The 72089-nt window shown below is 41.0% G+C and overlaps 1 protein-coding gene across 2 annotated transcripts; it reads right to left on the bottom strand.

Moving 5' to 3' along the window:
- Positions 1 to 17450: 17450 nt before the first annotated feature.
- arhgap1 (Rho GTPase activating protein 1) lies at positions 17451 to 62915 on the bottom strand. 2 transcript variants are annotated; one of them, XM_041197967.1, is made up of 13 exons: positions 62795 to 62915; positions 52988 to 53141; positions 47653 to 47754; positions 45496 to 45583; positions 40570 to 40701; positions 37764 to 37850; positions 35715 to 35813; positions 33821 to 33913; positions 33158 to 33234; positions 31486 to 31563; positions 26638 to 26766; positions 23969 to 24072; positions 17451 to 20675 (listed from the first exon to the last, which is right to left on the bottom strand). In XM_041197967.1, exons 2-13 carry the CDS (start codon positions 53124 to 53126, stop codon positions 20502 to 20504), a joined length of 1302 nt encoding a protein of 433 aa, XP_041053901.1. In that variant the 5' UTR covers positions 53127 to 53141; positions 62795 to 62915; the 3' UTR covers positions 17451 to 20501. The 2 variants fall into 2 exon arrangements, with proteins under 2 accessions (XP_041053901.1, XP_041053902.1); XM_041197968.1 differs by lacking the exon at positions 62795 to 62915 and adding an exon at positions 62503 to 62602.
- Positions 62916 to 72089: the final 9174 nt, after the last annotated feature.

Below are 72089 nucleotides of genomic sequence, written 5' to 3'. Positions count from 1 at the left end.
TGCGATGCCTCCCAGATCTTAACACAGTAAGGATTTTTAAGGGGAGAAAGAACAATAAAATCTAGTGCTTAGATTCAGCTTCATGCATCAATGTGAACAACCTTTTGTAAAATAGCATAACTTGTAGTATTAGCATTTACAGTAGTGACCAGTAGAGTCATAGTCATTATAGCACAGAAGGTGGCAATTTGGCCCATCAAGTCCATACTAGCTTTCTGCAAGAGCAATCCAATCAGCCCCATTCTTCTGTTCTATCCCTATAGCCCTGCAAATTTATTTCCCTCAAGTGCCCATCTGATTTCCATTTGAAATCATTTATTGTCTCTGCTTCCACCATCCTAAAAGGCAGGAAGCTCTAGGTCATTACCACTCTAAAAACAGGGAGGAAAAAATGTGACTAGTTAAAACTGCGCTATTCTTGAATGGTAAAATTAGTGTCTAGTTTATATTTAGTGACAATTCATACATTAAAGACTTCCATAACTGCCAAATAATTTTCGGCTGCATTATTGTTGTGTTCATGGAGTTATTGAAGGGACCAAATTGCATTGGTTATTCCAGGGGTTCATAGGCTACGAGCATCAAATTGTGAAAATATAATACTGGGTGATGGAGAAGAAACTGACTACAGGAAATATTTGTACTGTAACTTCCAAAGGATTTTTTCAACAGTCAATTGGGGACGAGCAGAAGTAAATTTGTAAGATTGACTGGATTTATCACATCAATTATAGCATTGCCATATTAAAGATTAACGCTGATGCAATGAATGTAAACCAAGTCAACAAATCAAGGAAATCTAATCCAGAAACAGATTAATTTGGGAGTGCCCTCAGAGACTATTTGGCGTTGGTCTGTCAAGTGGATATCACTTTTGATGGGTAACTAATTGCAGAGGATCAGTCTGGGAATGCGGTTAAGTAGAAGTAATAGGAACGTAAGTGTAGGAGCCCCAAGTAGGCCATAAGGCCCCTTGAGTAATGAGATGAAGCTGTGGAAAATGAATGTGCTCTTTGTTTTCAAGTTTTGGTGTCAAACGTATCTTTCCAATTTCTTTTGCTGTAGTGCCTGATCTATCTGCCTGCCTTTCAATAAATCCTGCAGTTTAATAGAACAATCATTACATCAAATATGCAATCATGCTGTTGCCTGAACTTTGGCCAGTTTCCTAGATCTGAGTCATTGAACCCGACTGCAAGGAAAAATATGTCCATTCTTCGCGTGTGCTCATAGCATGTTTTTTTTTGAAGGTTGCTTGTTTATTGCTTTTGAATATTTTAAAGTAACAAGAGATTGATTTCTTTGGTATTCTCTTCAAGTTTAACTAAATGAACATAAAAATCATGTCTATTTTTATGGCTATGATTGAACTAAATGTAACAATGTCATACATTTGTGAATATTTTATAAACCTACAAAAGTGACGACCTCTTTCCCAAACTCGGAGTTTATTTTAAAGCTTGCTAATTGAGTTTTGCTGTAGGAAGTGTACGTGTAACATTCTTTTTAATCAGTAAAACCTAATTGTATTGATTTTAATTGCACTGGGAATCAGTGGGTGCCATCTATAAAGGATTGCTACACCCATTAAAGGAGGTTTGCTTAGTTGCGCCACTGGTGCTCATTTAGGAGACAAGAGCTTCGGTTCCAGACTCAACTAAATTTAAATCTAGAGGAATCCCAAAAGCAGAGACTTAGTTTTTGGTTGAATCATCTGTGAGAAGGTCAAACCAAATTGGAGGAAGCTGTCTTTTGGCCAACTATAGATTGTAAAAAGTAATGGTATTTTCATCATTCCTCATAGACTATAGCTGACAGATTGAACTGTCTCATCCTCCAGACTGAGAATCAACACTTGGAGGGAAGGGAGAGAAAATATCTATATTGTTTTGTGTCAATTGCGATTTAATTTTTATGTATATGTCAACCAATATTGATTGGGGCCAGAAAACCAATAGAAATGTTCAGCTTTGGAAAAGACCAACTTTTAGCTTCCCTTGTAAAGGGGAATATTCGTGTATCAGGCCAAGTTATCATTTTCTCCTCTTTCCTCTCTCCCTCCCCTCCACCCCTACAAAAAAGGTGGTGTCTGATGTATTTTCTAATCTTGTAGCTGAGTGATGCAAGCTACTTCTAATGAAGTGTTCAAGTTCACTGGAGTTGGCACTAAACAGAACTAATGCTACACTAATCAAACAATAACATGTATGCTGCATATCTTCCACACTTTTTCTCCTCTCAGCATTTAGCAAAGCAAAATTTGATCCCACTCATACTGGGAAATGAGCTGAAATATGCAAATCGATTTCTTCAATCATGTCCTGACTACCACAATGCCAGTCCATTACTTTTTAAAATAGATTATATTTAAAAGACCCAAGAAGTCTGGATGCATTTGCATCCAGCTCATAACTTTATTTTTTATTTAAATAATTTGAGGAATATAATTGACATTGGTTAATGCTTACAAATTAACTATTCCTAATGGTGGCATCCTTTTTTTTTAAAGGTTTAAAAAAGCGTAAGGATAGAATAATACTTGAGAGTTTGCAGCCTTTCAGAATTACCTGAAAAGAAGAGCTAGCCATTATAATTATTTTATAAATTGCATATCTGCTTTAAGTTATATTAATTTAAGTAGATAAATTGTACTTGAGAATGAAGTTTGCTACATCAGTCTCAATATATTTGGTGCAACCCATTTGTACCTGAATACGTTAAACAACCTTGCTTTCCTTTTTAAAATAAGGTTGGAACCACCAATTATCCCCTGATGAAAATGTTATAAAGTTGTAGTCTATGAATATGGGTCAGTCATGTTTTGAGGAGGTAAAATGAAGGATAATTATGGTTATTAAAGAAACACAGCTATTTCCACAACCACCTGATCTCCCTTCCAAAATTCGGCTCTTGTTGATGCTGTGACACAAATTACCTAGCCAAAGAGAGCGTGCTTATCTCTCGTTCCCCAAACCCTAAAGAAACCCAAGTGATTTAATGCAAGATCATCTAACTGAGGGTGAAATACTTGTGAAATATTTGTTACTGGAGTATGCCTGATTAATATATCAGAATTTTAAAAGAATTTTGTATTTTTCATAAGCTAAATCTTTCTGTATCTTGTCACAGTCAGAATGGCTTGAAACATCATCATAACTATTGCTGAGCTCTTCTTCCCAAGCACCTTTTGAGCCCTCTTGTTCTGTGCACCATTTCTTATCTTAGAGAGTAGAGAGGCAGCACTTGTATTTTTAGACTCTCTTTGTAGTTCTTTGGCTGGCTAGAGACTAGCCTAAGGTTCCCCTGATAATAAAGAGTGAAACATTTTTCCTTCTCTTTCTCCTTCCTTGACACTTGTGGGTTATTAGTTTTGCAATTCCACTTCCTGCTGCTCTGTGGTGTAGCACATTGGTGCCATGGATTAGCATTGCAATGAGCTGCTCAGATTTTTTTACATGTCCAGACAGAGTAGCTCCAAAGTGTGAATTGCAGTTACCCGACTTTTGGGCTGGTTTGTCACTGGGTGGGAGTTTTGGTCGATATCTTAGAGGTAACTTGATGGCATGTAATCTGAAGCTAATCATGCAACAATAAACCGGGGAGTAGAGTCTGTAACATTTTTCCCATGCATCAATCACCAGAACTGGAGGCTGTGAACAATTTTATAGCAAGAATTGCAGGCTGAAAGAATTACTGAATTTCTGCCAGATCCTGCCCATGATGTATGAAAACTTGGAATTTGTTTTATTGTCCTGGCTCCAAATTACCTTATGATAGAGTTTGATCCTACGTTAGGCATATGCTTGGATCAAGAATCCTCTCTAGCTCAGGACTTTTCTTACCATTGACTGTAGGTATAGCCTTCAAAAAAAATGAACAAAACTCATATGCACATATTGATTTCTCTCTCTCTTGTGTGCGTGCTTATCTGTTGTAAATTATATCCTTTCATTTAAAAAAAAAAGAAAATGCAAGTTACTACAAGTTGCACTGTATATGAATCCAATAGTTAGAGAATTATAAAAACAAGAATGGAGTTATAATTTATATTATAAATTTTATAACAATTATAGTTCTGACAACATTAGCTGTACTTCAACATTTTATTTATAAATCTGCTCTTGTTGTGATATTTAACCATTGCTTCAATCAGTTGCATTATTTTTGGCATTTAACTATTCCTAAAATTCATAGGTGGTCCTCCTGTATTAAGAAAAGAATAATTCCGCAATAATGGTTTGACACCTCCTAGATTTAGAAGCACCGGCAAACACGTTTGTGGTCCTAGTCCCAATCTCTCTCTAATCTGTAACAGTTTTCTCCCTCTCCTTTGGGTAGTACTCGAGTCACCACATAAATCACAAACCATGTTATGGTAGCATCTTGGTCGAGAGGAGAAGTCAGTGGGTCCTTGTGTCTGCCTTTTTGTCTGATATAGAGCAAGGTTGGTTAGACAACTGTGAATCACATTTACTGTGTCGAGATTATCTTAATTTGTTAATTCAACTAGAAATGAAATGATAACTTGTTTGATGAAACCCCTTGACACTGATTTTAAATAAGCTGTCCTTTCTTCAAAAAAATGTTCTCTGCCCAAAAAAAGAACTCCTACTATGATCCAATTAACTGGTGTCAACTGTGTTACTAATATTTCTGTAGCCAAAAGTGATAATTCATAGGATTTTCAAATGATCATAAAAACATTATAGGCTGTGCAGTGATATTTTCCGGTAGAGAAGGTTTTAAAATCATATGCAAAAGCAAAATACAGCAGATGCTGTAAATCTGAATTAAAAGCAGAAACTGTTGGAAATTGCATCCACAGAGAGAGAAATCATGTTTCAGATCAGTGACCCTTTTCAGTAGAACTCTGTCCTGCTGAAAGGTCACAGGCCTGAAACATGAACTGTTTCCCTTTCCACAGATTCTGCCAGACTTGCTGAGTATTTCCAGCATTTTCTGTTTCCATTTCAAAATCCAGTGTTGTACGGGATACATTCCTAGAGCTCCTTGCCCTGCAGTAGCTAATGGTTAGCAATCTAAAAAGTGACCTTGAGTAAAAATATCCTTTTGGTTTTAACGTGTTTGAGCTTGACCAGACAGGAAATAGTAACGCATTGAATCAAATTATCTGTGACGATATCGACAGTATGCTAAAGGATGTGACTGCTCATTTTGTCACAATGCCCCAGGTATCTTGTCACATTTCCTGTTCTGCATTTGCTGTTGGCCTTATCTTTTTAAACAAGGAAGTATGTAAGTGGCAGCAGTCTGTGAGATTCTGTAAACTGGAATTGAGATGAAACCAGCATCAGTATTATATCTGTTTACTGTAAGGAGAGTGAGAGAGAGAGAGAGAAAAGCAGAAGCTTTCTCAAAAGGTGTGTAAATATGGTACATTATAATTTGCACATACTAGTTTTTTTCCAATTTAAATTATTTTGCCATCACTTGTATTTTTCCCCTGTTCTTTTGACTTTGTGACTAGTAAGAGGAAACTGTTAAATGGGCTTGCCTGTTAATATTATGTTGTCGATTCCTGCTGCTTGAAAAGGCCCTGCAAAAGACTGAGCCTATACTCCAAAGCAGACCAAATAAAAAGCATTCCAATTTGTTTGAGAGGAAATACTTGCTTTCAAAATTACCCTTAATGTTTGCAGAATCTGTCTTAAATGGTATAAGGTCTAAAGCATCGTTAGCCACTAAATTAAATCTGGAAATAATTTTGTTAATACGCACTTTATCAGGTCACTTGAGGTCACAGTTTTCACCATCTGTTTTCCATTTTGTGTATTTGGATAGAATAAACTAGATGGGAGTAAAATTCTCAGGATTTTATGGGAAAGGCTCAAATCTCAAGCCTGAAGTACAAGTGGGTCAGTACTACATGATATGAGTTAAATTCTCTTGCTCTATCTCACCTGAGTCAGCAAAATGTTTTTAAACTTTTCAATTGTGTTTACTGCTGGAAGTGCTGAATGAGATGGGGTTTAAGAGTTCCATGGATGCCTTGCATACCTCACCCAAGTGAGCAGTCCTTGGGCCTGGACAACAATTATTGCCAGGTGATTCATTCAGCGTGATCCATCTTCTAATGTCCCTGCTTGCACATACATGAGTGCACAAGAAAACATATACACCACAATGCACAGACATGAGAAAATGCATACACCTGACAAAGACGTACAGAGAAAATATACACACCATACATGCACACAAAAGAGCAAGCACACCCTGACAAACCTGAGTACACTAGAAAATGCATGCATACACGAAAGCGCACACTGACAAGCATATACGATAGAGCATGTATGTACAGCTGTATGAGAAAGCATGCATGTCCCTACATACACACCCCCCCAGACACATGCAACGAGAATGCACTTAGACAGACACTCATATATACAACCCCCACCCCGCACAGCAAAACACATTTGACATTCCAGAATGTCATCACTGCACAGCCACTGGAAACCAGAATCATGACTTTTTTTTCTCTCGCTCTTTCTATCCAAGGATGATCAGTTACTACCCTGCCTAAGATTGGCACAGGTCACAGACACACAACTTGGGACCTTCCTGCTTTAAAGAACAAGAACCACACTGAACAGTTCACTTGATTCCTAAGCGCTAGTGACGGTGTAGGGAGAAATGGGAATGCTCTCTGTCCCAAATAGTTGTTTGGAACAAAAGTGCTGATGATGGTGGTTGACTGCACGTGACCTGAGGTAATGTAGAATTACATCCTGTTTTTGAAAGAAACACTCTCTTCAGAGTTTTTGTTGAGAATATACCCTAACCAACAGTGAATGACCAAAATAAAACACTCGTGGGATGAAATGAATTGCGCTTTTTAAAAAAAAAATTAAATTTAACAGACCAATCTACATCTTGTTTGTCAGTGTCTGTAATATCTCCTCCCTTGGCAAAAACACATCAGCTGAGTTAGAATTTAGTTATGAAGGGTCACAAATGGCAGCAGGAATCATTGTCAGCCTTTATCACAGCCAGATATCCTTCAAGCAGTAGGTTGGAAAGTGTTGGTGGTGTTCGCTTAAGGAGAGTAGTCCCTAACAAAGTAACCAACTGTTTACGTTTGTTATTTTTTAAAAAAAAAGACACTTTTACCTCATATGCACAGAACCTTTACTCTTCTATTATTGTCCATATAAAAGGTGTGTGTGGCGGGGGGCAGGCGGAGGGAAGCAAACAAAATGAAACAGGAAAACAAAACGAGCAAAAATGCTTTTGAGATTATTTGGCTCATGCTTCCAGATTTAATGCAGATGATTGAGGAAGTGGCACCATACTATATTATCAATCCATTTAGGAGGGCAAAACAAACACTACAACTGTTTGAATGTGCTGCAAATTATGTAAAATGTATCAACACTGGTTTACTATCAGTGTTTATTTTATTGTAAGATAGTGGTGTTCAGTTTTTTGAAAATTGTATAGATTTTTTCAAGTTGGTTTGATAGGAAACAGCAAACCCAACAGACTTTTTTAATGTAATTGTTTTCTAATATTGTTTAAGACCCCGTGCTAAATAATTTTCATTTCTACACTTTCACCTGATTACTAGCAGTTTATGCCTCTTATTTACTCACTCTTCCCTTCTGTTTCAAAGCCATTGTGATTTTTAATTCGTGGTGTATCTAGATAATAGCTGTACTAAAAACAAAAAAGACAAAAATTAAGATGCATCTGAAGCCTTTTGGATCAATTTGTATTTATTTTATTCTTTGCTAAGTAAAGATTGTACACATGATGCTTTTTGGACTGTTTTGACCATGTCTTTTTGTATGATGTAAGCCTGAACCAGCAGAAATATTTTTAGGATGACGTATTGTTTTTTATTTTTCTTTTGTTTTTTTTTCTGAGGAAATGGTGGCCAAAATAAATTTTACTGGAAATTACAACCCAGCACCATTTATGCTCCTCTGTATAACATTTTTAATTGTGTTTGGGAAGATCTGTGGTGTACGTATCGACAATTATTTCCTCCCCTGCTCATTTATGTCCATTGGGGTATATCCCAATTTTCTACTGCACATCCGAAATGCCTAAAAGAGCAGTTAGTGTAGTACCCTCATTGTTGACTTACGGATGTTATTGTTGGTAGGCAACTTATGTAATGGTGCTAATTAGATCCGGTTTCCATCAAATCAAATGAAGATTTTTTTTTCTGATGACCTCCTGTGATAAAACGGTCTACTGTGACATTGCTGATGGTGAATTAGAGAATATGTTCTCTATCTCACCTGTCTCTACTCTTTTCCCATTACTGGCTCTCTCCTCTTCTGACAAAGGGAAATTGGATAAAGACTTGAAAAGGAAAAATAATTGCAAGGCTATGGGGAAAGAGCATTGAGTGCGATTTTTGTTTTATTCGTTCATGAGATTTGGGCATCGCTGGCTAGGCCTGCATTCATTGCCCATCCCTAATTGCCTTTCAGAGGGCATTTTAAGAGTCAACCACATTGCTGTGGGTCTTGAGTCTCATGTAGGCCAGACCAGGTAAGGGCAGCAGAGCAGATTTCCTTCCCTAAAGGGAATTAGTGAACCAGATGGCCTTTTACAACAATTGGTCATCATCAGACTTTTAATTGAATTCAAATTTCACCATCAGCCGTACTCTGGAATACCAGTCCAGTGACAATACCACTATGCCACCACCCTCCCATATATTAATTGAATAACTCTTTCAAAGAGCTGGCATTGCATGATGGGCTGAATGCCTCCTTCAATGTTGTTATTCTCTCTCCCTAGCTCTGTGCTTTTCCTGCTCTCCTTTGCTTACCTCTCACTATTTCTCATTTTCCTTTTAGCTGGGACATGGTGCAGTGAAAAAAGAAGCCAACCTTGGCTGAAGACTGCATTTGAAGTGGGGTCTGTGTAGAAAAGTCACTTCTAGTTGACTCCCTTCCCATCCACGCTACAAATGCTCATCTTTCGTCTTCACCCATGATGAAAGTCTCTCGGACAGGTTGTAGCACCATTTCAGACATTGACTCTGTGAATCCAGTATTATACTCCTGAAAAATTGGACACTTGGGGTCTGGGTAGCTTTAGAATATTAAATCCATCAGGCCTTCCTTTTGGTCATTGCTATAATGAGGGTACATTTGGTTGCGATTTAATCATGCAGGTCATAGAAAAGAAAATGGATAACTTCCTCTTTTCGGGAGATGTAATTAAATAGTTCTTTAAACCACTTCCCTTTCAGGCACTTGTCTATTTTTCAATCAGAATTATGAAGCAATTTATTTAATATGTGGCAAAATAACTTTCTGGGAGATTTTTTATTATGCATTTCTTTCCATTTTGCTTTAGAAAACAGGTAGCTAATTTGTCTGCTAGAGGTTGCTAAAGAACTACTGCCTGAGATGAGGAGGTGGTAGCTTGCATACATGCCATCATAATTGCGTTGTGAGTAAGACTTTGTCCTATTTCATTGCGCCACTTCTGGCAGGAAAAGATATACAAGAACAAGTTGATGCATTAGAGGTGAGTATAGGTATGATAATTTAATTTGTTTCTTTTAAAAGATACACAGATCAATAAATACGTAATGAAGTATTTTTACACACATCTGTGGAGATATGATAGTAGGGCTCAGCATTTATAGAGTAGAAAGAAAAAAACTCAGCCTGATGGACTTCCCTCTGCCGTCAATTACCAGCATTCTGCCAAGGCTCACATGTGAATGATTGCTACTTCACCAAGGTACCAGAGGGTCAACTGCAATCATTGAACTGTATCCAGAATGAGTAGGCTTTTTCAGGAAAGGAGCAAAAATGTGTATTTTAAGCAAAGCTTTTGTATGTAGCTCTCACTCAGGCTTTAGTTCTGAAGTAGTTCCTGAATTGGCAAGCAGTCAACACTTGCTTTGCAATAAATTACCAGAGTGCAGTAATTTGAATAGGATGCAAGTGTGTTCACTATTTATTCAAAGAGGAGTGAATTACTGCAACTCAGGAAAGCTACTCTACATTGTTATATAACTTTTAAACAAAGCTTGTTCCCCATTTCTTTCCTATTTTAAAATGTCATTTTGCTCACTCTTCCTCACACACACAATCCTGCAGTAAGCAGTACTTTGAAGTGTCATTTCACCATTAAAATCTTATTTTTTAAAAAAATCACCATTGCACCAATTAACAAACTATACAGGTGGATCAATAAAGCTGTTGTTAGAGAATGAAGATTAACATGGCCATATCTTTGAGACTATAACTTATGGCAACAGAGAGTGTCTCAGTGACAGCACAACTTCACCATATAGAAACACAAAGTATGAACCAAGATATGTCAATCAATCAACTTTTCAATGACCCTCTACAATCTTATAGACACTAAACCATTGTAAGCAATGCTCTATTTGGCCATCTCCATCTCTCTCTCTCTCCCCATTTTTAGCCTACACCAATAATTGATTAGCTTTTTTAAAGAAAATGATTTAATTGAAGTATGTTTGCTGAGATCCTTTTTGGAGTGGAGGTGGAGAAGAAAAAAAATCTTAGAATCAATTACCGAACATGCCTATTTAACTCAGAGCTGTACCTTGCAGCCATAACCGCTTCCCCTCACCACCTCAATCTCTTCCTTAATGAAATGTGATTCTGCAAGACTTTCCTCATAATTCAGAACTACACTTTTTTGCTGAACGTTCTCTAAATATATCTTCAATTGGAAGGGTCAGCTGTACCTCACTCCTAAAGTGATTTCAGTTTGATCTATTCATTTTTTTTTTACGGGATGTGGGCATCACTGGCAAGGCCAGAATTATTGCCCATACCTAACACCCTTGAGAAGGTGGTGGTGAGCCACCTTCTTGAACCACTGCAGTCCATGTGGTGTTAATACATCCAGAGTACTGTTAGGAAGGGAGTTCCAAGATTTTGCCCAGTGACAGTGAAGGAACAGTGATATATTTCCAAATCAGGATGGTGTGTGGCTTGGAGGGGAGCTTCCAGGTGGTGGTGTTCCCATGCAGATGCTGCTGTTATTCATCTAGGTGTAGAGGTTACACCCTCTAGCATATCTTCACATACACATTTGTCCCTTTGGGGAATTGTGGGGAGATAGTGGAGGGATTCCCAGGCTTATTATCAGCCCATTGACCCATGTAATGGCCGCTCTTTTCGTAGCCAACAAGCCCTGGCATGGGATGCGAACCCAGAGCTTCTGGTCCAGAGGAAGGGAAGCTACCACTGCACTGAAAGACCTCCTAGTTACTGCAGTGAATCCTGTTGATGGTACATGCTACATCCACTGTGCTTGGTGGCAGAGGAAATGAATGCTTAAGATGGTGGACAGGGTGCCACTCAAGTGGATTGCTTTATACTGGATAGTGTCAAACTTATAGATGTTGGAGCTGAACTCATTCAAGCAAATAGAAAGTATTGCAAAACATTCCTAAACTGTGCCTTCTAAATGGTTGACAGGCTTTGGGGAGTCAGGAGGTGAGTTACTTGTTGCAGAATTCCTAGCCTCTGACATCTTGCAGGCACAGTATTTATAAGGCTGGTCTGGTTAAGTTTCTGGTCAATGGTAATTCCCTGGATGTTAATGCTGGGGGAATTCAGCAATGGTAATGCCATTGAATGTCAAGAGAAGGTTAGATTCTCTCTTGTTGGAGATGGTCATTGCGTGACACTGAACATTATCCAGGTCTTGCTGCATTCATGGATTGTTTTATTTTCTGAGGAGTTACAAATGGAGCTGAACACTGCAAATCATCAACTAACAATCCCTGTACTGGAACAGCTGGGTCAGGGCATAGTTGATTTGGAGCACAAATCTTAATCACAACAACTGGGATGTTTGGGGGGGTGGGGGGGCATAGCCTTTGCTGTACCCAGTATGCTCTGCTATTTCTTTATCATGTGGAGTGAATTAAATTGGCTAAAGATTGGCCTCTGTAAATTCAGTGTACCTCAGGAGGAGGCCAAGATGGTTCACCCACCTGTCACTTCTGGTTGAAGATGGCTGCAATAGCTTCAATCTTTTTTTTTACTCACATGTCATCATTGATGGAATTGTTTGTGGAACCTCCTCTTTCTCCTGTTAGTTGTTAAATTGTCCACCACCATTCATGACTGGATATGGCAGGACTGCAGAGTTTTTTTTACCTGATCTGTTGGTTGTGAAATTGCTGAACTGGCTCTACTGTTTAGCATTTTTGGTGGTGGTGTTTCACCAGGTTGGCACCTCAATTTTAGATATGCTGCTGCTCCTGGCATGTTCTCCCACACCTCACTGAACCGGGTTTGGTCCCTTGGCCTGATGGTAATGGTAGAGTGAGGGATGTGATGGGCCATAAGGTTACAGATTTTGGCATTATTCAGTTCTGCTGATGACCCATAGTGCCTCATGGATGCCCAGTTTTGACCTGCTAGATCTGTTCTGAATCTATCCCATTTAGCACAGTGGTAGTGCCACACAATATGAAGGAGGGACACCTCAGTATGAAGATAAGACTATGGGAGAGCAATAGTGATGGGGGATTCTATTGTCAGGGGATCAGACAGGCGTGTCTGTGGCAGTAAGCGTGACCCCAGGATGGTGTATTGCCTACCTGGTGCCAAGGTCAAGGATATCACAGAGTGGCTGCATCCTTCTGTGGGAGAATGGACAGCCAGCGGTTGCAGTCAATATTGGTACCATTGACATAGGTTGGAAGAGGGGTGAGGTCTAGAAAGCAGATTTTAGCGAGTTGGGAAGAAAATTTAAAAAACAGCACTATGAACAGTGACCTCACAATTACTCCTAGTGCCACATGCTCGTCAGCGATTGAACACGTGGCTGGAGAATTGGTGTAGAAGGGAGGACATCAGATTTCTGAGGCATTGGGACCGGTCCAGGGCAGGTGGGAACTGTACAAGCTGGACAGGTTACACCTTAACAGGACCAGGACTAATATCCTAGCAGAAAGATTTGCTGTTGGGGAGGGTTAAAATTAGCTTTCAGGGGGGTGGGAACCTGAGGGGTAGCTCAAATTGGAAGGAAGTAAAGTTGGTAACGGGAAGTAGAAAAGTGACAAGTGAAATTAGATGGCAGGCAAAACAAAGGTGAGCAGCAACTAAACCTAGAATGCAAAATAATGTCAAAAAGACTAAGTTAAGAGCATGCTACCTAAATGAACGCAGCATTCACAACAAGGTGAAGGATATTGTTGCTATAGAGTGAGTGCAGTGAATGTTCACTCTACTTGTTCCTGGGATGGCAGGACAGTCCTATGAAGAGGAATTAGGGAAATTGAGCCTGTATTCTCTATAGTTTTGAAGAATGAGATATGATCTCATTGAAACCTACAAAATACTTATAAAGGAATAGACAGGGTAGATGTAGGTAAGATGCTTCCCCTGGTTGGGGAGTCTAGAACCAGGGGACACAATTTCAAAATAAGGGGGAAGCCACTTAGGACTGAGATGAGAATTTTTTTTTTTTACTCAGGGTTGTGAATCTTTGGAATTCTCTATCCAGAGGACTGTGGAAGCTTAGTCATTGAGTATGTTTAAAGTAGAAATTGACAGATTTCTAAATGCCAATGATGTAAAGGGGCATGGAGATAATATGGGAAAAAAGGGCATTGAATGGGATGATCTTATTGAATGGCAGAGAAGGCTCGATGGACTGAATGGCCTACTTCTGCTCATATGGTTATTTGCAGTTCTGTGTTTGTGTAAGTCGATCCCAATAGGAAACACATTAACTTTAACAATTACATCAGACTCTACCTGAGCTTGCTTTACCCAGGTCTGCAGAGTTTTGAGGGCGGTCAGGGTATCCTGGTCCACTAAACATTTTGCCATATATATCTGTCCATTTTTAACCATTTCAAATGTTATTTATTAGATGTATTAGCTGGTTCTAAGGTTAAACAGAATAAAGACCCCTATGTTCACAATTCACATGTATTTTATTTAAAGTCACTTTGGCCATCACTACACTCTAAAACTAAAATCAAATGATGTGAAATGTGATTGAGGTCTCCAGAAATTGAAATGGAGCCTCCTCTTCTGGCACACCACAGAACAAGATGTACAAATATCATCTGATTTACACAAATATCAGAATAAAGCAGTGAACAAGTGATGGCAATAAACTTCAATATTAAGTAAACATAAAAGATTTATTATACATTGGTGAAGAAAGTGTAACACATATTTCAAGAGACAATTTTACTAATAGGATGATTGTTTTGCTATAAGTATTATAAGTTTATTTACTTTCTGCACCCCTGCCCTAACACTGATTTTGCATTTTATTTTCCAGGCGAGAATTGTAAAGGCACGATTAAATATTAAATGTACCATATAAAGGGGAATGTTTGAATATTGGGTTAAGGAGTCCAAAGCACTCCTCTCTCTTCCCTACTTGCAGCTGCCTGTGTAATCAGCCATTAACTTGCAATGAATCTAGTCTTGTTTGTAACATTTTCCAACTCTAATGATCAAGAACAAAGCAATAACCCCACTCGGGTACCAATCTACAGTATCAGGTGATGTATAGTGATTTAGGGAAGCACTTTTAGGCAGCCATTCCCTTCCAAAGGATTATTACCACAGGCCCAAACCAAAAAATTATAGGAAAACAGAGCCTGTTTTCAGCTCAGTGACTGGCAATGCCTCTCTCATTCCTGTCACCTTCCCGCAGGCCCCCAACAGGGAAATCTCTCACCCCCTCCTTTCCCTCCCCATCCCCAGAATGGCTTTTCTGCCCAGTCTCTGGTTAGGAAATTGAAAATTTATATAAATAAACTTTACGTAGCTAGCCACAAAACCCACAGAAGTAAGGAACCAGAATATGAGATTTTGATGTGTAAGGAAAAAATATGTAGAACTTGCAAGGACCCAGGAAAACAGCTGAATTCCTATACCCCAGTATGAAGGTATACAAGAAAATGGAAAGGCACTGGAATCAATCTGTATTGTTGTGCTCACTTCAAGTAGTTTCAAAAGAAGATATACACATCTAGAAATTCTCATTTTTATAAAAACGAGAAAAGTTGGCATGGTATCCCTATATATGGAAAAAGTGTCTCTTTTATACAAGAGATAGAGTTAAGTTAGAAAATCTCAAAACCAGAATAGAAAACAGCCATGTTGTTAAAAATATTCTAACATTATGCTGCCTTCTTCAGGCAGAAAGAGACAACTGATGTTGATTAGCAACATTGGAGGCAAGTCACAGATTTCTTAGTACAAAATTTCTGAAATATGTATGCTTAAAATCTTCAAAAAAAATTCTGTGGTACCACCAGACAATTCCACAGGTCATAGCGGGGATGAAGGATGTAATGGTGGCTATACTTGGATATTAGGAAAAGATTTTTTCAGGGTGGGCCACAGGTTTATCCAGAAAGGAAAAAAAAATCTTGCATTTATGTATCACTTCGTATCTGAAGCTTTTGGGACATGACAATGAAGTATATACCATTGTATCAGCGCCATGGCTGGGATAAGTAGTTCACATTTCTGATCTTTAATATCAGATGTTAATATGGATATGTCCACTGTGAGCAAAGGAGAAACTTAAGACAGTGGTACAACAAGGAATGTCTCTTGCCAATCACCAACCAATGATCCACTGCTGTGTATGTTAAAATGTTAGGGCTCAGAATTGAAACTAAATTAGCTTGATCCTAAAGGTGAAGTTACAGCGCTCACATTTTATCACCAAATACTTGCACTTATAGAATCCTATTCTATAAGGACTGGTCTTTGTTTCAACAGAAAAGAGTTTGCTCATAGAGCAGGAAAAAAACTCCAAGTAGAAGATGGTGATGTTGAATAAAACTCACTAGGCAGCACAGAGAAATAGTCTGGTGCAATGGTTGGCACATTTAAAATTGGAACCCCTAACAAAATGCTCTTGTCAGATATAATAATTCTATCCTAGTGTTACAATCTTATTTAAAAAAATGCTTCTATCAGTGAAAAGCTTCACAACAAAAACTTAGAATAAGAATTAAAAATGAGACCATCTCACCTTGTTGATTTATAATGAACTCTGAGCCACTGCTTAGTGCCTCAAATATGGGGTGGATTTTTACATTGTTCTAAAAAGCAGAGAAGGGGCTGTCATAAGATGTGCACAATTTGCTTACTCCTTTCACATAAAGCTTAAATCAAGGGCAACATTTTGGCAACAAAAATATACCATACAAAAATGGATGGTAAGAGCAAAATCCAGTATCTGGTAATTCAGCCAACTGTTATACACTTTTTTTTTAAAAAAGCCCTAAATGTCATGTACAGGTTTCACAAATCAGCTGGTTGGTTGGGAACACAGTATCTTTATGGATCATGTGAATTTGGGTTACAGCTTTGTCCAACACTCTCTCCCAGTCATAGTATCCCTACAGGTAAGAGTTGGGTACATCAGTTATATGATCTCCAGGCACCAGACAGCATAGGCCCACTTAAAATTATTGATTTACTTGTCCATGGAGGAGTTATTATGGAGACGTGGAATAAGATCAACTCCCAAAGCAGCTCGGGCACTTTCCCTTTAATATCGTGGTGGACTCCACAGCAGTTATAACTCTTTCAAGTACAAACACATTTCCACCTGTTCCTATTCAGATGAAGTTGCATTGTTTCATAGTTTTGCCATTGTGAGATTTGAACTCTTGATCTTGGGGTTACAAACCCACTACCATAACCACTTGGCTATTTAGGCCAAGCCTCCACAGCAGTTGTAACTCTTTCTTTTGAGTACAAACCCGTTTCCATCTGTTCCGATTCAGATGAAGTTACATTGTTTCATAGTTTTGCCATTGTGAGATTTGAACTCTTGATAATCTTTTAAATCTTTTAAATTTGAACTCTTGATCTTGGGGTTACAAACCCTGTACCATAACCACTTGCCTATTTAGGCCAAGCCTTCACAGCAGTTGTAGCTGCACAGGAAAGCCTTCACATGCAATCTTGTGGATACTCAGCTGTGAAGTCTTATTGGAGGGCAGGTTTTCTGGATAATTAACTTTACCCAGTAGCTGATGGGGTCCATGTAAAACTCTCAACCCACTAAGTCATAAAGGGCACTAATCTCTCCCTCCCTCCTGGAGTGAAGTTCATTGAACGAATGTATGAGTATAAACCACCTTTTGAAGTGGATCTCAAACTGCAGATGCAGCAATGGAACTTTGTTCACTTTACTGTGTGAGGAACATCTGACCCCTTTTTAGAATTGTACAGACTTGTTTAGATTCCCTTTGAAGTAGACAAGCAAAATAATACAAACAGGTACAAAAAATCTGAATGGTCCAAGCTATACATGCTTGTGGAAATATCAGTGATTGCTTTGCTATGGAACAACAATCAATGAAATCAGTAGATTAATGTCAGACGAGAAATAGGCTTCAATGACCCTGGACATGTTCACCAGTTTTTGAAAGATGCCAGCAACAAAAATATGAAAGTATTTTTAAAAATGAGTTAAAATATTTCAGGCTTTATTCTGTATCTTCCTGTCAATTTGGGAATATTGAGAGCTGATTAGTTGGAACTTAATCCAAATAAAATTATTGCATGCACAGAAGTTCAAAGGTGGAGTTTTCAAACAGATGATCTGATTATCACCTTTATCTAATTTCAGGTGACAGTGGTTAAGAATAGACTTTTTGGGGAATTTTTAAACAACAAGTGGCAGCCTGGATTGAGGAAGAGGAAATTTTTCCTACTAACCACAAGTTCCTAAAAGAATGTTTATTTCTGCAACAGTTCACTTTTACTATCTACCCCCATCAGTCCTGCAGACAGTGAGATCTTCACTTCTACCGTGGAAAACTCCTGCTGTACAGCACAATTGGGCATTTTGTAAAGGTGAGGGGGTGGGGGCAAGTAAACTTAATGTTCTCTTTAATCATGGAGAAAAACTGGGTAGGTGAAATTATGGTATTCAAATACTTTGACAATGCTCTGAAAAAAATCAATCAAGTCCTCGACCCTTGTCTTGCAGGAACATCTCAACAAAACAGGAGAACGTTGTCTAAATATGGACAGTTTACACAATACAGGAAATGCAGGAAAATGGCAAATCCTGGTTCCTTTATCATTGAATGAGTAAATGCAGCTACAGGAGGAGTACTGAGACATACAGATTAGGACCATCCCACATTCAATCCCTAAACAATGCAGAGTTAGATGATCTCAAATGGACAGCTATGGTAGGGATGTTATAGTTAGCTTTAGTGCTCCTGGGTTTGTTAGGGAGGCAACAGTGAAGAGAAATAAAAAACAGGCAGGATTCTCACTCCTAACCATGATCCAACAAATGCTGCTCGAAAACATGTATGGATATCTGGTGAGGATTGTGTGGTCTCAGCTGTGATGCCCACCTAAGTCTAATAGCCTGCCACAATTCATTGTCTAAGCTGCCATGAAAAACCTGGGATCCATGGCCATATGCACCTTGCCCAAGAGCTACTCCCTCCAGGAAAGAAAAGGAAATGGAGGCAAATCATCAAAATTCCCTGTTAATGGCATCAGTTAATCCAAACACACTGACAAAACAAAACTTGACACCCCCTGCCCCACCCAACCCCATCTCAGACAAAAGGATTAAATTCGTTGCTATTGGGGAATTTCAAATGGACATATTAGGTCTTGTGGTTTCCTTTAAAAGGCAATGGGAACAAAGTTATTCAGGGAAATTAAAATTTGCCCATTTCAATTCTCTCCTTATGCTGCCCCATTAAAATGCTTCTGAAGTCTAGACCTCTCAAGTTGTGAACTATGGTAAATAGTACTTCTCTCTTCCCGAAAACATCCTAAAAATTGTGATGAATTATTGCAAAGTAATTAATATGCTGTACAGCAAACAGAAGAGGCTAAGTGCTATCTGCCACACCCTTGTTTTAACTTAATGCTATAATTAAATGATTTTAGTAGCAGCAAATTGAGAATAGATTTGAGACGGACTTTCTTATCAAAATGTTGGGTTGCATACTTTGTACCACGTGCTACATTAAACAGCCAGAAATGAGGCACTGTAAAAACCCACTCCATGTAAAAATGCAAGCTCACTTAATGACTCATTTAATATCTTTGTTTTTCTATTTTTAAACAGTGAATGCTGAGGCCATTACCATAAGAATTTAGATACTACTGGCAGTTTGACATGCCATCAATAACACACAGCAATATTGCTGTTACAAGCTCCAGTATAACTAATCCAAATTATGGAGATTCACAGTCAGTTACCACCAAATCTCCAGGTAAAAGCAGAACCAGGTTCCCTCCCTTTGACAAAATGAATTATGTGGAACTCCCTATTTGATTGTGGAATGCCAGCTAGAAGAAAAAGTTAATAATGGAGTACCAGTTTGAGCATACTGTACTTCCCTACAGTACAAAACTCTCAATTCAGCAACATCTATTGTCAGAATTGTGTTAGTTAAAAGAGGATGACATCCTGAAATATCCCAAGGTAATGACAGCATCTCCATAGATGTCAGCTCAACTTCAAGCTTCTAGCCTCAGCTACTCTTTCTCTGATGAAGTCAGTTCCCATAATGATGTCATTGACACTTGAGGGGAAAAGTTCCCTCTTTAAACAAAGCACTGATTTTAAAAAAAAATTTAAGTGATGCAATTTAGATTGCAACTTAATATTCTTAAACATCAAAGCTTTCAAAGCTGATCAAGAAAACACCATTTTTGACATCCTATAAGGAGCACATTGCACATCAGAACGAATTTACGATATCTCCAGACCAGTTACATGAATGAAATGTACCCTCAGCTCGCGTGGACCTGCACGGGATGTGTAAAAAAGGTACAGCAATTTTAATTATGAAAACTGTATGCAGCACAGTTAACAAAACTGGCACATAGCATCATGAAACTGAATAACTTTGCAAAAAATCAATTTTCACACAAGGCAATCAAAAATGTATAACACTGGCACAATAACAATGTGTGTTTTTTTTATATATAAACACACACATAAAAGCAGGGTTTGGGTGTGGAGTAAAAACTTTATCCACAAAATTCAGTTTCAGGTGTAACCAACATAGAAATAGCCCAGCAATAGAAATTCTCGGTAAATGTTGCACTATTTACCAAAATTATCATTTTTAAAATTGATTTATTGATCTATCTCAGTGTGCTGAGAGTGCCAGGATAGAATAGGAAAAGAAATATTCAGAATTTAAACTACAAGAGTTCAATACAAAAAAAAAGCTATCCATCTGCATTCCCAACACAATGATTATCAAGTCTACAAATTAACAAAAAGAGCCACGGAATCCAGCCCCCCGACTCAATGATTTAAACCCCATCCCTAATGTCTGTGTCTCATATGGAGCCATAAACTCCACACCCACCAAGCAGTGCAAACCCCATCCCTAACTAAAAGGTGCACCCTATAATTTGATAACATCTCTCCTGTGTGCTGCCACACGAGATACATTGCCATGAACATTTAGAAAGAGTAGAGCAACCTGATTTGACTCCAGCAGTGGTTTAAGACATTAATGCTTTATCCTATTTGGCTGAAAAGATTTCAGTATAATTTTCAAAGAGTAATTGGGTGAAATGATTAATAGGGTTGATGGCACTAAGTGAAATTGCAGCATCCTTTGCCCATAAGAGAGCAGGTCCAAACACCAGAGCCAAATTGGACGTTGTCATTTTATTCAGGTCACTGTTGTCAGCAATCTGGGAACAGATAGGAAACACAATATCATCACATTAATGAATCAAACATCTAGGCAGGACTTTACACATTTATTCTTCAAGAAGGATTTAACTGAAACCTTTCCTTCAGATTCCCTCCTACTCACACTATCAGGACTGAAAGGAGCTCTACCTTTGCTAATGCTAGCTTGCAGCTAACTAATAAGAGACAGATCCCTGGTATCTATGCCCTGTGAAAAAACATTTCTCAATTTCTGTACCGACCCCCCCAAAAAACAACCCAGCTGACACAACTGGCAATGAATCCCAGGCGTAAAAGCTTCTGCATCTGAATATTAATGTTCCACCAGGCTGTGCCATCATGGTCAGCAATCTAGATGGTAAGGTTAGCTCAAGACTTTTAAACCTGATAAAAGCACACAGCTCACTCCAAGTTGCTTTTATCCACATAGTGTTGATCAAAGTGCCCAAATATTTGCCACAGCACAAATGGAATATGCTCAAACTGCCTTGGTAGCCACTGACCATTGACAGAATAACGTAAAGTGAAACAGTCTACTGTTTAATCTTTGTTTAACATGGCAATGAACTTATCTAACGTTTTGCACTATCTGATGCACTGTACCTCATCAATACAGTGACAATTCCTTTCAATGGAAACAGGAGGGTCTATCTACTGATAATTGAAACCCACAATGGCTGTCCTACTGGCATCGATTGAGATAAATCAAACCAAGCACTGAGGCTAGAGTTGTGAACTGATGGTCTTAAAGAGGAAATCAATGCTTTTCTCAATGTGTTTTCCACGTAGAACAAGACATTAAAGGAATTTTTAAAATGTAAAAAGCATGTATGCACACCCAAACAAATTATTTGAAAATATTGTTGCCACAGCCCTAAACTCATGGTGGTGAAATGCAGGCACAAAATAAATCTTATTCGCTCTTGCATGACAACAAATGCCAAGGTTCAAATTGATGTATTCAGCAGACAGGCACATGTGGCATGACTGAAATCCCAGGCAGGAATTAAGACATGATTTTAACTTGCTAGGCTCATATGCTGCAGATCAGTTGAGCTTCAAAAGGCAAATGGACAGACTCCCATAGTGGACACACAGGTTAGTAGGATAGTGATCAGGCACCCAGGCTCATTCTCCCAACTCTCTGTAGACACTGTAGCATTCTTAATGCTACCTGATTGAGACCACCTAACACAGCGCAGCCAGGGTCTGATGCTGGGGCCTTCCTGGCAAATATCCTAATGGAAAACTCAGACTACCATTTTACAACATCAAGTATCTCTTGTTTGATCTATCCTTCCTGGAACAAATGCATCTCAGTGTCTTTTTACCAGAAGATTGAAGACATGAAATGACTTGCATTAGACGGGCATGAAACTGTTAGCACCAACCACAGGATGTAGGTGTAACAATGAGCCTTGTATGTGACCTGCAATTCTTCACAAGGTCAAACAGTAACCGATGGTGCCCAGAACTATCTGAAATATGGATCAGTTTCCACAAGCTGTAACTAGCACTATCCCTTAATGGCAGGTATACGAAATGGAAATATCACACTGCTCATTTCAGATTAGGGTTAAAGGAAGACTATTTAGCACCTTTCAAGATTTAAGGATGCCCCAAAATGTTTTACAGCCAACTAAGTACTTTTTGAAGTGGTCACTGTTGTAATGTAGACTAATGCAGCAACCAATTTGTGCATAGCAAGGTCCAAAAAACAGTAATATAATGACTTGATAATCTGTTTATGATGATGTTGTTTGAGGGATAAATATCAGCCAGGATATTTGTGGATAACTCCCCTGTGCTTTTTTGAAATAGGTGGACAAAAATGATACCACAGCACTGCCTCCTGAAAAAGCAGATGGGGCCTCAGGTTAATGCCTCATTCAAAATATGGCACTTCTGCTGGTGCAGTACTCCCTTAGGATTGCACTGAAGTGTCAGCTTACATTTACGTGTGCTCAAGTCTCTGATGTGGGCTTTGAGGTGCACTGGTGGGACAGAATAGGAGTTGTACCCTGTAGCTAACCTTTACTATACCCGTTGAGAAAACTTCACACTCAGATGGGGCATCCAAATTTGAACACTTTCATATCAGAGAAATAACACCTTTACCACCAATGGATAAAAAATATTCACCAAATATTTAAAAGAAGAACGACAAGTAGACAGAGGGCTTCAATGAATGTTCTGCAATGTGGCCCACGTGAGCAATACATTTAGGGAAATGCACAATCCATTAAACAACAGTAGCAACATTCAAAGTCAGGAGTTCAACAGGGTTCTGCACAGTGCTCTATTTCTCCTAAAGTAGTTCTCGACTGTGCTAAATTTGTCAACACTCTGAAGAGCTGGAGATCACAAGTGATGGTTCTGGTGGAATGGTGAATGTGTTTGAACAGAATGTCTGTTTTCCCTACAAAGTACATCTTGGAACCAAAGTCAAGGAATAGATAAATAGTACATCTAATGTACCAAATACAGCTGAGGTGGAAATAATGGTTTTAAAACTTATAGAGGCATCTTGGAGTACAATCTCTTCAAAATGGAGGCAAACCTTTTGCATTGGCTCTCTAAAAGTTTACCAGGCTTTCAATAAGGTTTCAATTTTCCAAAATTACCAAGGCTATAAGATTCAATTTGTAATATTTTGGGAACTCAAAATGATTAGTGTGTGGGGGAGGGGCAGCAGAAGAGAGGAGAATAACCTCCAAAACTACTTACAACAATTATTTGTTATGAGTGTACAAGTGTGACAGTATGCAAGTGTAGTACAATTACAGCACTGAGCCCAACTGTAACACAAGAGGGCTGCACAAAGATCTTTCAGCCCACCTCTGATATTCTATCATATAGGTCCGTGTAGAAAACTCTTTGCACTGCATCTCCATCAGGCAGTGCCACCAGGCCACTTGCCTTGACTTGACTTCCTACTCAATTGGAAATTTTGCCAGTCAAGGAGAAGGATGCCAGCTCTGTTGGGGGGTAAGGTGTAGCGGCAAGGAAGGTGTTCAATTCCCACCTCCCTAACTGCAGAGAAAAGTCCCTTGCAGAATATCCATAAAGGAGTGAGCCATAACACCAAACTCACAACAATCTAAGACTGTGGAGGAATTTAGGTGTATGAGAGCCTTTGGGTTGAAACAAATCCACTGCACACTCAGTCCCCTGAGTTAGTGCTTCCCATCACCCAATCAAAAATATTTTTTAAAAAAACAATTTGTCTGGGCAGCCAAGATGACAAGGGGCAAGCCATTTCAACATTCAATGACAAAACAACCAAACTTACTGTTCCCAGTAACTCCACCAAATAATGCAGCACGGTAAAGTTATCCTGAGGCAGTGACCGAATCATCTCAGCAATGGTTTCTATCTGTTTGCTTTCTGCCACTTCTAGTCAGTGGGGAAAAAAAAGCAGGAGTTACAAAGTGAAAAAAGGATATCATACGACTACAACAGGCACATACGTGAATACAGATCGAATGGATTAAATCAAAATTGTGCAACGTTGTAAAGGAAGATGCTAATTCACCAAGATGTATGTAACAAGAAAGCTGGAATTTGTCCACCACTTTCCATAGCATTGAAGACTTGTGTACATTCAGCAAAGGTCTGAAAGCAAAGCAATCTTTCCAGATCTTCGCTTAGTTTACTAACGGTGAAGAACTTGGTATCTGCCAGGACAGGAGTGAATTCTGTAACTTTGTGCTCCTTCTTGCAAAATGGAGAGTCATGTAACAGGTTACAGGCTTTACAGAGATGTTTTTTGGTGACTATTCCAATTCACAAAGGAGAAGGTATTTTAGAATAATGTGTTTTGCAAATTTATACCTCTTTAGATTACCACCTTTAACTTTTGGCATCATGGACAATCAACTCCCCCTCAGCAAATTTGTTCTTCAAGCTAATAATATAATAAACTGGGGCTGTATGCCCTCAGATTAATACTTCCCTGTTTCCATTTGGGTAAGTGAGGGGAGGAGGAGGGGGATGAGAGAGAGAGAGAGAGAGAGAAAAAGAAAGTGCGGATTCCAGCCTCCACTCAATGCCTCTTTCCTTTGAGTGTAGAGCTGAGATTGAGAAGTGTATCAGGAAGAGATAAGGCATATCCCATCACTCCATGACCAGGAATTATAAGCCTATAATATGTGTGCAGACATCTAGTTTTGGCATTCTGTCTCCTTCCCACTCCAGTATGCCAGCGGCCACCATTGGACACCTCCACTATGACTAGGTTTACAGCCACTGCAGTTTGGAGGAGGGTAAGATTCTTTCTGCAACTGGTTTATTAATAGAAGCCACGTTTTTGTATGGTGTAAGATACTCAGCCTTGAGATCATTTCCAAAATGTTATATCTTCAGCTTGGATGGAGAGGGAAGAAATAATTTGAATCTTGTTGTAAATTCTTTTAAAAAATAAATACCTTTTTGGTTAATTTTGTGCTCTTTAAGATGAGAGATGTTAGTATTGGCAAATAGAACACCTTCCATTTTGTACCAGCAAGCACTCCTGGGCCAAGTGTAGTATAGAAAGAAGTAAAGCTCCCTCTACTCAGTACCTCAGTTTCAGAAGAACACCAGCCCACTGAACCAGTATGACCCTTTTCTAATCCTCACATCAGCCATTATAAGTGAGAGTTTTGATTTATCAATTAGTGTCAAACTAAGGCTAGTTCTGTGCCTACACCCATTAGAAAATGGATGGTCAATTAAGAAGCTCATTATGTCTTTCAGAGGAGACCTTAAACAGAGGCACTACCTGCCCTCTCAGCTTGATGTAGATGATCTCATGGCTCAATTTGAAGAGTTGGGACTGTCCAGACCAATATTTATCCCTCAATCTTATCAGGAAGGATTGAAAAGCTGGAGCTTTTTGGTCTAGAAAAGAGAAGGTTGTGGAGTGACCTGAAGAGGTCTTTATAATAATGAAAGGGTTTGATAGACATACAGAAAATGTTTCCACCTGTGGGGTTGTCCAACTAGAATTCATAAATATATCATCACTAATAATCGCAATAGGGAGAAACTGCTTTACCCAGAGAGCAGTAAGAATATGGAACTTACTATCACAGAGAGTACTTGTGGCAAATAGCATAGATGCAATTAAAGGGGAGCTAGATAAGTGCATGAGAGAGAAAGGAATAGGTTATGCTGATAGGGTTAGATGAAGAGGGGTGGGAGGAGGTTCATGTGGAGCATAATGTCAGCAGAGAAATTGGGTCGTGTGTGTGTGTAGACTTTATATAAGAATGCGGGCAACACCACTGAAGCAGATTACCTGGTCGCCATCACATTGCCTTCTATGGGGTCTTGCTGCATGTAAACAGCCTGTTGCATTTCCCTACATTACAGCAGCACCTACACTTGAAAAGCACATCATTGATCGTGATTACTGTGGGATATGCAAGAAAGAAATTGCATTATGTAACCTCTTTCACAATGTCAAAAGCTTTACCACCGGTGATGCATTTTTGAATTGTAGCCACTGTTGTAATGTAAGGACATGCAGCAGTCAAACTGCACCCATCCTGACTGCCACACTAAAGGTAACCTAGTAAGTACACTCAGAACAAAAAGTGAAAACATCCCTTTTTTTAAACAATACTAGTCAGTTCTCTATGTGCATTATGTAAAATAGTGGCCTTTGATAACTCAATAAAATTATTGCTTCCTGGAGACATTGTGCAGTAGTGCCACTCAGCAGCTCAATAACATCTGACCCTATCTACAAAGTGCAATGTTTAATTATCAAATGGATTAACTTTAGCAGTTTTAAGTGAGGAGCAATTTTTGGAGACAAATCTAACTATCCAGTGTAATTCTTTCCAAATGGCAATTTTTCAAAGGGAAGTTTACTAGACCACGACAATACAATAAATATTCTGGAAAATTCAAAGTAGGAACAAGATATAATCAATACCACAGTGCAAAAGGTTGGCTCTCAAGTGTAAAACTTACTTCCAAACAAGACCACTTGATTATACAGGCTGTAAGTCAACAGAGGCTCAGGCAATTCACGGAGAAAAGTCTTTAGCATTACAGCTGCCAGGTGAACATCATTGTAGGTTTCAAAATCCACAGGAACGCCTGCACAACATTAGAAATGTATTTCAGACAAACACATCTCTGGCTAATTGCCAAGTGATAAATGGACAGATACTCAGAACTAAAGCCCGCAGTATGCTACAAACGCATAGAGTGCATGTGTAGACTGTGACACTACAGCTCATGTTTCATACATTAAACTTATAATTCACACTCTGCATTCTGTACAAATGTGGATCTCAACAAGTACTTAACCAGGACATTTTGGTTTACATGTTAGATTGATTCAAATAAAGTGACGAGGACTGTGGCATTTAAAATTCATTTGCCACAGGAACACTAGGTAATTTATCTATTTTGACTAATTCCATGAATTGTGCAATGAGATGACCATGGACATCATCACCACCCCTTCATTGCTGTTTGCAGCTCACTTTATGTTGCTGCCCACATGAAAATTTGAGTTAGAGGTCAGAATCATAGAAAAGTTACAGCACAGAAAGGGGCTATTTAGCCCATCATGTCTGTGCTGGCTGAAAAAGAAAAATATTAAAAACTAGCCGTCCATTCTAATCCCACCTTCCAGCACCCAGTACCCAGCCCATAGCCTGGTTACAGCACTTTAGGTGCTGATCCAGGCGCCTTTTAAATGATTTGAGAGTTTCTACCTCCACCACCAAACCAGGCAGCGAATTCCTGACACCAACCACCCTCTGGGTGAAAAAGTTTTTCCTCATGTCCTCTCTAATCCTTCTACCAATAACCTTAAATCTATGTCCCCTGGTAATTGACCCCACCGCTAGGGGAAACAGGTCTTTACTATCTACTCTATCTAGGCCCCTCATAATCTTGTTAACCTCAATTAAGTCACTCCTCAGCCTCCTCTGTTGTAATAAAACAATCCTGGTCTATTCAAACTCTCCTCATAGCTACAATTTTTCAAGCACTGGCAACATTCTTGTAAATCTCCTCTGTACTCTCTCCTGTGCATTATGTCCTTCCTGTAATATGACCAGAACTGGACACAAAATCCCAGCTGTGGCCCAACCAGTATTACATCCCTGCTTTTGTATTTATCCACCTGTCCTGCCACCTTTAGGAACCTGTGGACATGCATTCCAAAGTCTCTCACTTCCTCTACCTCTCAATATCCTCCAATTTATTGAGTATTCCCTTGCTTTGTTTGCCCTTCCCAAATGCATTACCTCACACTTCTCTGGACTGAATTCCATTTGCCACTTTTCCACCCACTCAACCAACTGGAGCCAACATCTATCTTCTACACAATCAACTACATGGCCAATTTTTGTGTTACCTGCAAATTTCCCAATCGTGCCTCCCACATTAAAGTACAAATCATTAATATATATAACAAACAACAGGGGCCCCAACACTGAACCCTGTGGTATGCCACTAGAAACCGTTTTCCATTCATAAAAACATCCATTATCCTTTGTTTCCTGTCACTGAGCCCATTTCGGATCCAACTCACCACATTCACTTATATAATGGGCTTTTACTTTTCTGACCAGTCTATGTGAAACCTTGTCAAATGCCTTACTAAAATCCATGGAGACAACATCCACTGCACTACCCTCATCAATCCTATTTGTTACTTCCTCAAAGAATTCAATTAAATTAGTAAGACATGGCTTTCCCCTAACAAAACCATGCTGACTGTCCCTGATTAATCTGTTCCTTTCTAAGTGACAGTTTATCTTATCTCAGAACTGATTCTAATAATTTGTCCACCACTGAAGTCAGACTGATTGGCTATAATTTTCTGGCCTATCCCTCGCACCCTTTTTAAATAATGGTGCAATGTTCGCAGATCTCCAATCCTCTGATAGATTGCATGTATCTAGTGAGGATTGGAAAATGATCCTCAGAGCACCCACTATTTCCTTCCTGGCTTCCTTTAACAGCCTGGGATACAATCCATCTGGCCCTGGTGATTTATTCACCTTCAAGTCCCTCCAGTACTTCCTTTCTCATTATGCTTATTGTATCTAATATTTCACACTCCTCCTCTTTAACTAGAATGTCTGCATCATCCCTCTCCTTAGTGAAGATGGAGACAAAGTACTCATTGAGAACCCTGGTCACATCTTCTGCATCCACGCATAACTTAACCATATACATTTCTGATAGGCCCTACCCTTACCTTAGTTATTCTCTTGCTCTTAATGTGCTGATTAAACGTCTTTGGGTTTCCTTGATTTTACCTGCCAATATTTTTTCATATCCTCTCTTTGCTTTCCTAATTTCCTTGTTTACTTTCCCTGTACTTTCTATTCTCCTCTAGGCTTTAGACAGTATTAAGTTTTTTGTGGCTGTCATAAGGTCTTTTTTCTGCTTTATCTTACCCTGTATACTTCTGGATAACCAGGGGCTCTAGTTTTGGCAGAACTGTCCTTTTTGTTTGTGGGGACATGTCTCCACTGTGCTTGTAGAATCTCGCTTTTGAATGCCTCCCACTGATTTTCCTTCAAGTAGCTTTCTCCAGTCCACTTTTGTCAGAGCACTTCTCAGCTTCGTAAAATTTGTCTTCCCTCAATTTGGAACTTTTACACTGTCTTTGTCCTTTTTCATAATGATGCTAAATCTGACTATTATGGTTAACGTAACTAAATTCTATGTAATCAAATGCATTTCTGTTTGATGGATTTTGGGTCACCATTTCACTTGGTTCCTCCATCTCACTCTCCTACTGCAATGCAGTTGGGCATTACAGACTTTTTAATGATGGAGTGCATACAGAAAGGAGAAAAATCTAACATCTGTTTCCCAATTTATGTTAAAAATCTTTCGAAATTGGTGCTGCATCAGAAAAACTGACAAAAACTCAAAGCACAGTTGGAAAGTTGCCCCAATCCCATTCCAACCTTGTTCCATGGCCATGGTATGGATCACTGCACTAAACCACAGGTATGCCTGTGCAGCAATACTTACAACAGAGCCTAGAGCCACTTGCAGCCCCTTCATATTACCTGCTACCCTTGATGGATTATTTGTCTGAGGTGGCACAGGGCTTCTATTCACAACTTGTCCAGCCTGAACTAAGATTTGGAATTTTCCTCTCCTCTTATTACTCGCCAAGAGAAAGTAAGGGAGCACAAATACATAGGAACAGTTGTGTCAACAGAATTACTGGTCTTATTTTCCTCTTCTCATGTGCAAAACCATATCTCTTCATTCCTTGGCAGAAGGATGAATGTTGAGGCAAAAGAGAGGGTACAATGCTGATTCATGAGAATGCTACATATTATAAAGTACAAATACAAAGAAGACTTTAAAAAATTGGGTGTTTTAGTTAGAAGAGTAATAAAGAATGATTCAATAGAGATGTTTAAAATGACGATATGTTGAAATAGAATAGTTAGAAGGGTTGAAAGATCTAGAACAAGAGGACATACATTGAAGATTTCTTACAAATCTTATATCTAAGAAATTTAAGAGAGAACAAGAGAAATCTTATTACAGTGAGAGTTGTCACACTGCAGTATTCACTACTGGAGATAATGATTAATAATGCAGCAGACTATACTGTCATTTAGGATTAAGTTTAATAGGGGGTTGAAGGAAAAGCGGATAAAGCAGAGGGGAAGACAGCAGGTACAAGGGTCTGGGACTACAAGTACAACAACAGCAATTTCTATTTATGTAGTACCTTTAATATAATAAATGTCCCAAGACACTTCCACAGGAGCGTTATAAAACATAATTAGACACTCCATATTAGGCCAGGTGACTGAAAACTTGGCTAAAGAGGTTGGTTTAGAGAATGTCTTACAGGAGGAAAGAGTTTTAAAGAAGAGAGAATCAGAGATTTAAGGAGGGAATTCCAGAATTTAGGGTCTAGGCAGCTGAAGGCATGGCCACTGATGGTGGAGCGATTAAACTCAGGGATGTGCAAGAGGCCAGAATTAGATGAGCGCAGATATCGGAGAGGGTTGTGGGGCTGGAGGAGATTACAGAGATGGGTAGGGCAAACCCACAGAGATTTGAAAACAAGGATGAGAATTTTAAAATCAAGGTATTTCTTGATGGGGAGCCAATGTAGATCAGCAAGCCTGGGGGTGATAGAGGAATGGAACTTAGTATGAGTAAGGACATCATTAACTGTTTTGGATGATTTCAACTCTACAGAGGGTAGTGTGTGGGTGATGTATCAGGACTGAGTTGGAATAGCCATGCTTAGAGGTAACAAAAGCGTGAATGAGGGTTTCAGCAGCAGATGAATTGAGGTAGGGATGAAGTTACAGAGGTGGAAATAGGCAGTATTATTGATGGCGTGGTTATTGTTTGGCAGTGCATCTCGGGGGTCAAATATGGCAAACAGTCTGGTTCAATCTCAGACAGTTACCTGGAAGAGGGATGGAGTCAGTAGGTAGGGAACAGAGTTTGGAGTGGGGGCAAAGACAGTGGCTTCAGTCTTCCAAATATTTAATACTACAACTCATATGCAGTGGGGCCAATGACCTGTTTCTGTAAATTGTGTTAATTACTGTAAGACACTGCTTAGATGGAACTGGGACTCAACACTACCATAACACTGGACACTGGCTTACAGGCAGCTAACTACTCGTCCTCTGCTGGCATGGAGCAGTCCAGCTTGATAAGTTGGCAAGCCAGCTTTTACTCTTTTGCTGTGATAAACATTCAGCATGTTGCTAATACACAGGACAAAAAGTCACACCTGCAATTTTGATTTAAAATATACTAGTACATGCAATGTAATTTGTATAGCAGCCCACTCACCATTATTGTACTTTTCCAGTACTTCCTTTACAAGGTACATATTAGCCGACCTGCGGAATATCCCTTCCTTGTTCAGACCTGAGGAAGGGCAGACAAATTGTCATCAAATTGAACTGACAAGAGAAACATTATAACCCTTTCAGCACTGGCCAATGTGACTGGTAAGAAACATTTCCCCCAGGTCGCCAATAAAGTAACATAATGTTTAGGTTATGTATGAAAAAGGACAAGGAGGAATAAAGATACTGAATTGGAGGTGAGGCCAATTTTAATGGGATGAGAATGAATCTGGCCCAAGTAAACTGGAATAAAGGATTAGCAGGCAAAACTGAAGAATCAATGGGCTGCCTTTAAAGAGGAAATGGTTCAGGTACAGTTGAGGTACATTTCCATAAGGGAGAAAGGTAGGACAAACAAAGCCAGAGCTTCTTGGATGATGAAAGAGATAGAGAGTAAGATGAAGCAGAAAAACAAGGGGTGTATGTCACATGTCAGGTTAATTAAACAAATGAGAATCAGGCTGAACATAGAAAATTCAGGGGGCAGTGAAAAAGAAAAGTAGAGGCAAAGAGTGAGCTTGAAAAGATACTGGCAGCTAACAAAGGGAATCCAAAGGTCTTCTAATTCAAGAAAATGGCTCCAAAATCCTCCTTTGCCCTGAACTGCTGGGTGCTGAGATCGAAAATGAGGTTCCATCCACTGAATTGGTCAGTTATACAGATCAGAAAGCTGCCAGCTTTGATCTCTGATTGTATTAAGTTGGCTGCCCTCAACTGATCCCAATTATTGGAAATGTGTGTTTGAGAGTATCAGGAGAGGAGCAGATCAGGTTTGGCTACTCAAATCCACTATTCATGGTCAAATAACCTGTCACTACTTATCTACCACTATCACTCATACATGATTAATAGAAACTTTGGTAAAATAATGGAAGGCTCCCAGCAGTGGAACTGTATCCCAATAGAGTCAATGCCTTCAATAACCAGGGAAAAATTGAAGGAAATATAGATGGTTCCTTCTGGTTTAAGTTTGTAGCCTATAAATACTGTAGTTACAAGTGCAGGTCAGAGGCTAGGAATCCTGCGGCGAGTAACTCACCTCCTGACTCCTCAAAGCCTGTCTACCATTTACAAGGCACAAGTCAGGCACGTAGGGGCATCTCTACTTGCCTGGATGAGTGCAGCTCCAACAACGCTTAAGAAGTTTGGCACATCCAAGACAAAGCAGTCCAACTGATTGGCATCCCATCCAGCACCTTGAACATTCACTCTCACCACCACCGACACGCAGTGGCAGCTGTGTGTACCATCTACAAGATGCACTGCAAGAACACACCAAGGCTCCTTCAACAGCACCTTCCAAACCCACGACCACTACCATCTAGAAGGACAAGGGCAGCAGATAGATGGGAACATCACCACCTGGAAGTTCCCCTCCAAGCCACTCACCATCCTGACTTGGAAATAAATCGCCGTTCCTTCACTGTCGCTGGGTCAAAATCCTGGAACTCCCTTCCTAACAGCACTGTGGGTGTACCTACACCACATGGACTGCAGCGATTCAAGAAGTTGCCTCATCACCACCTTCGCAAGGGCAATTAGGGACGGACAATAAATGCTGACCTCGCCAGTGATGTCCACATCACATGAATGAATAAAAAAAAATTACTCACCATGTTTTTTGATGTAGGCAGCTGTCTGTTCCATTACTAGTGGGATGGCCTTATGATCATGGTCCTTTTCTCTGAGCCTGAAGCAAATAAAAAGTAAATCAAACTTGAAATATGCAAACTCGACTCCTACACAATGGAGGTATTGTACATCCCACTGTTTCTCTGTTATCACACAGAGCTACAAGAGAGGTGACTATGTAGTTGACAAAGACACTGGCTGAAATACATTGTCTTACCCACAGAGAAATCCAAATGTTCCCTCTAAATGCACATGCCACAGATATAACAGCTCTGCTCATGGCCTCTTCTAACCATGATCAGAAACTCCTGGTTCAGGCAATTCTGAGAAAGAATGCATTTCATGTATGTTGAGCAAGTGCCTGGGGATCGGGGTACCGAGAAGGAATCAAACCTAATCTCTATCCAGTGAAGCTGCCTGATACAGCATGGGTTATGGGGCATCGAATAGAATTGATTCTGCTACTCTGATGCCAATCCACACTGAGCTCATCCAGGAGGAATGGTGAGGTCCCAATGTTTGCTGCTGCCCATGGAACCATAACTGAGAAAGGAACCACCGCCACCAGAAGAGTGAGGAAAAACTGGACAGAAAACACATAATTTATAATGCAGCCGACACCAACAATCATGGGAATTACTTACTCTGGAAGTGAGATTCCAAACTGTTGATGAGGCAACTGCTTTTTAGGTTCTGGTGGCATGGGTTTCTGTGCTGCCTGGATACGCTCATCAAACCTAAATAAACACGATATCACAATAATCAGGTCCACTCAATCACCAGACGGAGCCCTTGCTCTCAAGCAATGAAATCACAGCATCAATTCTAAACAAAAGACTTGAATATATATGTTCGAGGAATGGTCCAAATGCTTCAGGACTATTGATCATTTAAAAAAAATTATTCTTTTCATGGGATGTGGGTGTCGCTAGCAAGGCCAGCATATATTGCCCATCCCTAATTAATCTTGAACTGAGTGACTTGCTAGGCCATTTCAGAGGGCAGTTAAGAGTCAACCACATTGCTGTGGGTCTGGAGTCACACATAGGCCAGACCAGATAAGGATGGAAGATTTCCTTCCTTAAAGTACATTAGTGAACCAGATGGGTTTTTACAACAATCGATGATAGTTTCATGGTCACCATCACTGAGACTAGCTTTATTTTCCAGATTTATTAATTGAATTTAAATTGCACCAGCTGCCATGGTGGGATTTTAATTTGTGTCCTCAGAGCATTAGCCTGGGCCTCTGGATTATCTGTCCTGTAACATGATCACTACACCCCCATCTCCCACTTTTAAAGTGTAGTCACACATAATGCATAAAAACAAGGCAAGCAATTTGTATAAAGTGCACCATGAACAGGAAATACTGTCCAAATAATGTTTCTGGTGGCATTGGCTGAAGAATGAATATTAGCAAGGGGTCCATGAGAACTCTGCTGTTCAAATAATGCCACTGAATCTTAATACTTCTGTCTGCACAGGCTGTCAAAGACTGCATTTAATATCTTCTCTGAAAAGCAGCACTTTCAACTAAGCAGCATTCTCACAGTACTGGAGTGGCAGTCTAGATCTTGTGTTCAAGTCATTAAGGGGATTGAAACCTTCAGTTTTCAGATTAAGAAGCAAGACTTCTACCAACTGAGCAAAGTTGATTGGGTTTAATAACTTTGAACAAACGGAACGCATGGATGATTACCTCCGTTCTTTCTAAGACTCAAGATGATCAGAAAGAAGGCCTCCTCATGGCATGTCAATTTTGCAATCTCAACCGGGGTGACAGTGTGGGAAGGCTGGTGTGGGTAGGAGGCTGCTTAAATGAAGGAAAGCGCAAAATACAAACATCCGACTAACAGCCGGGCAGTTCCCACATAGTTCAAAGCAACCAGTGAGAAATTGAGGCTGGTTTCAGGCTGGGAACAGCTCATTGCTCACCTATTCAGATTAGGAACTGGGCCTGAGCTCAGAAATTTGAAAGAAAGGGAAAAAGGTTAAAGGTTTTTACAAATTTCACAACGAAAGGTGAAAGATGGGAGTTTACATATGGATGCTTGGTGTGATTCAGTAAAGTTTAAATGGGGAGTGAAGGGGTGCTCATGGAGAGAAGGGTTGCAAGTCAAATGGGAGACAAAATACAAGGCTTATGTGTATGATGTTAACCCTATCTTTCAGTCTTTTAGTCCACAGCAGTATGGACAGAGTTAACAGCATTTGTTTGTCTATTCTTTCCCGCATGGACTCAATGGGCCAAATGGCCTCCTTCTGTGTCGCAATGAGTCTATAATTCTAAATAGCTTTCCCCCACCCCAGCCATCACCAATTATGTTATATTTATATACAGAAAAGTTTGTTGTGCAAATAAAAATGTTTGATAAATTCTCCAAAGTAACAAGAAGAAAAAAATAAAAATTAAACCCCCCCAAAAAGGAAACATATGATTGCAATCCCTCTGACAAACTGGTCCTGTATGAATCTTATTTACCTTAAAATAAATAGAACACCTTTCACCCAGGGATATGACTTAGACAGACCTACCTTTTCACACACAATGGGATCACCATTCGCTCACACTTCAGGTACTGTTCAAGTTCACCCAGATGATTCACATATAAGATCTTCCGGCCAAACTTCATGCTGGAACAGGGGTATAAGGTGGAGAAAAATGGAATGGAAACATTAGAGCACAAGTGAGGCAGCTGCATTGTTTGGCAAATGTCTTCACACACAAATTACAAATTAATAACTTGTTTCATTCAGCAAGTCTCAAGCGATTTCTTACCTATGGCTAATACAAGTTTGGCGGAGAAATCAAAAGATAGGAATGACTATCCCCTTGTGGTTCAGTGGATAAATGCCCCACAAGGGCTCCCAGTCATGCAGAGCAGGAAATTCAATTACTGTCCTTTACTACCTTGCCCAGTGGCCATTCTTCATCTGAGAGTCTGGATAATACGTGAGCATTGAGTGCAAGTGAACCTGAACTGCACATGTGTGCGAGTGAGCAGTTATGAGAGAAATGGATAGTGCGCATGCATGGGAGAGACTGGCTAGAGTGTGCACTTGTGTGCACGCCTGTGAGCAAGTAGGCAAATGAGCAGCTGTGTGCATGTTAGAACAAGCTGAGAGAGAGTGCACACGAGTGTGTATTTTTGCAAACGTCGATTAAATGTGTGCATTCCTGACTAGTCTCACCTCTCCTACCCTCCCACACAAATGCTAAGCTATGACCATCTCCAACAAGAGAGAATCTAACAGCATCCCTTGACATTCACTGGCATTACCATCACTGAATCCCCAACTATCAACATCCTGGGGCTTACCATTGACCAGAAACTGAACTGGACTAGCCATATAAATACTGTGACTACAAAAGCAGGTCAGAGGCTGGGAATCTGTGACCAGTAACTCACCTCCTGAATCCCCAAAGCCTGTCCACCATCTACAAGGCACAAATCAGGATTGTGATGGAATGCTCCCCACTTGCCTGGATGAGTGCAGCTCCCACAACACTCAAGAAGTTCAACACCATGCAGGACAAAGCAGCCCACTTGATTGGCACCCCACCCACAAACATTCACTCCCTCCACCACCGATGAAAAGTAGCAGCAGTGTGTACCATTGACAGCAACTCATCAAGGCTCCTTAGACAGCACCTTCCAAACCCACGACCACTACCATCTGGAAAGACAGGGCAGCAGACACATGGGAACATCACTACCTGGAAGTTCCCATCCAAGTCACTCACCATCCGGACTTGGAAATATATTGCCGTTCCTTCACTGTCGATGGGACAAAATCCTGGAATTTACTCCCTACCAGCACTGTGAGTGTACCTACACCATATGGACTGCAGCAGTACAAGAAGGCAACTCACCATCACCTTCTCAAGAGCAACTAGGGATGGGCAATAAATGCTGGCCCAGCCAGGGAAGCCCACATCCCATGAATGAATTTTAAAAATGCAAGCTCAGACAAGGTCTCTTTGTAACCTCCTCCCACCCTACAACCCTCTGAGATTTCTGCACTCCTCCAATTCTGGCCTTTTGCGCATCCCACTGGTGGCATTTCTTCACCTTACTGAAGTCCTAAAGTCTCAAATTTCCTCCATAAACACCTTTGTTTTCCCACCTCCCTTCTTCATGAAAATATATGTCATATGCCCTAATAAGGCTCCTTTGAAATGCCTTGGACATTTTACTACATTTAATGTGCTAGATAATTCAAGTTGCTGTGGCAAAGGAATGTGTGAGAGTGGTAGAGCATTTCCGTGTGCCTGGATTAGTAGGTGCATGTATGCACAATGTCTACACGTTTGTGGATGAATAGCCTAGGGCTATTCATCATGAAATAGTTAAGGCCAATCAAGTTCAATCCTGATATTTACGTTTCTGCACTTTTCAGCAGTCATCAGTGGATAACAAGCAGGATTAGAAACACAACTGATCTTCCCCTTTCTGACCTGATTGAGATCAGGCATGACAACACTGACCAGCTTAAACTGTGGCAGGAAAGCAAGATATAAACAGCAATTTTCAGAAAGCATGTAACTAATTTGTATAAACTGATCACCAAGCATGGACTGACCTGATTATGGGTTTGAAGACAACAAGGAAGGCCTTGATGAGCCTGGTAGGGTGGACAATGTACAGAGCCTTTATGTTCTTCTTGTACCTGTGTAGGTGGAAACAGTCCAGGTTTTTGAACACAATTCACCAAGTACTCTTTTCATGATACTGATTTTAAGGGAAACACTAACAGCTTTGACAGTTCGTCTCTCGAGGCTCAAGGTCAACACTGACAATTGTGCTGGTCCTTCCATCATTGGGAAGTGATGGTTGAAAGATTCAAAGAGAATCATAAGTGCTAATGACAGGGTGAGATTTTTCTTGATTGTTAATGATGGAAAAGAAACACAGCTCTCCTAGAGGGCAGCTGTTAAATACAGCTCACTAGAATAACCACTGCTTAGAATTCTTTTGGAACTTATCAGGTATATTCGGTTTACACTTGATTACCCAAAGTATTTGATTTTCCAAAATTCCTTAAGTTCAGGAACAGTCCCATCAGATCTGAAGTTATCAGCAAATGTTACATTACTTTTCAAGAAAGGAGGAATAGAGAAAACAGTGGACAATAGGGCGGTTAGCCTAATGTCAGTTGTAGGGAAAATGCTGGAATCTATTATTAAGGAAGTGTTAACAATGCACTTAGAAAAGCAGATTATGATTAGAACAAGTAAATATGGTTTTACTAAAGGGACATCCTGTTCGACAAATTTAATAAGAGTTTTTTGAGGATGTAGCTAGTAGGGTAGATAAAGGGGAATCAGTAGATATAGCATATCTGGATTTCCAAAAGGCATTTGATAAGGTGCTGCACAAAAGTTTAATAGGCAAGATATAAGCTCATGGAGTGGGCGGTAATATTTTAGAATGGATACAGGGGCAGGCAATGAACAGTGGAGTGCTGGGGCCTCAGCTATTTGCAACCTATATTAATGACTTAGATGAACAGACAGAGAGTAATGTGTCAAAGATTACTGCTGATACCAAACTAGGTGGGAAGGGAGGGCTGCAAAAAGATATAGACAGATTGGATGAGTGGGCAACAAGATGGCAGATGGAGTATAATATGGGGAAATGTGAAGTTATTTACTTTGGTCATAAAAATAGAAAAGCAAAATATTTTTTCAAGGGTGAGAAACTTTTAAGTGTTGATGTCCAAAGATACTTGGGTGTACAAGTTTGCACCTTGCCAATTAAGACTTTACAAAAGCCAAAATAGTATGGATCCTGGAAATCAGAAATAAACACATGAAATGCTAGATTAGTTCAGGAGTTCTGATGATCTAAAATGTAATTCTCTCTTCATCGACACTGCCTGATCCACTGAGCATTTCCTGTTTTTATTTCAATTAAGATTTCACCTCAGCTTCAGCTCTTTAAACTTTCTCAGTCTGAAGGAACAGGAAATATCACTCCTTGATTGTTCACTTTAGATCAATTAGGAAGCTGCCTTAATTGTGCCTCAGATACTAGTCTATACTGGTTCTCCAGGGCTGGGAAGTTTAAAGAGCTGAGGCTCAAATCTCCAAGCTTTCAAACATGGCGCGGAGGGTGGTGGGGAGTGGGTGAACAGTAGAGGCAAATATTTAGGAAGGTCTTACAATTATTGGGTAAGGGGAATGTCTCACACTCCACATAGGTGGGTTCACATTTTGGAGTAATGATACACTGCCCACTCTGGTACATATTCCTATTACAAGATATCAGGACACAGGTGGTAGTGGCCCCAAATGGCCTGGCAGGTAAACAATTATTCATGTGTGAGCATTGACAGTGTGTGTCAGAAGGATGCTTGGGTTAGAAAACAATCTCAACAGAGCTTAATCCACTCATACGAGGGGTTTTTGTTGGCTAGGAGCAGGAATCGTGACCAAATCTTTTTCCCTAACCCAAAGACCAAGATCGATTATAATATACGAAGGATTAAATCCTGGACACTCTCCGACCTGTTTGTTTTACTCAGTATTGCTCTTCAAAAGCTGTGCCATCAGCAGACCATGCCATGTCTAGTGAAGACTCTAAATCTAGTTTTGCTCAGTACTGTACAGTAACCTCTGGAGCAGGGCAAAGGTAGAACTACTATAAAATTTTAGATTAGCTCAGTGGTATCACTTTTAACTGAGTGGCGGGGGTGGGGGGATCAGAGATTAAGCATGTAATCCAGGCCAACACTTCAATACAGCACTGATGGAGTGCTGCACCGTCAGAGTTGCTGCCTTTCAACTTGGAATGTTAAAATCAGGCCTGTTCAAGTGGACATAAAGGACCCCACGATACCTCGTGAAGAGGAGCTGGTTTTTCCACACGGTTGGCTGCCCCAGTAGCTGGATTGATAACTATCTCCTCTCACTGAGGACATAAAGATGCTAAGAGATCAGTAAACTGCTTCAGTTTTGTTTGCACAATGATACTGGATTGTGATGCTGCAGCTTACACACTATGCTGTATGAAGTAACAGGAGCTTGCATGGAACCTCAGGGACATGATAATTTGATTGCCATTGGCGTAGGCATTTTCTCCATCCTACATTCTTGAATTTGGCTTTTATCATTCCACCTACAACCCCTACGCCCGCCACTCTGATTCACCAGCACAAGAAACATATCCTCATAAGCAAAATTATTTTTATCAAATTAAATGGATAGTCCAGCTAGAAGAATCCACTTACCAGATACATACCCAATCAGATCCAAGCATTACTGGAGACTCAACATATGTGTATTTCCCTGATACATTAAGTAACAGCTTTGCAGCAGCAAATCAGAGAACAGAATGGGACAACCAAGCACATTTGATTGAAATGTAAAAGGCACAGTCACACTTACTTCCTGTCAAACTCCTTGTAAGCTTCCAGTAACCAAGCAAATGAAGGTTTATTTTGACTGTTGAGTCCATAGTGAAAGTACACGACAGAATAGTCGCTCTCCACGTACTTGTCCAGCGTGTGCTTCAGGTATCTAGTGTCGGGAAGATAGAAACAGACTCAGAACAGTCAAAAGCCTAGTACTTCAAGCAGAAATCCCATTGGTATGCATTAATTATGTAATTCAACTGGAGATTCATACAAGGCTAAATACAACACCATCACAATAGGAGCAGAAGTAAACCATATGGCCCCTCGAGCCTGCTCCACCTTTCCATATAATCATGGCTGATCATTAACCTTAACTACACTTTCCCTCCTCCTCCCCATATCCCTTGATCCCCCAAGAGGCCAAAAATCTGTCTATCTCCACCTTAAGTATATATAATGGTGGAGCATCCTCAACATTTCGGGGATGAAAATTCTAAGAATTCACAACCCTTTCAACTGAGGAAAATTCTCCTAATCTCACTGCTAACTGATCTGCCCCTTATCTTGAGACTGTGTCCCCTTGTTCTAGGTTCTCCAGCCAGGGGAAATGACATCTCAATGTCAAGCCCCTTCAGAAGCCTGTATGTTTCAATGAGATCACCTCTCGTTCTTCTAAACGCCAGAGAATATAGGCACAGTTTACTCAACCTCTCATCATTCTCACCTCAGGGAATAATCTAGTGAACCTCTGCCATACCGCCCACAATGCAAGTATATAATTTCTTAAAAATGGAGACCAATACTGCACACACTACTCCAGCTATGGTCTCACAAAAGCCCTGAATAATTGGAGCAAGACTTCCTTATTCTTGTTAGCCAATCCCCTTGCAATAACGGTCAACATGACATCTGCCTTCCTAATTAATTGCTGTAATTACATGCTAACTTTCTGTATTCCTTGTATAGTATACCGTGTGTCCCAAGTCCCCCTGACCATTAACAAGTTTTGCCCTTTTAAAAAATACTGCCTTTCTATTCTTACAACCAAAGTAAATAACCTCACACCTAACCACATTATACTCTATCTGCTGCTTTGCTGCCCACTCATTTATCCTGTTTATATCTTTCTGCAGCCTCCTTTGTGTCCTTCTCACACTTACATTCCCACTTAACTTTGTATCATCAGCAAAATTAGATACATTATTCTCTGTGTCTTTGTCTAAGTCATTAATGTAGACAGTAAATAGCTTAGGCCCCAGCACTGATCCCTGCGGTACTCTACTAGACACAGTAAACTTTATCCACTGGGTCCCCTTTAATATCTTGATAGTTACATCCTCAAAAAACTCCAATAAATTTGTCAAACACTATTTCTATTTCATAAAATCATGTTTGACTTTGTCATACTATGATTTTCTAAGTGCATTGTTAATACCCCCTTAACAATAGATTCCGGCACTTTCCCAATGACTGATGTCAAGCTAACTAGCCTGTAGTTCCCAGTTTCTCTCTCCCTCCTTTCTTGAACAGCAGAGTTATATTTGCTAACTTCCAATCTACTAGGACGGTTTTAGAATCTAGGGAATTTTGGAAAATCATAACCAGTGCATCTATCATCTCTGCAGCTACCTCTTTTAGAAATCTAGGATGTTGGCCATCAGGTCCTGGAGATTTGTCAGATTTTAGACTCTTAAGTTTCTCAAATGTTTTTCTCTGATGATATTAATAACCTTAAGTTTCTCACTCTTTTTAGCCCCTTAGTTACCCTCTGTTTCTAGTAATTTGTGTCTTCTACTATGAAAACAGATGCAAAATATTTGTTTAATATCTCTGTCATTTAGACAAGGTTGGTCACTGTCATGATTGAAATAAGCCCATAGCAGTGGGTGGAATTCTCATTTATTGGCTAGTTTTAGGGTCCTACATGGAATGGTTTTGGGCAGCTTCAATATAGCTCCTAGTGGCATGGGAACCACAGCACCAAAACTGCCTCCAACTGACACCAACCTGGCAACCTGAGAGGAGCCACTGGATGATTGGTGTGAGAAGTGACTTATGTACTGGTGAGACAACTCTCCTGAAGATAGTTGAGGTACATTGTTGGATTATAGAGAAAATTCAACGGCTATATCTGACCTGGGAAATACTTAATGTCAACAGTCTGCACCCAAAGTAAATAGTCTTCTATGCCCCCGTATGATCAATGCTTCAACAAGAAACAACAAAATTCAGGAGCAGTTAGCGGACATCTGAATTCAGTTCAAACAGAAACCTGCACTTCTTCCTAAATAATGGTCATTGAAGATGAATGTGGTTACGATGAGGCAGCGTCACAGGATCAAGCAGCCCATAAGCACAATTAGGTTAACCCTTACAGCAAGTCTAACAACTGACACAGAAAATGCCGACAGAAGCTAACCCTTGAGAATGGAAGATAGTGAGTCCACCTGTCTGCTTAGACAGTAACGTGTTGAAGCTTCTACTTCTTCCACTTCAGCCACTACCTCTGGCATGTTAATCACTCCAGAGAGAATTCTCAAAGGAATTCCAGCTGCTTTCCTCAAAACAATCAGACAACCAGAAAGGAATTGGGGGCCCAGCTACAGGAAGCTAGCTGCTGACTCAGATTCAGTTCAATATCTCGACCTCGCTGATTATCCAAAGCACTGCATTGCTGGGCAGGTCAGCACAACTGTATCAAATCCACCACATACCCACAAGTTCCACCTAATGAGTTCAATTTTGTAACACTGCTGACTCTTCTGCCCCACAGGCTTTTTTCCCCACTGTTGACCTATGATGGGGACTGAGTATCATGAGCACTCTAGCAGCCATTCTCCACAGGTGGACCCAAGGTGGATGAGGTGTTTGGCCACGGGAGCTTCACCGTCCAAGGTACCCAGATCCATACACGCTTCTGAGGACAGCAGAGAATAGCAGAACCCTGCCATGATATGCCCAATCCTAGGAGCACCGAGGCAATTTTTTTTTTATTCATTCATGGGATGTGGGCTTCGTTGGCTGGGCCAGCATTTATTGCCCATCCCTAGCTGAACTTGAGATGGTGGTGATGAGGCAGCTTCTTGAATCGCTGCAGTCCATGTGGTGTAGGTGCACCCACAGTGCTGTTAGGAAGGGAGTTCCAGGATTTTGACCCAGCGACAGTGAAGGAACAGCGATATATTTCCAAGTCAGGATGGTGTGTAGTTTGGAGGGGAACTTCCAGGTGGTGGTGTTCCCATCTATCTGCTGCCCTTGTCCTTCTAGATGGTAGTGGTCATGGGTTTGAAAGGTGCTGTCTAAGGAGCCTTGGTGAATTCCTGCAGTGCATCTTCTGGATGGTACACACTGCTGCTACCGCGCATCGGTGGTGAAGGGAGTGAATGTTTGTGGATGTGGTGCCAATCAACCAGGCTGTTTTGTCCTGGATGGTGTCAAGCTTCTAGAGTGTTGTGGGAGCTGCGCTCATCCAAGCAAGTAGAGAGTATATCATCACACTCCTGACTTGTGCCTTGTAGATGGTGGAGAGGCTTTGAGGAGTCAGGAGGCGAGTTACTCGTTACACGATTCCTAGGCTCTGACCTGCTCTTGTAGCCACAGTATTTATATGGCAAATCCAGTTCAGTTCTGGTCAATGGTTACCCCCAGGATGTTGATAGTGGGGAATTCAGTGATGGTAATGCCACTGAACATCAAGGGGCAATGGTTAGATTCTCCCTTGTTGGAGATGGTCATTGCCTGACACTTGTGTGGTGCAAATGTTACTTGCCACTTGTCAGCCCAAGCCTGGGTATTGTCCAGGTCTTGCTGCATTTGGACATGGACTACTTCAGTATCTGAGGAGTCATGCTGAACATTGTGCAATCATCAGTGAACATCCCCACTTCTGACCTTATGATGGAAGGAAGATCATTGATGAAGCAGCTGAAGGTGGTTGGGCTGAGCACACTACCCTGAGGAACTCCTGCAATGAAGACCTAGAGCTGAGATGACTGACCTCCAACAACCACAACCATCTTCCTTTGTGCTAGGTATGAATCCAACCAGCAGAGAGCTTTCCCCCTGATTCCCATTGACTCCAGTTTTGCTGGGGCTCCTTGATGCCATACTCAGTCAAATGTGGCCTTGATGTCAAGGGCAGTCACTCTCGCCTCAGCAGTTCAGCTCTTTTGTCCACATTTGAACCAAAGCTGTAATGAGGTCAAGAGCTGAGTGGCCCTGGTGGAAGCCAAACTGGACATCAGTGAGCAGGTGCTACTTGATAGCACTGTTGATGACCCCTTCCATTACTTCACTGATGATCGAGAGTAGTCTGATGGGGAAGAATTGGCCAGGTTGGGTTTGTCCTGCATTTTGTGTACAGGATGTACCGAGGCAATTTTCCATATAGCCGGGTAGATGCCAGTGTTGTGGCTGTACTGAAACAGCTTGGCTAGGGGTGCAGCAAATTCCGGATCACAAGTCTTCAGTACTATTGCCAGACATTCCCCTGGATCCATCTGCTAACTGATTGATCTTGTGCTGGTTTTATTTTAAATTATTGTATTTTTGTGGGTGAGGTCTATTTTGAAACTCTTCCAACAATGAGTTTCATTAAAGTTGAATCTGACCTCTTGAAAATCCTACATGTTGTTCCATTAATTCTTGATCTTAATGCTCTCTCAAAAGAATTGGCCGGTAACCTGCACCAATCCATGCACGAATTCAACTTTACATCCAGATGCCTGGACACACTGAGAGCAGACTAGGCTGTTGATATTGGATGTAGAATGCTCTACCTCTATGGGATGCTTCCTCCCGATACCTTAGACGCTTGGTTGTTAAACTGCACCATGTCCATCAACAAAATGAGGAGGGGGAAGATTCAGGATGCACTCAAAGGGTCACTCAAGCTGCCCCTTTAGGGAGTGGAGTTTTATAAGACTAAAGAACAACACATATCTTTTGGCAAACTCACTTAAGCAGTTGGGTGTGGTCCAACTGGTGACTGGGAGGCATCCGACAGGCGCTGAACACTATCACCTTCCTGCCAAAGTTATCATCCCCTGTAGGAATAGACATGATGAGTCAGTTCATTTAACACAAACCAATGCTCCCTTCAGTAAACCAGTCAGAGCTGAGGCACTGGCTCTTATGCAGTTCTATAAATCAGTAGTTTTCCTTTTTATCTCATCATCATGTGTGTTTTTTAATGCCTTGGTTAATCTATAAAGCTCTCAAAATCAAAGACCTGCTTATTTGGACACACCAACTCTCACCTCTACGTCCTAGTATCCTGACTCCACCCATATGCTGCGGCTCTTCCTCACGCACGCATCCCATCAGCTCTCTCATACTGTAACGCCTCATGCTGCTACTTGATCTCCCACAATTTTAGGGTCATTAACACAGAGCTCACTACATCTAAATCCATGGCTTGCTTGTTGGAAACACTGCACAGGAACAATGTAAATCTTGATATGTCAGCAAATATGGCACCATCACATGGAATAGTTGAGGCATAGACACATGTAAGGGAAAGCAAGCTAAGCAGGAGGGAGAAAGGTAAAAAAAGATATATTGATAGGGTTAAATGAAATAGGGTGAGAGGAGGCTTCTGTGCAGAATAAACAGTGGTATAGACCAATCAGGCCAAATGGCTTGTTTTTGTCCTGTGCATTCTGTGCAATCCTTTGTAAATGTTTGAAAATATTTTCTCGTCCCACACACATCAACCTGAAAGGGAAGCTCCAGACCAAAACAAATGTGGGATGCTGACCCGACACAAGCAATTCAGCAAATTACTGATCAGTTCCACAACAATTCCTCAATGAAAGAAGCAACGCTCCCAGGCTTTGAAAAATATAAAGCGCTTTGTATCTACTGGGTCTTGTGGTGCAAAAACTGCCAGAAAAGTCTTTTTGCACCATCAATCAGGCAATGCACTGAACCACATAGGGCCAAGACTCGGTCTGTGCTTCATCGCATGGTGAAAAGTGGGTGTGCCCTTAGGGAGACAATATGCATACAACATCAGGCAAACAGAGACTCTACCAATTTAGATTACTCAATAACTAGATAGGAGGAGCCTCTCTCTTAGTGGTAGCATTCCATTTAAATCAGAAGTTTGAATCTTGCTCTAGTTAGTACTGGTGATGGTAGCCCACTCCAGTTCTGAATTATGGGACGATATCCAGTGAGACACCAGCAGTCAGAGGGTGAGGGTGGGACCCGCTCCTATCATTGTATGGGTTCAGAATCAATCAAACCCTCCTGCCAAAAAGGATAAGTTATTGATAGTTATGGCCATGGAAGTAACAATCATGTCACAGGCTGTCAAACTGCTAATCAAACTCCAATTCATTTCGTGACTGCTACAAAGGGAAAAGCATGAAGATATGGAAACAACTATATTTTAGTTAGGAGACACAAATGTGGTGATGGTTTCTGCCCACATCAAACACCTCACTAGCCAAAAAAATGTTTGGAGAGCAGTAATGGGTTCCCTTGGTTCACAAGCAAGAAGGCAGATTTCTACATCCCTAGCCCTGGGCACACTCGGGGATGAATTGGAACACCAACAGAAACAGAAATCCTCTAATCTCCCAGAGGGAAGACACCAAAGAAGGTTACAAGTTTTTGATAAAGTGGATACAGAGAGAATGTTTCCCCTTGTGAGAAAGTGCATAACTAGCGGCCATCAGGATAAGATAATCATCAAGAAAGCCAATAAGGAATTAAAGGTCCATTTAAGGGCAAGCTAGATAAGCTTATAAGGGAGAAAGGAATAGATTGTTATGATGATAGATTTGGGTAAGAAAGGATGGAAGAACGCTCAAGTGGAGCATAAGCCCCGGCATGAACTGGTTGGACCAAATGGCCTGCCATTTGTAGATATACTATGTAATGCTATGTGGAAGAGGCAAGAGGTAATTTTAAGAAATCCTTATCCATGGGTAGAAACAACTGGAGGAGGAGCTCACAGATAAGAATATTCCTTCATTTTAACACTACAGACCTGACAGGCACAAGGAGTTACATCAAAAATGTTTCATTTGGCATAGTCCTCTTCCTTATCCCCCTCTCTAATTCTATTCTGGACAACAACAAATAGACAGTAATTTTATCGTCCTACCTGCCACCTCCACAATTTGGCGTCTTGCAATGTCATAGTATGGATCATCCCACTTCAAATTAGGGGGAGGATCAACAATTTCAGGTGAATACTCTTCTTTACCTAGTTAAAATTAAGAGAATATTTAGTGTTCATACATGCTTATTAAATTCCTATCTGTTTAATTTTCCACTCCTCTCATAAATGTGTATATATATATATATATAATGTATTTTCTTATAATGTGTTAGAGGATGTGCTCTATACTGAGCAGAGTGTAGGGTTGGTGCCAGATAAGTAAACACGATGAGGCCAACTATCAATTAAAAAACTGAAAACATCTATATTAAGTGTTCATGGAGAATCCCTTGGTTTTTTTCTCAATATTCTTTTCTTTGAAGTTTGAATTTGAAAGATAGAAAATGTGTGTTAGATAATATTAGAGCAGATCTTCCAATGTCAACAGCAACGAATGTTGAGGGGTCTGCCCTTTCGGACTCATCAAAGTTTTGACATGTGCACAAGCACTGTAATTGCATGGAAAGTTTAAGCTTCTAACATGCTGATTTACGCTGCCCGGGACACTGAAAATGTCTCTTACACAGACCTCAGGCTCGGAGGCTTGGACTAGATACGCATTACTTACCTGAATACCTACCCTTGAATTGTTATACTATTTAATCTTTGGTGCACTCAGTGATTAACAGCATTACTCAAACCCCCATCCTCCCCACATATATCCCTTCACACGCACACGCACCACGCACTCACACACGCACTCTCACTCACACAGTGAGTCGTCCCTCAGCCCATGACAGTATTTAAATTACTGATTTTTCCCTAAATTATTTCACAATAAACTGGAATATGAACTTTGTAACTTGAGGTATATTTTGATGGGAACAATTTTAATTGCTTATTTTTTATTTCATAAATGGTAGGACAGGCAAAGATAAAGAAGCACACGTGCACTCACACACACAAGGGGGGCGGGGGCGAGCAGAGCCGGGGGTGGGGGATGTGAGCAGGGGCGGGGGGGCGGGGGGCTGGTGAGCCTAGAATTAATAACAGCTGCAGGTTAGGTTAAAAACACAAAGTCACTGAACTGAAGGCAACTCCAGGGACATGTCGTCAGTTCGTGGCTTGAGAGGGGCGTGACATTGCTGGAATTACACCTTTACCATTTGGGCTCACTATTTATCTCTCTGATAGTTCCAAGCTGCAAGTTCTCACTGGGGTCGACCTAACCAGTAAGAACATCATTTAAAATGCAGTCAGTGGCGTGTCTGGATGAGACATGTTAGGTGTTGCTTTTGGTCTTTTCCTGTTTATTTCATTACCATTCATATTGAGTGTAAATATCAGGACGCAAGTTCTAAAAATAACTCCCAATCCTTATTCATGTCTAAGTGATGATTCCTATTGCCTCTGGGTGCCTTTGGCCTTCAGTACTGTGCCATGGTTATGCTTGGTGTCCTCAGCCCGGGCAGTAGAGGTTCACAGGACAAATAACCATGAAAAGCAGCTGAATTCAATCCAACTTTCATCCAGCATACACATATGGGTGCCATACAGGAGTCCCATATACTCATCTCCACTCTTTCCTCCAAGATTCTCAGGTGCAGCTGGACTACTGAATCTTGCTGCCTGACTATAATCAGTTAACTTGAACCTGCGACCTTACATTGAGCTGCATGATGCCCCAGTGTTACCCTGAATTTGCCCTTAGCCCAGTGAGGAATCAGGAGGAACTCCAGCTTTCCTGTTATTTTATCTTTTTTTTATTCATTCACAGAATGCAGGTTTCACTGGCTGGACCAGCATTTATTGTCCATCCCTAGTTGCCCTTGAGAAGGCAGTGGTGAGCTACCTTCTTGAACTGCCGCAGTCCATGTGGTGTAGGTACACCCGCAGTGCTGTTAGGGAGGGAGTTCCAGGATTTTGGCCTAGCGACAGTGAAGGAAAGGCAATATATTTCCAAGTCAGGATGGTGAGTGACTTGCAGGGGAACTTCCAGGTGGTGATGTTCCCATCTATCTGCTGCCCTTGTCCTTCTAGATGGTAGTGGTCGTGGGTTTGTTAGATGCTGTCTAAGGAGCCTAAACCATAGTTTGAATGCCGTGCAATCATGTGACTTACCTTGCCCAGGAAAGTTGAAATGAATGGCCTTGCATGTCTCCATAGCCACAATCAAAGTCATTTCTAGTATGGCTCCTCAAAACAGCTGATCTTCAGGGGCCTTAATATTGTTTCATCTACAAACCTAAAATCTTAATTTTGTTATTGGGCTCTCGCAAGGCACCAGTTAAGTTAGTTCAAAAGATTTTTCTTACCTAGTTTCTCCTTAGATGAGAAGAATTTGCACAGTAAGGAGCAAAATAGACAGTCAAATGGCATTCTACTGAGAGTGGGTGGTAGCTTGGTGTCATTGAGTCAGTATGAGATTAGTCACCAAGACTGAGTGACAGCTCAAGGAGCCAATCGGGGCTGAATACACACTGGTGATGTCACAAAAGACAAAATCCTCCTCTCTGCTCTTCTGACCCAAAGGCCAAAAGTGTAATCTGGAGTGAGAATTGCTTCAGACAGACGCAAATGGAAGATTAAATACATTCCATCAGTTTTAGAGGCTGTAAGGTAACTCAGGAGGGCAAAATTAAAGACTAAATTAAGATTTTACAATTTTGGCAAATGCCATTTGGTCATCCCTGACTCACATGTTAAATGGATGCAAATGCTGAAGCAATCAAAAGGAATTTCCATGAGGGTACATAATTTCTTCAAAATTCTTAATAAAAATCTTAGGTGTTGATTTATCAAGAATTAGAGTGAAATGCAGGTTAAATTGTGCAAAAATCATTAAAGACTGTTAGGAAATTGCTCTAAAACTCGCATTAACAGTCTGGCATTTGACAATTGCTGTCTCTGGCTGCTAAGAATATTAATCTATTGAATTCATTTCGCCCATTATAATCTGTGCACTTCATTTAATTTAATTTGATTTACTTTATTAACTAGCATGCCAAGACTCATTGCACCCATCAAACCATAGCCCGCACCTTCGGGAGTGTGTGTTGGGAGGACAGGTTGTCAGGGGAGAGCAATTGGAAGTTTTTTCTCTCTCCCATCCATGGTATAGTGCTTCTTTAAACAACAACATGCTCTAAACCCCTTTAGCTTTCTCAGATTAGTTTTCTCCCTTGTTTTATTGCTTCTGTTAAAGGTACTGACTTTTGCTCATGAACAGTCCCATGATTTCTTTTTATTTGTATTGGTGGGAAAGCAGTTATTGTTTGATGTCAAGGTTAACAATCCATTCACCGACTTCAGCTAACAGAGTGTGGTTGTGACGCCACCAGGGATGGATCTCTCAGGACAGAATTTCAGTATGTTGGCACTGGTCTGACTTGGATGACCACAGTCACAATTTGAGCTGTTCTTCATATTCCACATCTTCTGTGGTCCATCCTAAAGCAATTGACTGTTGTCCAGATTTCCCATGGAAGGCTGACACCTGGCACTTCACCACCCAGCTCAGTTACCAGGTTGTGGTTGGTGACATTTGCAGTAAAACAGGAGGTATGCCATCAACAGATAGGGCTGTCGTCAGTTTGTAAGGTGTGGAGTGCGAAGGGACTACGAGATTTCAGGCGAGTGTATTGTTTTTTTTTGATGCCCTGTGTCAATGGGAGTGCTTTGTTAACTCTGAGCAGGTGGTGTTCTTTGATAAGGATGTTTTCCCCGAGGACATCAGGTGGTTCAATATGTGCTAGCACAGGAAGCTCCTTGAGCTGTGTTGGTCTCAATGTCTCAGAAATAGTCCTCATGACTTCCCAGAGTGGGAATATCTACCAGGTTTGTGTGACAGCTCTCGAGCCAGGCTGAGCAGAACTCTGCTGTTGGGCAGACCAAGGCAAGCGAAGGAGTGCTTGGTGTGTTGGCTCTGCTGTCTCAGATGGTACCCGCCAGTTTCCATAGGAGATTGCCTTCATGCACTCAAGTCAAAAGGCACTGAAACTCCTACCCTGCCTAACAGCAGCTGTGTAACAACCATACCAGTAGCACAGAATTAATGCTGATGCTGTTGCTTCACAGTTCCTAATAAATTTAAAGATAATGGCCAACAAGGAAAACAAATAGGGAGATGGCTCATGGTAATGTCACCGAATTAGTAATCCAGAGGCCCAGGCTAATAGGACACAGGTTCAAATCCCACAACGGCAACTGGTGGAATTTAAATTCAATTAATAAATCTGGAATTCATAGCCAGTTTCAAAAATGGTGACCAAGAAACCATTGTTGATTGTCATAAAAACCCATCTGTCCTTTAGGGAGGGAAATCTGCTGCCCTTACCTGGTACGGCCTGCATGTGACTCCGGACCCACAACAAAGTGGTTGATTCTTAAACTCCCTCTGAAATGTCCAAACCATTCATTCACTCAGTTCAAAGGCAAATTAGGGATGGGCAACGAATGCTGGTCTTGTCAGTGACACCCACATCCCATGAAAGGATTTTTAAAAACTCCAATGGTTGTTGTGGCATCACACAAGTGGTCAATGCTCCTGTGTATGTTTAGGTGGCCAGGCCATTGGATGTCTGACAATCCTTTACTAGAATTTAAAAAAACGTATTGCAAATACAGACATCACTGCAACTTGGAGTCCAACTTGGCACACTGTAAATCTAGCAGCCTGAGGCAAACTAGTAGTCACTTCGCAACCTTTTTTTAAAATCAGAAACTACTGGATCTCTTACTTGTTGCTGATTAAATCCATGCATCTAGCAGAGAGGCAGTTCTGGGTGTGGCATGCAAGCTGGGACTAAGGCTTATCTCAGAGGCCGATGCAGTATTGAGAGCAGTTATATGGGGGACACAGTAGGTTTCATGTACGGTTGGGATCACCTGTTATGGAGATGAGTTCTGTTTGAACCTGTAAGCATGGGCCTGGGTTTAACACACGGCTAGATTGTGGTTTGGAAGCAGTCAGCGGGATTGTGGTCCATCTAGGGGTATTGCATCTTGGCGGAAGTTGATGTTAGATTATGGGTCTTGGAAGGCAGTACACAGGTATAGTGGTTTGGGCAATTTGAGGTCAGGGCAACAGGTCTGGTGCTGTATACAACGGACATAGGTGTGGGGAGGAATGTCCAGCTGGAGATTTCTCTCCTGTCTTTAGGTCAGTTGTGAACAGCTCATACAGGCTCCATAAGATAAGAGCTCCGGCATTTAGGTGGTAATTAGAGTTCAGTATTTGTACAGGGATAAGAGCTCAGTATTTAGAGCTTCTGCATTGACTCAAGTTTCAACCTGCCACATGCTCCTATACAGACACCCAATCACTGTCATTACTAACCTGACTTTAAGTCACCATCACATTCTGTAGGCCAGGTTTTTGCATCCAATGGAGAGAGTTTTAGTTGTCCAAGTGCATTGGAAGTATCATCTGACACCAAATCATCCTGTAAATCCACCAACAGATCGGTTGTTGCCATAGCTGATTGTTTCACCTAAAAAAATTTTGAAGATGGATTACAAAAATGATTCAAAACAGAAAAGGCAGAAGAACTCAGCAGGTCTAACAGCATCTGTGGAGAGAAAATCAGAGCTAACGTTCGAGCCCATATGACTCTTCTTCAAAAGTGATTTGTTGACCAATTCTTGTAAAAAAGCTGAGGTTTCATTCTATGGTGAGTGATTTAGGTCAACCAGTTTACAAATAACTGGAATTAAGATGGAAATTAAAATCCCTTGCCTGGAGGTTAAAGAACAATGGACCATGAATTCCCGCTTTGGACCACTAACAAGTGACCCTCTGCGGGAAAGCGCATGAGTGAGGGCACATAGTCAACTGTGACAACTCTCTCCATTCCCACAGTCTGTTAACACTTACTTTGTAGATTCGTACATAATGAACATTTGGATAAGGTAACTAAAGATTGGGTGCATCCACAGAATCACATGCCAATGAGATAGGTAACCTTCAGGAGACACATGGAAGCAGCTAGATTGGGCCTTGCATGAGGAAAATAGTAATGTTAAATGTTATTCTATGAATAGTGAAAACCATAAATCCTGATTGGAACTGAACAATATGTTGATTTTAGGCTTTAGGGAGTGGACCTTTCACTGTTGTGTAGCTTCCAAAACAAGAGGTTAGTTGTGGTGATAAGATTTTGCTTAAATGCAAGCTGTAGTACAATATTCCTTTAATAATCTTTTGGTAGTACAGAACTTGAGTATTGCGAAAAAAAAGAGACATGTCAAAGCTTTTCGTCTTGCACTCATCAGGACACTTCACAATAATACCAATACAGGGGGAAAACAACAATTTATATTTTTCAGCAATACTCAATGGGCAGAATTTTGCCCTTGATGGGCAGGCGGGCCCCACCAGCTTGGCAGCGGGTGGGCAGCCGATCGCCGTTGCCAAAACAGGCCCTGCAGCCATTTTAAGTGGGCGGGCCAATTAAGGCCCGCCCAGCAGGTCACCCAACAGGAAGCACTATGCGCTTTCTGTCCAAGCGGGTGGGGGGTGTTTCCCCAACTGCCAGAGTGTGCTCTTCAGCGCATGCACACGAAAGAGCGCACATCTCCCTGAGGCTAAGTGCTGCCTCAGGGAGATCGCTGACAGTGTTTGAAAGTTTAAAAATAGAAAAATAAAAAAATTAACATCCCCCTCATGTGACAAGTTAATAAATATCACAGAAACTTTATTAAACTTTTTTAAACCCTACATGAAACCTTATCCACCGGTGGGATAAGCTCGCCTGGGGGTCCTGGCCTGCTCGCCAACCTTGAGGTTGGGTGGGCAGGGCCTTTAATTGATTTAACTACCCTGTCAATGGCCTCAATTGGCCATTGACAGGTCGGCGAGCGGACAGCTGATCAAGCTGTGGCCCCGCCTCCTGAATATTTAAAAGGGGCGGGATGATGTCAGGGGAACCCCCCAACGTCATCTCACATCATTTTCCCATCGGCGAGCGGGCCCCACCCCCAGCTCACCAACAGAAAAATTCTGCCCAATGTTTCTTTAACTGAGATTTTAAACATCCATTGTTTTCATACTGGAATACGATCAGAATCGTGCACGTGTTCGTGTCTGCCGAGAAACAGTGCAGAAAAAGGAAGCAGTAAAGAGAAACATCGGCAAACATCAGAGATACAGATTGTCACATACATAGCCCAGGAATCAAATTCAAGATAAACACCTTTGTGATCCACTGTATATTACATTGCATGTACCAGAAGGTGTTGTCTCCCTGACTGAGGAGGCATCACAATGCATGCATGCGACAATTATTCCTATGCACGGCTCAACAGTGAGCTCCAGGAGGCTATTCAACTGTGGACATCACAGCCATGGTCATTCTCCACATACCTACCCTGTCCAGCAAGAGCCACTGGATAGTGGTTAACAGTGGGGACCCTGACCAAATCCGCCTTTCTGAACACAAACCACTGTGGCTATTTGTAGCACCCTAGCTGAGATCAACTAGCAACCAGCAAATAAACTGGAACATTGCTGCCTATGGGTTTCTGAAACAGTCACCCCCAAAGGAACCCCAGTTCAACATCCCTACAATTGCCATTCTGGGGATGTGAGCAACATTTTTGTAAAACAGACAACTTGTGATTTTGGTGTTTGTGAACTTTGTGCACACAGCAATGAATTAAAGTTGAAGGATTGGATCCAAGCTACACTTTACACCTGTGTACAGCATCAGGTTGCTATACTGACTGCGCTGCTTCTTCAATATGACAGGGCCTGGTTCACTGGACTGATTCCTGTGATGAATGGGTTACCCTAGGAGGAAAGTTTGGACAAGTCGGCGCTGCATCCATTGGAGTTTAGTAGAATGAGAGGTGGTCTTATTGAAACGGGTAAGATCCTGATGGGACGTGACAGGGTGGATGCTGAAAGGATTTTTCCCCTTGTGGGAGAGACTAGAACTAGGGGACACAGTTTAAAAATAAGGTGTCTCCCATTTAAGACGGAGATGAGAAGGAATATTTTTTTCTCAGAGGGTTGAGAGTCTTTGGAACTCTCTTCCCCAGACAGCGGCACAGGAAGGGTCATTAAATATTTTTAAGGCCGATTTAGTTAGATTCTTGATCGACAATGGAGTCAAAGGATACAGGGGGGTCGGAAGGAAAGTGAAGTTGAGGCCACAATCAGATCAGCCATGATCTTACTGAATGGGAGAGCAGGCTCAAGGGGCTGAATGGTCTATTCTTACTCCTATTTCATTTGCTTGTATGTCTCCATTCCAGATCTCAACCACTCACATTCTGAGCAGCTGCCAGCATTCCTAGTCCTTCCCAGCAGGTAATTGTTGGAACTGTTCATTAATTTCAGAATTGTTCAAATACTGCCAAAACCAGGAACACTTGCTTTTCTGGGAGCAAAGGGAACAGAGGTAAGTGAGACCAGAGAATCACAGCTAATGTAACAGTGGCCTATATACGTATATCCTAAGACCCAGACATTCACTTATATTCCAATGCACTGCCTGTATTCTGATCTGTTCCATGTGCTATTATATGAGGAGGTGAGAAACATGGGTTAAAAGCAGGAATTCTAAAGCTTCAACTTAAAAATGCACAACAGGTGATATGAAGGAATTTTCCTCAACAGTTGCGATAGACAAAGACAAAGAGGAAAGTACAGGTCAATATATGAACACCTAATTAGGAAACACAGAGCTAATGGGCTAGAAGATAAGGTAATTTCCAAACTTTAAATTTTACTTGAGCTTAGCCTTTGAACAGTGAAACTAGAATTTTAAATGTAGGAAAAACTTAGCAGGTCTGGCAGCATCTGTAGAGAGAGAAACAGAGTTGATCTTTCGAGTCCCTATGACCCTTCTTCAGAGCTGAAGTAAAGTGGAAATGTGATAAAATTTTTACAGTTTAAGGGGGGCTGGGGCAGGCAGAGCTGGATAGAAGGCCAGTGATAGGTGGGGACAAAGGAGGGATTGACAAAGGTGTCAAGAACTAAAGGACAAAGGGAGTGTTAAAGGAAGCAGGCTGGCATTTCTCGGCACATTCAAAACAAAAGCAAGGCTGGGTTATGGGGGTAAGGCAGGGGAGTGGGACTGGATAGAATGACCTTTGAGAGAGCCAGTACAGACTCAAGGGCTGAATGGTCTCCTTCTGTACTGTAAAGATTCTGTGATTTAAACAGACTATTTGGTTTGTGGGAGCTTGCTGTGCACAAACTGGCTGCCGATTTTCCTACATTACAATAGTGACTATGCTTCAAAGTACTTAATGGCTGTAAAATGCTTTGGGACATCCTGAGGTTGTGAAAGACGCTATATAAATACAAGTTTTTTATTGGATTGTAATTAAATACCCTGTAATCTGAGCATTCTGATTGGTTCCGGGGAATGCGCAAAGGAAAAGCCCAATTTTCAACGAGAAGAGGTGAAAAATATTGGTGAGTATTATGCTACTGATTTATTATTTTTAGGAATGACAGTGTATCCCTTAGAAAAATAATTACCATGGTGAAGTTCTGGACAGGTAGCAACCAGGAGGCTGGGATTTTCCAAACCAACTTTTATAAATCAGTCAACAATCAGACTAGATTGCAAATGTTTGGAACGGGCCTCCCTCTAATTTAATACATGTCACAGTCAGAACAATAACAATACATATTTAGCAAGATATAATTGCTCCATATTATGAGAAGGATATAGAGGCACTGGGGAAGCTGTAAGAGATTTACTGGAATAATACCAGAATTTAGATTTAGGAATATCTGACTTGGAGTAGGCCATTCAGCCCCACGAGCCTGCTGGGCCATTCAGTAAGATCATGGCTGATCTGATTGTGGTCTCAGCTCCACTTTGCCATCTGCCCCCATAGCCCTTGACACACTTGTCTATCAAAAATCTGTCTAGCTCTCCCTCGAATAAATTCAACGATCCAGCCTACTCTGCTTTCTGGGGAAAAGAATGCCACATACTAATGACCCTCAGAGAAAAAAATTATCCTCTTGTCCGTCTTATTCTTAAACTGCGTCCCCTAGTTACAGATTCCCCCACAAGAGGAAACTTCCTCCCAGTATCCACCCTATCAAGTCCCTTCAGGATCTTATAAGATTCAATAAGATCATCTCTCATTCTTCTAAACTCCAATGGGTTTAGGCACAACCTGTTCAACCTTTCTTCATAAGGTAAGCCCTTCATCCCAGGAATGAGTAAAGTAAACTTTCTCTGAACTGCTTCTAATGCATTTATATCTTTTTTCAAATAAGCAAACCAAAGCTGTACACAGTGTTCTGATCTGGTTATGGAACAGTAAACTTTTGTTTAAAGCAGACAAAGTTTGAAACCCCAGTTATGCACTAGGAGAATAAAGCCACAAAATTTCACAGTTTTACGCAAACAAAACAAATGTTACTATACAAAATCAGAAAAGTAAAACAATCTACAATCTCTAACTTTTACTCTAACATTCAGAATTGACACGAGGTAAATATGAATTGACTGGCAAACTGTGGTCTAACACAACACACTGGACATTAAATGGCAGATGCTACCAAGACAGATCCCACAGATTTCTCAGCAACCCACCCAGACATCAGTAGCCACTGAGTCACAACATCTCATTAATACTCTGCTTCCCTCACAACTCTTCACTTTTGAATATCTAGCCTCTGAATCCCCTCATAAGCCACTTTGACATGGACTGCCTCAACAATTGCTCACCTCCGGATGGTTCAATCTCTTCTCCTGAGACTGCATTCCATGGGATTCACAAAACTGCAATCCTGCTCTAATTGCCAGCACAATTCCAACTCTTTCATAAACTGCTAGCTTCATTAAGCTGGCCCTGACCCTGGGTTTTTCTGAACTCCAGTCTCTTGTCTACATTGAGCTGTAAATGGCTCCCAGGGCTTCTCTAAGCCCTAACTGCCTAGCAGGGAACCAGTGGCCTTCCCTCACCTTCTCAGCTCCCGAAGACTTCTCTGAGCCCTAACTGCCTGGAGCCTAACAGCTCCCAGGGCTTCTCTGTGAGCTGCAAACCACAAGAAGTCCAAACTGCAACCAACCCCCCCCCCCCACTCCCCCCAGCAAACGCGGATAAATTGAAACCAGAAACCTTCTTAAGCTCCACCATCTCCATGATCATATTGCCTTTCAGGGTTCACTGAATGCTTTCAAACTAATTTAGCTCTAACTTACAAAACAAAACATCTCTCTGGACTGCACTTCTTTGTAAGCAGTGTAGACATCACATCTCCAGTTCACCAGCTAAGTGAGCCCACTTGCTGTTTTATGGCTCTCTCTTCTATTCTGACTCTATTAAATAAAGATGGCTAACCTTCTGAACTGCCATTTTCTTTTAGGCGTTCTGGCAATCACTAAAACCCAGCATTTTAGTTACCTTACTGTCATAACAACAATCCTCCCAGAACTAAACATTACCTCTAAACTATTAACCAGAACCACAAGCTAGATCATCACATATTCCAGATGTGGTCTTACCAAGGCCCAGTACAGCTACAGTAACGCTTCTCTCTTTTATATTCCATTCCATTACAATAGTCACCAACATTCCATTTGCCTTCCTAATCAATTGCTATACCTGCAAACCATTTGTGCTTTATATATCAGTTCACCCAGTTCCCTCTGCACCAAGTTTTCAATCTCTCTCCATTTAAATAATATGATGCTTTGCTATTCTTCCTGCTAAAGTGGACAAGTTCACATTTTCCCACAATATATTTCACTTGCCAAACTTTTGCCCACTCATTTATCCTATCTATTCCCCTTTGTAGGCTCTTTATCTCCTCTTGACAACTTACTTTCCTATCTATCTTGGTTTCACTGGAAAATTTAGCTACCAAACGTTCAGTCCCTTCATCCAGGTCACTGATATAAATCATAAATAATTGAAGCCCCAACACTGATCCCTGTGACACTCCACTAGTTACAGCTTGCCAACCAGAAAAAGAACGATTTATCTCTACTTTCTGCTTCTGTTAGCTAACCAATACTCTATCCATGCCATTAAATCATGACCTTTTATTTTGTGTAGCAACCTTTGATGTGGCACCTTATAAAATGCCTTTTGGAAACCCAAGAACACCACATCTACAGGTTCCCCTTTATCTATGGTGCTTGTTACTTCCTCAGAGAATTCTAATAAATTAGTCAAAACACAATTTAATGCAATTTATACCTATCAGGAAAGATTAAGCAACCTGGGGTGTTTTTCTCTAGATAAGAGAAGACTAAGGGATGACTAGATGGAGCCTTTATGACAATGCAAAGGTCTGATAAGGTAGATGTGGAGAGGATGCTTCCACTTGGGGGAAGGCCAAAACTAGGAGCCATAAGTAAAAGATAGTCACTAATAAATCCAATAGGAAATTGAAACACAACTCTTTACCTAGAGAGAATTTAGTATGTGGAACCCACTACCAGAGTGAATAGTCAAGATGAAAAGCTTAGCTATACTGAAGAAGAAGCTAGATAAATCCAAGGGGCAAAGAAATAGAAGGATAAATTAATAGGGTTAGATGAAGGTTCATGTAGAGTACAAATTCTTACTGAGATGGTTACCCAGTCTGAACTTATATGGGCTCATCCAAATCCTGCTAAAGATTGCTGAGTTGAATTAAACAGCAGTTGGGGAATGGTTGTTTTGTACTATTTGTTGTCAAGTAATCTCACCTGGATTCAATGCATTTAGATTGAAGGTGGGGTTGGGGGGAGAATAATTAGTACAGGGGAAAAAATTTTCCACAACCGTTTTTGGTTTCGAAGCTAAATCAATATTGCCAGGAAATACACCAAAAATTATGATAAGAATTTCAGTCCATTTCACCATTCAACAATTTGTACATCAAACTCCTGAAAATGTCACTTATCCAGTAATTTATAACACGTGATGGTAGCACTATAGACTCAGTTATGACAAGTTAATATCCTTCTGCATTCCTGTGTAATTACTTAGAATAATGTCACACGAGAACATTAGGCTTCAGTTCTCAAAGGAAAAACAAACTGATCCCAAAACAATTGATAAAAAAGGCCCAAAATTGAATGTCATTAAAAAGGATTTTAACTTATTCAATCACCTTTAAACAGTGGCCTTGGTCACAGAACTCGATAAAGGCTGAGGTTTTTCACTCAAATGAATGTCAGCTTTTTTCTGAGGCTGCGTCACTAGTTTGTTCGATGCTAGTTATCAGTTTTTTCTCGGTTTTTAATCAGTTTTTAATGGATTTCAACAATACAGAAAGCAAATGAAATATGGGAAGTTGGGAGTGGAGGGGATCAGGGAAGAAGAGGCAATGATGACACCAGAACACTGCATCCTCACCAGCCAGCTGTGTTAAGGACTGAAAAACCCCCTGTGTGCCGACCTGTTTCACCATTACCAAAAAATTTACACAAGAGCTAATTCTTAAGAAAATAACAAGGATGAGAGTTCATCTTCATCAGCTGGACTAATAATCAGTAAAAAAAAAAAGGCTGCATTCTCCAGGCCAAATTAAACAAGGCTGTTCAGATGAAAATATTATTTTCTGTGACACGTTTCTCATGCATGGCTATGCAACAACTTTCATTTATGTAGAGGCCTTCAAGATGATAAAACATCCCAATGCGGTTCACAGAATTGTAATTAGCTGGCAACTGACACAAGGAAATATTTGGACAGGCAACCAAAAGTTTGGAGATCAAGGCAGAGGTGGAGGGAATACGTGAGCTTAGGGCCCAGGCAGCTGAAGGCAATGGACACCAATAGTGGATTGAGCCAAATAGAGGCCAAAACTGAGGCTAGAGGAGATTATAGAGTTAGAGAGGGTCAAAGCTGTGGAGGCATTTGAAAAGGGTGAGAATTTTACAATCAAAGCAATGCCCAAGTGGGAGCCAATGTAGGTCAGGAAGCACCAGAGGTGAAGGGTAATTTGCTCACCATATTGGTTCCTGGGATGAGAGGGTTGTCCTGGGATGAGTGGCTGGAGTTTAGGTGAGGAACAAGAGGTGATCCCATTTAAAATACAAGATTCTGAAAGGGCTTGACAGGGGGGGGACATAGATGTTGTATCCCCCAGCTGAGGAATCTAGAATATGGGGACACAGTCTCAGGATGAGTTGATCATTTAAGACTGAGATAAGAAGAAATTTCTTTACTCAGAAGATTCTTTGGAATTCTCTACTCCAGAAGGCCGTGGATGTTTCATTGTTGACTATATTTAAGACTAAGATAGACTATTTTTTGATCTCTCAGGAAAACAAGAGATATAGGGAGCAGCAAAATGCAGTTCAGAAAGAAGATCAGCTGTGGTCATATTGAATAGCAGAGCAGTCTCAGTGGACTGTATGGTCTGCTCCTGCTTCTATTTCTTATGTGCTTATGTGAATGGGACTTGGTATGAATTAGACCGTGGGCAGCAGAGTTTTGCATGAACTCAGATTAATGAAGGGTGAAAGATGGATGGTCAGGCAGAACAGCATCGAAATAGCTGAACCTAGAGGTAACCCTAGATGGGGGTTTCAGCAGCAGGGTACTGAGGTCAGGGCACAGATAAGGTAGAAAAAGGTAGTCTCAGTGATGGAGACAATATTCGGTCAAATCTGACCTCAAGAGTGAGAGCAATCTGGTTCTGCCTCAGACGATTGCCAAGGAGAGGGAGAGAGTTAATGGCTAGGGAACAGAGTTTGGGCAGAGAAAGGGGTGGTTACTGCAGATAATGGCATTGGTCTTCCTCATATTTAATTGGAGGAAACTTCTGCTCACCCAGTACCGGATGCCGGATAAGCAGTCTGATAGTAGAAGAAGTCGGGAGAGGTGATGGTGAGGTAGCTGCCACATTGGAAATGAAACAACTCCTGTCAATAGACTGACCTCAGTGTTATTATGTCACACAACAGCAATCGTGACTTTGATATAATCCTGCTGAAAGAGTATCGATCATAGGGAGGACAGTGTTTATCCGACAGCCCCACACAGTGTGGGGAGGGAGTCGATTAGCTGCAAACACCCATTGGGCAGATCCTTGCCCAAACCCACCAGCCGCAGCCCCGGACCAGCCGCCCTCACTCTCGCAGCGCTCGACTGGCTCCAGCTCCGAGCACTTGGCGCAAAATCAGCCCCCCTCCGCCGGGCTCACCGCCCCTCTCTCTCCCGGGTCTCTCACCTCCTCCCGGGTCTCTCTCGGAGCCGCTCTTGATGTTTTCACGATCGCACCGCCAACCGGAAAAGACTCAAAACATCAGCTGCCACTTGGCCACTTCCGGTCCCTGCCTCAAGAACCGGAACTCATTTTCACCTCCAAACTTCCGGTCCGACAGCCATTACAGACCCCCACCGCCTACATTCTATTTCCTGTCCGACAGTCATTACAGTCCCCCACGGCCATAACCTCAATTTCCGGTCCGTCTGCCATTAATGCGGATGTTGAAATGGAGGATTGAACCTGTTGTTTAAATTTAATAGACTGTCGCTCAGATTTTATACAAATAAATGAGACAATTCCTCCATGTTATCACATAATTCATTACCGGACCTTTTTTACACAATGAAATGGTGCTAGTTATGAAGTGAGACTTGAGAAAATTATATAAACAGAAAATACTTGATGTACTCAGGTCAGGCAGCATCTGTGCAGAGCAAAAAGCAGAATTAACATCTCAGGTCAATGACCTTTCATCAGAACTGGGAAAAGTTAAAGCTGTAATAGATTTAGCAAGTGAGGGATGGAGATTAGAAAAGATCAACAAAAGGGATGATCTGATGTGGAAGGCCGGAGAAATTAGGGTGACTAGATGACTGATTTTGCCGAGACAGTCCCGGATTTTCATTACAAAAACCCAGCAGGTCTGATAGCATCTGTGGAGAAAAAGACAGAGTTAACATTTCGAGTCCGTATGACTCTTCTTCAGAGCTAAAGAGAAGTAGAAATGTGAAATATATACTGTGCTCCTGCCCTGGGCCACTCCTCCATCACCCCCAACAGCTCATCCCCTTCCACAGCACCTTCCCATGCAATCGCAAAAGGTGCAACACCTACCCCTTTACCTCCCCCCTCCTCACCGTCCAAGGGCCCAAACACTCCTTTCAAGTGAAGAAGCATTTCACTTGCACCTCTTTCAATTTAGTCTACTGCATTTGTTGCTCCCAATGCGGTTTCCTCTACATTGGAGAAACCAAACGCAGGCTGGGTCGCCGCTTTGCGGAACACCTTTGGTCTGTCCGCAAGCATTACCCAGACCTGCCTGTCGCTTGCCATTTCAACACTCCACCCTGCTCTCATACCCACATGTCCATCCTTGGCTTGCTGCATTGTTCCAGTGAAGCTCAATGCAAACTGGAGGAACAGCACCTCATCTTCTGACTAGGTACTTTACAGCCTTCCAGACTTAACATTGAGTTCAACAACTTCAGATCATGAACTCTCTCCTCCATCGCCACCATTTTTTGATCCCCATTTTTCAATACTCATTTTTATTATTTTATTTTTATACGTATATATTTTTCCATTTTTTATTATTTTAAAAAAAATTTTTTTCCATTTTTATTCATTGTTTTATCGCCACCTTTTAGTCTATTTTCAATATTTTTTCCCACATCGTCCCCTCCCCCCACTAGGGCCATCTGTCACTTGCTCATTCTGCTTTCTACTCTTAATATCACCATTAGCACCACGTCTAGCCAGTATCACCACCCCTTCAACCTTTTGTTTATGACATCTTTTGCAATCTCTCCTTGCTCCCACCTATCACTGGCCTCCTATCCAGCTTCACCTGTCTCACCCACCTCCACCCCCCCCCCCAAACAGTATATATTTCACCACATTTTTGCTTCTCTTTAGCTCTGCAGAAGAGTCATATGGACTCAAAATGTTAACTCTGTCTTTTTCTCCGCAGATGCTGTCAGACCTGTTGAGTTTTTCCAGCATTTTCTGTTTTTGTTTCCAATTTCCAGCATCCACAGTATTTTGCCTTTATTCCGGAGTTTCATTAATGTTGCAGTATCCCAACAGCTTCCACAAAATCATTCAAGTGTCTCGCTTTTCAACTGTTCCCTTTTTGGACAACCTTTAAACTATGGCAATGGCAGCAGCAAAAAATGAATGCAACCAGAATACAAACTGAGGGGATAGAGCAGGGCTGGGGGCCACACCCTGGGCTGATGACAGCTGATCCTAGGGAGAGTTCCCCAGCCTGGCTTGTGGTCTAGGAGCTCTCATGACATCTGTCTGGGCCACTCTCCAGTGGTATTTATAGTGTCTCTTAATAACCATGAGCTTACCGATGGAGGAGCATCATGCGGCAGTTGGTGCAGCTCCGGGTAGAAGCGCTGAACAAGCAAGGCCAGGGAGAAACAGCTCAGTACTACACTGGAGTGGGACACAATCAAACAGGCTCTCATATCCCCTTAATGTGGAATTCAATATTACCAGCAGCTGATCAATGTGTCCCCACTTTGACTTTTGAAAATCTGGTCACCCTAGGGAGAAACTAAAAGATAAAAGTGCTCATGGTGCAAGGCCAAAGGGAGTGGGAATGGGGCAAATAAAAAAAATGTGTGTGAAGTAGGTGAATGGTGAATGCAAAAACAAATCAAAAAACAAAAACAAGAGAGCAAGAACAATCAGCAAGAAGAATGGAAACAAAATGGGGCCAGTGATGACTATCTGAAATCGTCTAGGTCAATGTGGAGCCCGGAAGGCTGAATTGCCCAGTTCAAGTTGAGGTGCTGCTCCTCAAGCTTGGGTGCTGCAGGCCAAGGACAGGAAGGTCAGAGTGGGAACAAGGTGGAGAATCAAACATGAAGCTCAGGATCATGATTGCAGAGACTGAAGGGAGGTGTTCTTTAAAGTGGTCACCCAATCTGTGTTTGTTTTCCCCAATGTAAAGAAGGCTGTATCATGAGCAGCCCTGGTACAAAAGGGAAAATCCATAGTATTCGCATCCAAAGCTCTAACATCAGCTGAGGCCAGATATGCCACATCGAAAAAGAGCTTTTGACAGATGTGTATGGATGTGAGAAGTTCCATCCATATGGGAGAAAGTTCAGAGTGGAAAGTGATCATTATCTACTGGAGCAGATCTACAAGTAAAATCTGTGTACAGCACCAGCAAAACTACTGCGGTTACTCTTGAAGTTCCAGAATTGCAATTTCACTTTGAAATAAAGCCAAGAGGAGAAATAGTGCTGGCAGTTACCTTATCATGGTTGTCGCCACAGGAGAAACACGAGATAGACAATTTAGGTATAAGGACCCATCTCCTGGTGAATATATCACCAAAACTGAGTCAAATTAGAGATGAGACCAGCAAAGATGAGAAGTTACAGATGCAAGTGACCAAGAGTTGGCCTGATAAGATAAACACAGTAAACACAGTCAGCAGTGCAGCAGTACTGGTCTATCAGAGATGACTTGTCACTGGAAGCTGGTGTTCTGCCAGCCAGATCCCGAATAATCATACCCAAAACAATGCAGGAAGAACTTCTCCAAAAAATACATGAAGGCCAAAGGGAAAGGAGAAGTGTAAGCTCAGAGCCAGATCAGCTGTGTAGTGGATAGGCATTTACGAAGACATTGAAAGAATGGTGTCTACATGCAAGGTTTGTCAGACGTACAGAAACACACAGCAGAAAGAGAAGATGTTAGCTGCTAAAGTGCATCCAGATCATGGCATACTGTGGGAGCCAAGTTATTCACACACAATCAAGAATTTCTCTCATTGTTTCAGACTACTACTCAAAGCTCCCTTTTATCAGAAAGAAGAGAGATTTGGGAGGTGCAACAATCACCTCAGCAGCATGAGTTCTGTCTCCTGAACAAGGGATTCCTGAAAGAGTAATGTGTGACAATGGAACCCAATTCACCTCCAGAGAGTTTAATGAATTTGCTGAACAGCATGGCTTCAACATCATCACCCAACGGGACAAAGATTTATAGAAAGACACATCCAGACAGTTAAGAGGAACCTTGTGAAATGCTGAGAGACAAAGGAAGACCCCAACCTTGCCTATTGTCACTTCGAGCTACACCTCTCAAGGCAGACGTGAAATCGCCTGCAGAGGTGTTGAATGGCAGACCTTGCCAAGTAAGATACACCATCCAATTGACAAGGAGGAAATAAAACTACAACTCTCTGATGCACAGGTAGATGGAGGTCTATACTTAATAAGCATGCTAAATCTTTGCCTGAGCTGTTGAAAGGACAGACTGTCCATGTACAAGATGCAAATATAAATACCTGGAACCCAGCAAATGTTGTTGGTGAAGCTGGGACTCCGAGGTCATACATCATTGAGTCCAAGACTGGTAAGCAAATAAAAACAAATCGAGTCCATATTCAACCTACACCTGAGCTGGAAAAGCAGAAAAGTCATCAACAACAACATCACCAACAACTCCTACAACACAAGGAGCAACATGCACAACATGCCCAATACAGCGTGCCAACTCATCATTGTGACCGATGAGCCAAACCCACAAGATCGGGGCAGAATACCCTACCACCTAAATGATATCATGAATAATGTTTTGGAGAAAAATGCAAGATTCTTAAGGTGTCCAGTTTAATTATAAAAGTTGGTCATTACTTTTATTTAATTCAGACATATGTTTGGAAAAGTTATATTGTTATGAAAATGTATTATATGTTTTTAAAGGAAGAGTGATGTTATATTGTTGTATTGTTCCAGTATGATTTGGGAGCTGTGTTGTAGTACATGTGTGTACATGTGTGTCCAGGATGGCACATTCACTGCTGCACTGCAAAATAATGCATCAATCAGCAGCACATTGTGTGATCTGTGAAATAGGATTGGAAGAAAGCTCCAGCATTTTGCATCTAAAGGTGTGATTATTTCAAACTCTTGGGAACCACAAGACATAACAAAAGAATTCACTGGACGGGAAAAGCCTCCTGGCCAAAGAAGCGGGCATGGGGCCAAAGGTGACAGCAGGAAGGAGCTCAGTGTCATTTATTGAGGTGGACAGGTAGAAGGAGATGAAGCTGAGGCCTTTTCTAAGCACAGATCATTTAGGGTCAGAAAGGGGAAGGTCGGAGGGTGAGATTAGAAGAAGGGATGGGGTCAGAAGGAAGTGAAGGGAAAGAATGATTTGATGGGGAACTTTTGAAGCTTGCAATCCTTCACAATTGACACCAAGAAAAATATGTCTTTTTTGAAGGATTGGGTGAGACTAAGGATGAAATGAAACTTCAGAACAACAGAGCTTTGAGATAGAGTGAGTTGCAGTGCTGAAGAGAGAGGTTGAGAGTAACGCATGTGGTGGACGCCTGGCACTGAGTGTGGAACTCACACTTCAGGATGCAGCAGTTGAACAGACGCTGAATATCTTTGAGATATCCATAAACAAGGATAGATCTGTAACACAAAGAGTGGAATTTCTGGTGGAATCCATGTTCTTTATTCAAAAACTTCAAAGGTGTGTGGCATAAAATTAATAACTAATTGGAGCAATTTAATGCATAAAATAGTTCACCTTAAGATGTTGGCTTGCAACCACCAACTTGGACTGGTGGTCAGTCGCTTTGTCAAGTCTTTTGGGGGATTTTTTAATATTCTATCATAGGATGTGGGTGTCACTGGCAAGGCCAGCATTTGTTGCCCATCCCTAATTGCCCTTGAACGGAGTGGCTTGCTCGCATTTCAGAGGGCATTTAAGAGCCAACCACATTGTGGGTCTGGAATCACATGTAGGTCAGACCAGGTTAGGATGTCGAGGAACCAGATGGGTTTTTACAACAATCAACAATAGCTTCTTGGTCACCAATGACAGAGGTTAGCTTTCAATTCCAGATGTAATTAATTCATTGAATTTAAATTCCACCAGCTGCCTTGGTGTGATTGTGAATCCATGTCCCCAGGGCACTAGCCTGGGCTACTGAATTATAAGGCTAGTGAAAGTACCACTACACCATCATCTCCCCAACCTTTCACGTACTATGCCACCCATGTTCTTATAAGCATTGGCTGGGGTTTTCTGGTTCCACCCATTGCGGGACTGGAAATTCTCACCCAAAGCCAACAGAGCTTTGGCTGGTCTGTCAAATTTTACGATCCAGCCGTGATTTTTCCTGCATGCGTGGGACTGGAAACAGCCTGGGCAAACTTACATTGAATTTGAAAGGCTTAAACAAAGTAGTTTTGACAGGTGGATACAAGCATGAGGAGTTGAAACTACCTATGAAGTTCTCAGAGAGACCATTCCCTTGAAAGAGTTTAAAAACTCCCTACCTTCTATAATAAGAACCCATGTTGAAGACCAAAGGGTTGCAACTGCTAGACAGGCAGCAGTAATGGCTGCCGATTATGAGCTGATCCATTAAACCAAACCTTTTTTTCATCACCCCCATAAATTTGAAAAGGATAGAAAGTGTGAGAATGAAAGGAGGGCAGGTAGCCAGGGTAAAACTGGGAATACTTTGAGATCTCCTCCCCAGATCAGGAAGGAAGGTACTGAGGGTGGAGGTGAAACTTGAAAACCAAAGTGTTTCCATTGTAATAAGATGGGACACATTCATTCAGAATGCTGGAAGTTGCAAGGAAAACCCATGGGACTTATTGGAGTTCGCAAGAGTGAGTCCAAAAAGGGGACTCAGAAAGAGAATACCACGGATCAAATTGTAGTTTTAACTACAAGTAAGGATCTGGAAGAAAACACCGTTGTAAGCGTAGGTGAAGTGAATAAGGTAGATGAGACATATCAAGGGTTTTTGCCTAAAGGGAAGAAAACCCCTTTTTTAATCAAATGATGCAGCTAAACCCAAACACTTTTGCTGGATAAGGACCTAGTTTTCCCTCTAGAGAGTTCAATGAAAGCTAAAATATTGGTAATTGGGTTCCATTGTATATAGTGCAATTGGAATGTGATTTGTTGTCTGGATCGGTGGTTGTAGGAGTGGTTAAGAAATCACTTGTGGATGGAGTTGATTTACTCCTGGGGAATCATTTGGCAGGAGCGGAGGTTATAGCTTCGCCCATAACTAAGGAAAGTCTGAGAGAGCCTAAGACGGAACAGTTACAAGAACAAGTTCCTGGTATTTTTCCATCGGGTGTGCGGTGACCAGAGCAATGGTTAAACAAAGTCCATCACCAAAGGCAAAGTAATACCATGAGCAGATGTTAGAGTAGCTGAAACTTTCTTTAAGGATGAGGATAATTCAAAGGAAGTGTTTGGCATGTCTTCAATAACTGAGGTTTGGGAAGCAGATCCAGAGTTAAACAAGTTAGCACAGTCAGCTCATGCTGAGGCTGAAGTCTTCACCAACAAAACAAACAGAAGATCAAAAATTAAGTAATCAGCAAATTACTTCACCTCATGAGCAATACAGAAGGAAAATAAAAGCACTTGAAATAAAACTGGAAAAAGTTAAAACAAAAGGAACTGAAATGCAGGATAAATTCAAGATGAAACTTTCTGAACAGGAGATTAAATTAAAAGCAGAACTGGAAAAGTTGCAGAGGGAACTTGTTCAAAAGGAACAAATGTTCAATGAGAAGCTGGTGGAAATGGCACATGCAGGCCCTACAAGAATTAATGAAACAGTGACCCAGCTTGGAATCTAATCACAAGCAACAAGAATTGAGAGAGCTAAAACAGAACCTCGAATAATGAAAAGGAAGAGATACCCATGAAAGTTACAGAACTTACAGAGGAGGTTGCTTTACAAGCAAGTAAAATACAGCAACTTCAAAGGGAATTAGAGGAAGCATCGGTTCAGATTGATACTTTGATAGAAAACGAAACAGCCCTTAAAGCCAAATCGCAGACCTTTGAAGAGACTATCAGTTAAACTTTGCTGGAAAGAACAGAATTAGAAAACTGTCTAGGTGAACTGAAAGAATTGGATGTGCAGAGCCAGGGTAAGATTCATGACCTTAGCAGTTTATTGAAGGAAACTGAGGAGTATGAAAAACAGCTTCAAGGAAAGTCTATTGAACTTCAGAATGCAAGCGAAATCAAGAGCCAAGGAGAGCAATTAATTAATTATTTAATGAAGCAAATACAAAAATAAAGCTACAAAGCAATGACTTTAAGGTGTACAGATAAAATGAACATCCTTCATGAGCATATTTGAACTTGAAGAGGTGGTAAATTGAAATGTCGTACTGAACGATTCAGTGCTGCATATAACACAACAACTGAAAAACGAGCAAAAAACCTTACAATGCATTCTGAGCTACAAAATGTTACTGCGCAACAAAGCACACTCCAGCAAGAAAGGAAACATCACCGTCCAGTATTAGATGAGAAGGAGACGTGCATCGAACAGTATAGAAAAGAATTGTCAGAAAGTGCATATGCGCATTAATCCATCACAGACCAGCTAAAGGGAAAAGAATTACTGATCCTGAGCTTGGAGAAACAAATAAGTGACCTGAAGTTGCAGCTTGAGCACAGTGCTTGCCTTTCAGATAAGGAAGTTTTTATTTCATTGCTTGACAAACAATACCAAGTGGAACAACAAAAGCTGCTGGACCAAATAGATCAGTTATCTGCAAGTATTGAAACTTTTCTAAAGAGAAAGTTTCAGCCCTTGAACAGGCCAGGATAAAAACAAGTTAACAAAATGGAAGAAAAATGTGGAATCAAAATTAGTGCAGCATGACAACAAAGTGAAAGAGCTTGATTCAAAATTTAAGACTTCTGGTAATGAGAATAACAAGGATGACCAATTATCAAAATTGACAGCAGAGGCAGGGAACAAAAACACAAAGAAAACTGGATTAAATCCAGTAGTAATGATGCAGTACAGGACAAGATTGAAGATCAAGAACAAAAAGAGCAAAATCCAAAAGCAAGGAAAGGGATAGAAATAGGAGCAAAGATGGTCAAGGGAAAAGAGATAAAGACCAAAAAAAAGGGACGATAACAAAGAAACACATAATCTGCTGGCATTTATCAAAAAGTTAAAAACTCCAAATGAGAGACTGCTTATATGGAGTTTATTGTTTCAACCATTTAATGTAAAGATTGTTCACGTTGCTGGGAAAGATAATGTCATTTCGGATGCATTGTCCCGGGTGTAAATTACTGAAATCAGTTACTACTTAAAGATTGTATAAGGGGAAAGGATGAATGAAAGCTTGCACATATCGTGTTTGTTATCCATATGTCACAGCTTGTGATGAAACCCATTTTTTAAAAAATGGTGTTTCATCTTTTTAAGGGTGGAGGTGTGTAAAGAACATTTTTTTTTTATTTTTCTTGGGACTGTGACTTTAAGATTGGACTATGGCTTTAGAAACCTACACTGGCTGCAATTTAAAAAAAACATGTTCCCTGAAGCAGGAAGAGAAAATCTACAATGTTGCTACTTCCTGGAACAGCGTGTGCCAGGTTGGATGATGGTGCCGGAAAGGTCGTGGTTTAAGAGAGAACTGCTTAGCAATGGCGTTTGATTGGCTGCTGACTAGTTGACCAAGGTTTTGTGGTAGTAGTAGCC

The sequence above is a fragment of the Carcharodon carcharias genome, chromosome 10, assembly GCF_017639515.1.
Source record: "Carcharodon carcharias isolate sCarCar2 chromosome 10, sCarCar2.pri, whole genome shotgun sequence".
In the NCBI taxonomy this organism is placed as follows: Eukaryota; Metazoa; Chordata; class Chondrichthyes; order Lamniformes; family Lamnidae; genus Carcharodon; species Carcharodon carcharias.
The sequence above is the reverse complement of the archived record's forward strand: the minus strand, read 5'-3'. Positions and strand labels throughout refer to the sequence as shown.

Coding starts and splice junctions, on each gene's coding strand:
- arhgap1 (XM_041197967.1), bottom strand. CDS start 53,126: ATGGCAACAACCGATCTGTTGGTGGATTTACAGGATGATTTGGTGTCA. Junction 33,235..33,820: donor TTTGGAATCTCACTTCCAGA/GTAAGTAATTCC, acceptor TATTTGCTTCAG/GCTCAGAGAAAAGGACCATG. Junction 31,564..33,157: donor TGCCTACATCAAAAAACATG/GTGAGTAATTTT, acceptor GCCCTTCCTCAG/GTCTGAACAAGGAAGGGATA.